Source organism: Oncorhynchus clarkii, chromosome 10 (genome assembly GCF_045791955.1).
Source record: "Oncorhynchus clarkii lewisi isolate Uvic-CL-2024 chromosome 10, UVic_Ocla_1.0, whole genome shotgun sequence".
NCBI classification, from domain to species: domain Eukaryota; kingdom Metazoa; phylum Chordata; class Actinopteri; order Salmoniformes; family Salmonidae; genus Oncorhynchus; species Oncorhynchus clarkii.
In genome coordinates this window covers 67,692,194-67,763,605 of record NC_092156.1, presented here as the reverse complement: position 1 = coordinate 67,763,605, position 71,412 = coordinate 67,692,194, and the positions used below count along the sequence as shown (strand labels likewise).

General features: G+C 44.0%; 4 protein-coding genes across 6 annotated transcripts; 1 reads left to right on the top strand and 3 right to left on the bottom strand.

The window, feature by feature from the left end:
• Positions 1–6,458: 6,458 nt before the first annotated feature.
• On the bottom strand, positions 6,459–9,681 carry LOC139419718 (GPRIN family member 3b). Its single transcript, XM_071169705.1, has one exon. It carries the CDS (start codon positions 9,679–9,681, stop codon positions 6,844–6,846), a length of 2,838 nt encoding a protein of 945 aa, XP_071025806.1. The 3' UTR covers positions 6,459–6,843.
• Positions 9,682–25,171: 15,490 nt separating this feature from the next.
• On the top strand, positions 25,172–30,006 carry LOC139419039 (ELMO domain-containing protein 2-like). Of its 2 annotated transcripts, none has more exons than XM_071168897.1 (9): positions 25,172–25,369; positions 26,601–26,748; positions 26,995–27,023; positions 27,667–27,764; positions 27,861–27,990; positions 28,150–28,283; positions 28,419–28,487; positions 28,717–28,850; positions 28,959–30,006. In XM_071168897.1, the coding sequence occupies exons 2-9, from the start codon at positions 26,604–26,606 to the stop codon at positions 29,117–29,119; spliced, it is 900 nt and encodes a 299-aa protein (XP_071024998.1). In that variant the 5' UTR covers positions 25,172–25,369; positions 26,601–26,603; the 3' UTR covers positions 29,120–30,006. The 2 variants fall into 2 exon arrangements, with proteins under 2 accessions (XP_071024998.1, XP_071024999.1); XM_071168898.1 differs by lacking the exon at positions 25,172–25,369 and adding an exon at positions 26,380–26,512.
• Positions 30,007–30,092: 86 nt separating this feature from the next.
• Positions 30,093–34,581, bottom strand: LOC139419038 (dicarboxylate carrier UCP2-like). The gene is made up of 7 exons (XM_071168896.1): positions 34,410–34,581; positions 33,301–33,437; positions 32,960–33,167; positions 32,611–32,808; positions 32,135–32,236; positions 31,309–31,489; positions 30,093–30,885 (listed from the first exon to the last, which is right to left on the bottom strand). The coding sequence occupies exons 2-7, from the start codon at positions 33,424–33,426 to the stop codon at positions 30,771–30,773; spliced, it is 930 nt and encodes a 309-aa protein (XP_071024997.1). The 5' UTR covers positions 33,427–33,437; positions 34,410–34,581; the 3' UTR covers positions 30,093–30,770.
• Positions 34,582–38,372: 3,791 nt separating this feature from the next.
• LOC139419037 (TBC1 domain family member 9-like) lies at positions 38,373–67,634 on the bottom strand. 2 transcript variants are annotated; one of them, XM_071168894.1, is made up of 22 exons: positions 66,861–67,634; positions 57,833–57,943; positions 55,125–55,243; positions 54,311–54,539; positions 53,832–53,908; positions 53,535–53,719; positions 51,853–52,060; positions 50,571–50,777; positions 50,023–50,202; positions 48,664–48,814; positions 46,583–46,797; positions 45,747–45,864; positions 45,218–45,503; positions 44,527–44,656; positions 44,149–44,247; positions 43,927–43,995; positions 42,983–43,235; positions 42,779–42,844; positions 42,008–42,094; positions 41,701–41,769; positions 40,523–40,626; positions 38,373–40,345 (listed from the first exon to the last, which is right to left on the bottom strand). In XM_071168894.1, exons 1-22 carry the CDS (start codon positions 66,979–66,981, stop codon positions 39,554–39,556), a joined length of 3,876 nt encoding a protein of 1,291 aa, XP_071024995.1. In that variant the 5' UTR covers positions 66,982–67,634; the 3' UTR covers positions 38,373–39,553. The 2 variants fall into 2 exon arrangements, with proteins under 2 accessions (XP_071024995.1, XP_071024996.1); XM_071168895.1 differs by lacking the exons at positions 55,125–55,243; positions 66,861–67,634 and having other exon boundaries at positions 57,833–57,938.
• Positions 67,635–71,412: the final 3,778 nt, after the last annotated feature.

Sequence of the window (71,412 nt, the reverse complement as noted above, 5' to 3'; positions counted from 1 at the left end):
CAAATAAAATAAATACAACTGGACACCTGCCATGGAGGATGCTTCCAAACTAAGATATCTGTGAAGTGACATTAACAACTCTCAATGCAACTCTACCCTCCAAACTTGCTCACAACTAACTGCACACCACTCACCACAATGACATCCGTTCACAACAATACTAGTAAAAGTCCTACAACTACAGGTCAGTATATCAACCCTGCTGCTGCTGCAGGTCTTCAATACATCAGCTGCAAAACATTTTAGTGCATCAAGAATGGATTGGATTTATATAGCAGTTTTCCCAGTCGCTCAAATCGCTTTATTAGATGTGGTGTGTCAATGTGGGGGATATTTTTCTCAACCATGAGTGTCTCTGGGAGGGGGAGGGAGAGGGAGAAAAAGGGAGAGAGATAGAGTGTTGCTGCAGTGTGTGTGTGTGTGTGTGTGTGTGTGTGTGTGTGTGTGGAACCTCTGTCCACTGGGGGACCAATGATTTATAGAAACATCTGTCAGCCGTTATAAAGCAGTCTCTAGTGAAGACAGCCAAGGTGACCTTAGTGTGTGTGTGTGTGTGTGTGTGTGTGTGTGTGTACCTGTGCTTGACTTTCAGCATGTGAAAGGTTACGTACGTGTGTTTGTGTGTGGAACGGCGGGGTGGTTAATAACAAGCCACTATAAAATGCTCAGGTCTGCAGTGTGTAGTGTTACACAGTGATGGAGTATGCTGGAGCTCAGTGTGTGTAGTGTTACACAGTGATGGAGTATGCTGGAGCTCAGTGTGTGTAGTGTTACACAGTGATGGAGTATGCTGGAGCTCAGTGTGTGTAGTGTTACACAGTGATGGAGTATGCTGGAGCTCAGTGTGTGTAGTGTTACACAGTGATGGAGTATGCTGGAGCTCAGTGTGTGTAGTGTTACACAGTGATGGAGTATGCTGGAGCTCAGTGTGTGTAGTGTTACACAGTGATGGAGTATGCTGGAGCTCAGTGTGTGTAGTGTTACACAGTGATGGAGTATGCTGGAGCTCAGTGTGTGTAGTGTTACACAGTGATGGAGTATGCTGGAGCTCAGTGTGTGTAGTGTTACACAGTGATGGAGTATGCTGGAGCTCAGTGTGTGTAGTGTTACACAGTGATGGAGTATACTGGAGCTCAGTGTGTGTAGTGTTACACAGTGATGGAGTATGCTGGAGCTCAGTGTGTGTAGTGTTACACAGTGATGGAGTATGCTGGAGTGGAGGAGGGAGAGGAAGATAGAAACAAGTATGTGTTCCCCTATGAACAAGAGCACATAGGGGAACACACACACACACGCATAAACGCATGCACACACACACACACACACACACACACACACAGAAGCGCACACGCACACACACACACACCTCAATCCTTCCAAACATCTTTTCCCACAATGCTTCTCAACAATGCGAAGTAATGTAGGCCATATAGTCCACAGGGGCCTGAGCAGCAGACGACATCGGAGGAAGTTCCTTACTGTAGCGCTGCCGGTGATTCAAGACAACAGTGAGTAAACAAAACAACTGGAGCAGTACTGGGGAGGCGCTATAAGAGCTGTTCTGGGGTCAGGGAGAGAAACAAAAGGACTGAAGCAGTACTGGGAAGGCACTATAAGAGCTGTTCAGAGGTCAGGGATAAAGAGACGCATCAGGGGAGAGGCAGGGGCTTTAGCCGCCCTGCTGTTGCTGACTGATATGGCGCTTTTATGATAGAGAGAAAGTGAGAGAGAGATAAAAAGAGGGGGAGAAAAAGAAAGAGAGAGAAAGAGGGAGAGAAAGAGAGTGAGAGATATAGTGCTTTTATATGACATCATCATAGAGGGAGAACATAAAGCTTGACATGATTCATTACATCACCCAGTGCTCCAGAATCAACCCCAGTGGTTCATCTATGGAGAATAGCTAAGCATCGCTAAGATCACCAGACCCTTACTCATAATCACATACGTACCAATCTCAAAATACAATCAGTAAACAGCAATTAACACAGAAACTGATCCCCATGATAAGATGGAGTCTGAGTGTGTCTGATGTGCGTCTAAAGATCCGACAGGGAATTATTTATGATTTGTATTGGTAATTGTAATGGCTTGTGCTCAAGCTGCGTCTAGGCTACACGAGTCCTCTACGGATTTTCTGTGTAGCTGAGATGAGTCTGTGTGTGTGTGTGTGTGTGTGTGTGTGTGTGTGTGTGTGTGTGTGTGTGTGTGTGTGTGTGTGTGTGTGTGTGTGTGTGTGTGTGTGTGGCTAACTGGGTCATAGCAGGAGGTTTAACACAGTTTAACTATTTTTCTGAAGTGGACATTTTATCTGGAGGGCTAGAGGGAGTCTTGATATAGACTCTAACTAACACGCAGTCGAAGCACCACGCCGAAACCTGATATTCAGTGAAGCTCAAAGAACGGTTATGTAGTGGTGACTGTAGAGGAATTTCCATAGAGAGGGGAAAAATGCCCCGTGAGAATATAACAGAATCGTATGAGACGACACAACAGTGACATTCAGAGAAATTCACTCACCAAGATAGAATGTAGACTCCACTAATCTTTTCCAACGCTAGAGCATAATTTGATTTCTTAAAGCGCACTGACACATTAATGTTAGATGATGATAGACTGGCCAACTGTTGATGAACACGGGCTCTCAGTTTAATTAAGTTTCTGGGCCCCGCACAATTTATTTTCATCTAAATCAATGATCATCTGCAAGTCAAATAGCCTATATCTATTTTTGAGGCAGGGATTTCATTTTCCAAACCCTATGATTTATAACTCTAAAATAAAACTCAGTTTCAATTCCACTCCCTAGATTTCTTATCCTGCCAGAGAGGAGAACAGCAGCACTCATTGTACAACATTACAAAACAGCCTTTCCATTTCAAACAGGTGCATTCAAAACAGCCCCACCCCCAACCGTCTGAGGGGGAGTTCTACCTGGAACCAAAAGACTGCGGTCATGACCAGATTGGATTCTGGGTAGTGATATTAGACAGGACATACAGTGCAGAGTGTGATTTTAATATTGAATAATACAGGCTGCAAGTTACTATGGCAGAGTGAGAGGTATTTTTTCTCACATTTTTGAGATCCCCTACTTCCCATGTCTGTTTCTCTCTGTCTCACTCTCTCTCATCTCTCTATCTTACAGTCTTTTCATCACAATGAATCTCCTCTTGTGTTTAACATCCACCGCCTATGGCCACTTTCAAATGGGAACCAGTCGCAGGGACACGGGGGGTGAAGGGGACATTAAATATTGAAACACCAGCTAATTAAGGCCGGGGTGAGGGAGTCAGCATTAAGGCTGGTGGTCGTGATCTATGGACAGAGAGAGAGAGCGCGAAGAGACAGAGAGAGAGAGAGATGGGGGAACATTGAAGGAAGATGGGAGGGAAAGGATCAGGGGATGCTTGTAGCTCTACACATGTAGAAAAGGTGTCAGTACAAATCCAATACATCTCTCAAAGGTAGCGGCACAACAAAATAGATTGGTGATGCACTTCACTGTGGCAGCCCCTTTAATCAGCAACTGAGATGACTGTCTGGTTGTGAGTGTGTGGGGGGTGTGATTCTCATCTTAACACCTTGAATACCAGGGGGATGGACTTTTGTGTGTGTGTGTGTGTGTGTGTTCTTTTGACAGGGAACAGAATAGCCCAGGACACCTAACCTAACAGCCCACTGTGACGAGTGCAGTGATGAGTGGTGACACACACACACCCAGACACACAGGAAGTGACAGCACAGTCCTGTGAAATCAGTGTATCACACTGAGACAGAGGGTGTATTCAAACAGACAGTTAGTTGTAATTCCCAAACAAAGTAGATTGGCTGTGAATATTCCCCATTCCACAGTAGGATGTGATGGTAAGCCTATATCAACACGTTGAGACTACGTTTTCAATGTTTTATAATTTAATAACTTCATTACTCTTAATAACAATGTGGAGGAAACAAGGTTTATGTCATATTTTTAAGCGGATATTTTCTCCTAAGGAAAAAAAGTATGTTTAAGGTGATTCTAAAAGAGACTAGATAAATTGAAAGTTTTAATTAACTTTATGTAAGCAGACTCATAGTTTAATTTACTCTGCTTAACCCATACATTTCACATCACTGGATTTGGAATGTAGACCTACCTACCTCTTACAATGATTGGCTTTGGAATGTAGACCTACCTACCTCTTACAATGACTGGCTTTGGAATGTAGACCTACCTACCTCTTACAATGACTGGCTTTGGAATGTAGACCTACCTACCTCTTACAATGACTGGCTTTGGAATGTAGACCTACCTACCTCTTACAATGACTGGCTTTGGAATATAGACCTACCTACCTCTCACAATGACTGGCTTTGGAGTATAGGTGCATCATAAAAAAACAAATGGTGACTTACATTTTGAACATCTGTCTTATGTACTTATGTACTTATGTACTTATGTACTATGTACTTATGTACTCTCGGAGGACCTGAGCCCTAGGACCATGCCCCAGGACTACCTGGCCTGATCTTGCCTTGCTGTCCCCAGTCCACCTGGCCGTGCTGCTGCTCCAGTTTCAACTGTTCTGCCTGCGGCCATGGAACCCTGACCTGTTCACCGGACGTGCTACCTGTCCCAGACCTGCTGTTTTCAACTCTCTAGAGACAGCAGGAGTGGTAGAGATACTCTTAATGATCGGCTATGAAAAGCCAACTGACATATACTCCTGAGGTGCTGACCTGTTGCACCCTCGACAACCACTGTGATTATTATTATTTGACCCTGCTGGTTATCTATGAACATTTGAACATCTTGGCCATGTTCTGTTATAATCTCCACCCGGTACAGCCAGAAGAGGACTGGCCACCCCTCATAGCCTGGTTCCTCTCTAGGTTTCTTCCTAGGTTCTGGCCTTTCTAGGGAGTTTTTCCTAGCCACCGTGCTTCTACACCTGCATTGCTTGCTGTTTGGGGTTTTAGGCTGGGTTTCTGTACAGCACTTTGAGATATCAGCTGATGTAAGAAGGAATTTATAAATACATTTGATTTGATTTGATTGGATACTAATGGATTTACACATAAAAACGTGCATTTTGAAAAAAAATCTTACTACTAATTTGTGTTCTCTAATAGAAGCCCACAGTCATTCCCAGATTTAGTCATTTTTACTTTCACTGTGCCTAATCCAATCAAAGATGTAAAACCCAGAATTAAACTAACCCAGCAAGTGAACGATTCTACATTTAAATTATTTTGAAAATAAACTGTTTTTAAGTCTTTGAAGCGACTATATTTCTCCTTCTCCGCAAATATTCAACCATCTAATTTCAAAAGTATTTTAATTTTAATTTAAGCAAATTTTAATGAGAGATTGTAGCGAGAGGAAAAGGGCTTGAATAGTGTGGAGTACTGCATACACACACTAATGTGTGCTTTGGGTCAATTTCACCACTGTCTCAAAGACATTATTTTGGGAAAGGGCTGTATAAAGCCCATCGACAACTAATCCACAAGGAGTACACACCTCCACTTCTCCACTACTACCTGCTGATACATCCTGAACAACGTCCCCTGTGGTTTCAAACAGCCTTCTACAGCAGTTTTCAGATGCACTTACTGAAACAAAACACTGTACCTGATGATACAGTGTGTACAAACTAAGCATATACAGCATCAGTATATTTATGTTTTGAATCAGAGCAAGTCAAAAAGCTGACATTTCATGTAGTATACGAACAGAGTCTAACCAATAGTTTAAAAAGAAGAGTATTAGGATCCGATAAAGGACATGACAAGCTGGGTGTTTCATGAGGAGGGTTCACAGACCAATTGGAAGAGGAATTTAAAAATAGAGACCTCAGAGCTCCTCGGATTAGCAATGTCTCTACTACTAGACATTACTCACGCTCTCAATCGTTTCCGGTCCCCATAGATCAGCTATCAGCTGCAATATTGCTTCAAACAGACCCTTTACCCATCCTCAAGCAATATCTGATAACACATTGTAACTGAGGAACTCACACTGTGGGGATGCATGCTGCTAACGCTCTCTTGAAACACCTGTCAATGAATCCAGACAAAAACTGCTCGGCTGTAGATCAGTTTTCGACCTTGAGTTTTTAAAAAAATCCAAAACGGAGAGAACAGAGACTAAATATAGAGCACCTAAATGCACACAGGCCCAGTGTTATATTGTATATAAGACATACGGAAATGAGCACAGCAGAGGTTTTATTCTTCCTCTTTATCAAGACAAAATAAGTAGTTACCCATTCAAAATAAAATCTGCAACAAAAAACAAACAAAATAAATAATATTATATTCATCTTATAAATAGAGGTTGTTCAATACACCCGGAACGTTATCATACTGTATATTTACCAAAATGCACCCACTACACTGAGAAGTAGTGATATTTAGTTGCACATCTGTAAAAGGTATGATACTGACAGTAACATGTATGTACGCCCAAAGATCAGAGGCATGTACTGTATACACCAGGACTTCATAGTGGTAAAATGAGTTATGACTGCCATAAGTACTAACACACATGCGTTTCACTAAGATATTATTATTGCCATTTTTCATTAAATACTGTTAGAATCTCTCTCATCTAAAAAATAAGTTGTCCATTACAAGAACCTATTTTAGCTTTTTGTTTTGCCCTCTTCTGTTGATAATCATCAACCCTATCTAAGGTAACATTCTATACCACAACATCTGACCAGTAGGGTTAGGGAGAGATCCCAATATCCACACATGGCTTGGCATCGGAGGAACCATAACAAGGGGTGAACCAGCCTGCTTTATAGGGGACTCAGCTGATGGTGTGGGCTGCATACAGCCCGCTGCTTCTCCTTCTCACTCCAGCACGGCGGTAGGGGGAGGGTGCGCGCAGCACTTGGGCCGTCTGACATTTTTCAGCATGGACCTGAAAACGTTCTGCTGCCTCCTCTTGTTTTTCCTGCTGTTGGCGTCGTCCACGGCAACGGTGGCGGGCGAGTCGGGCACCACCGGCGGCACTGAGATGGACTTCCTGAGTGATGACTGGGTCACGACCTTCTTCTCTTGTTCTTTGATCTTACACTGCAGGTGGCTCTGGATGGCAAAGCCAAGGGACTCGGGGTCAACGGATGCTCCGTACACCTCCCAGGTCATCCCCTGCTCGTCCCACAGCACATCGTGCACGCTCTTCTCTCCTTTCTGTTTCCCCTCCTCGTCTTCGTCCTCCTTTTCCTTCCTCTCCGGCTCCAGCTGCTCCTGCTTCTTCTTGCCCAACAAAGCCTTAACGCCCCCAACCCCCTTAACAATGCTCTGCTTCGCTGCTTTCACTGCCGTCTTGGGTTTAGTGTCCTCTGTTTTTTTGGAGGTTGTCGTTGAGGCCTGGCTGGGCTTGGTAACGGAAGGAGTTGACTGCGAAGGAGGAGGAGCAACCTTATTGTCGGAGGATTTGGTCTTGCTTGCGGCAGTTGGCGACAAGGGGGATGGAGCTTTAGCAGAGGGAGGCTTGGCAGGCTGCGTTGGCACGGTCTGCCCTTCATTAGACACCTTTGGTTTCTCTGCTGCATTGGGCTTGGATTGGGAGTCTGCCACTGCCTTCTCGCCTCGATGCTGGTGATGATTCGCTTTAGCTACCGGCTCGTTTTGGCCGCCGCACGACTCGATGTTGATCTGGTAGACGGGCTGCAGAGGCGGGAGTGCTCCTCTCTGCTGGATGTTGCATAGCACTGCTGCCCCCCCGACTGCCAGATCTTTAGGCTTGGCCCCCAGCCTGGCGACCTCTGCATGGAGGGCCGCCACCGCCTCCTCTGCATGGAGCACCACCCCGGCACTCTGACTGGAGCATAACCCCGCCTCCAGGGTCAATCGCTCTGACCCGGACCTGAGACCTGCGGTGTAGTTAGGTGGCGGGGGGCAGGATGGACTGCTGCCCATGTGAATCTGGTGGAGGGGCACCTGGTAGACCACAGACAGGCTCTCAGCTGCTGCTTCCTCCCTCAGGGCAGCACCTCTGTCAGTGGACCTGTAGGGCGGGGGCAGAGGAAACAGGCTGGGGCTGGTGGAGACCGCCCGGCTGCACACGTTAGCCACTGCCTGGACCTCCACATCTTGGCCCTGCTTGCTATGGGTGGGGGTGGCGGTGGGGGTGGCGATGGGGGTGCGGGTCATGGTGGAGGCCTCCCGGTATAGTTTGCAGTGGGCTTTCTGTTGCATCTCCTCCGAGACCGAGGCAGTCTGGACGGCTTCGTCTGTCACCTGTGCTGCATGGTGGGCAGGCTGCTGGTTCTGGCCCTGTTGGGCCTCAGGCTGTTGGTTCTGGCCCTGTTGGGCCTCAGGCTGTTGGTTCTGGCTCTGTTGGGCCTCAGGCTGTTGGTTCTGGTTCTGTTGGGCCTCAGGCTGTTGGTTCTGGCTCTGTTGGGCCTCAGGCTGTTGGTTCTGTTGGGCCTCGTTGGGTGACGAGGGAGACTCCTTCTGTGATGAAGACTCTGACGATGCCGCCTGCAGGTGTTTATCTAAGCAGATCTCTGTCTTTGCTACTGGAGTAGGTTTTAAATCCTTCTTCTCAGGAGGTGCCGGACTTGAGGCCTTATTCCTAAGCCCTACGTTCTCCTTGCTGTCTGATGATGGAGGCGTGATGGTGATGGCAGCATTAACAGGAGCTACTGCAGTCTCCTTGGTCTGTTCCGGCTGTGATGTAGCTGCCGTTTTATTGTATTCCGTTTGGGAAGGAGGGTTCTGAGAGTTTGTCTTGGGCGTATTTTCTTTAGAGGCCTGTAGAGGACGTTCTGATGGAGTAGGGTTGGTGGCGGTGGCGGGGCTAGGTAAAGGTGAGAGACTCTGTGTTGTAGTACTATTATCAGCCTCTTTTAATTTGTAAGGAGGCGGAGCAACCTTGTTTGTAGTCACTGCAGCTCCCTCTGCCTTACCTTGTTTGGGAGTCGTCAGAGACGTCAGCACTCCAAAGGCCGAGGTATGCTTTGGATCACAGGTCTGAGGGGGATGTTGATTTGGTGTGGTTGCGTTTTTGTTGTCCCCTTCTAGTAGTGACTCCTCTTTAGCTACTGCAGAAACTCTGGCTGTAGCACTCTGTACTGCTGTGGGCTCTGGCGATGGCTTGGCTGCACACCCCTCCCCCGCCCCTGCTCCACCAGGCTCTTTCTCTCTGCAGTAATTTGTATGCACGTCAACCTTTGATGATGTAATGGCGGACGACAGGCTGGCCTTACAGATATGCTTCTCCTTCTCCTCGGCGGCAGCTGTGGGGGTTAACGCTGTCAAATTGGCGTTGCCGTCCCTACTGCCCTCTGCCGTCGCCTCGGTTACACTCACACCTCCTCGGCATGTCAATACCATTTGCTGCTCTACTCCAATCACATGCTCCGATGGCGATTTCCCTCCGTCGCCATTGGTCGAGAAAGGTGTGTTGGTGTTGGACCCCACCCCGCCGCCAACCGGTTGTCCATGGCCAGTTGATTGGATCCTGGAGGTTGTGTTGGGGGTTGTCAGACACAGGTTATCCTGTGTGTGTTCTGTAGGGACAGGGGTAGTGGTAGTGGTGGGGGCAGGGCAACCCTGAGTGAGGTTCAGGTTAGGTTCTTTAGCCCAGTTGGCGTTAGACTCCTGGTTTCCCAGAGCTTCCACTCCAGCCAGCTGAGGGACCATTTGGACTGCCACTGTCCTTTTTGGGTTGGTTCCCATCCTGTATTAAGACAGTCCTCTGAGCCACTTCTACTGTAGGGATCCAAAGTCGAACCAGGTGTCCACAATCCTGTCCCTGTCTATTTGTGTAATTCCCTATAAAGTAGGAAAAATAGAATAGTTTTAGATTCAGAGAAGAAGTATGAACAACACATTAGATCCTTCCATGTAGATAACGATACTATACTATCTTGGTAATGTCTTTCTCACTCTTGCATTTTACATCCTGACCTCAAAGGTGATATCGAAACACCAAAAAAGACATGAGACATTATTAAAAAAAATTTTAAAACAGAGATATTTTAACTTGAAATTAGAAACCTAACACGATGACCGATGAGGAACAGTTGTACCGCAGTGTAGTGCACTCCAAAAAACATTTATGGATATTTTTCAAACTAGACTTTCATCCTCGAGACCAGACATCTGATGGAGAAGTGACCAATGAGGCAATATATTAAAACAATGGGAGTTGGCACCTTCGCTTATTTCTGACTCCTAGTATCCATCACAATAAAGACTGTGTGCCAACTACCGCATCAGAACTGAATGTATTAACTGAATCTGTAAACAAAGCAACAGATGATAGCAATAATTCCAAATTAAAAAAGAATAAGCCCAAGACAATGATGCTTCAAAACTGACCTAAACTGTTTTGCTGCTCAGAGATGGTTGGCCTTTCCTCTTTTCATTCCAGTAAGTACATTTCATTTTAATGTGTCTCTGATGACTGCAAACTGATTTGAAATTATGGACCACGAGCACTCTGAGTCCCTTTGGAGCAGAGAAGATAAAGCAATGCCAAAACTAAGATTAACTATGGCACAAAATATTTTTTCTCAAAAACTGATGGAATTTGAAAGACTACAGCAATCACAAACACTTACCACACACTTCAACAAGCTTGAGTGAATTAAATAATTCCTCTTAACCCAGGAGGAAATCTATTGAATTATCCTTAAGTGGTGACAGAGGCATTGACTTTGCAATCGCAACAAGTGAAAGCAATAGTGTAGCCTTAGTTCCATGTTTGACTTTATCAGTAGAAAAAATATATATCCCAATGCCCCAGGGCAGTGATTGGGACCTGTGTAGGGTGCCGTCTTTCGGACGGTACGTTAAATGGGTGTCCTGACTCTCTGTAGTCACTAAAGATCCCATGGCACTTATCGTAAGAGTAGGGGTGTTAACCCTGGTGTCCTGGCTAAATTCCCAATCTGGCCCTCATACCTTCATGGCCACCTAATCATCCCGTGTACAATGGTCTCATTCATCCCCCCTCCCCTGTAACTATTCCCCAGGTCGTTGCTGTAAATGAGAACTGACCTGGTAAAATAAGGGTTAAATAAAGAGCTATCAGACACTGCAGCCTACAGATGTAGGATCATAATTTGAGGCAGTTTCCTACAGTAGGAATATAATCCTGCAGCAACAGGAAATGTGAATTATTATGTGGACTATAATACATGAACAGTTTTGTAGGAGTTGATAAATTTTCTCAGCAACAAAAGAGTGATCAAATTATGATCCTATGACATAAGTCCTTTTAAAAAGGTCTGAAATTAGCCATCTGCTGGCCTCAAACACAGACCTCTGTGTGTTTTGTTGGTCTCATCTGTTGCAACATCTCCCCTGAAGCTACAGCAACAGACCTGTTTATTGTGTATTGTGGACATAGATAAGACATTGAACCATTTTGGGGAGATTTCAAATGCACTTCAATTAGCCCATTGGATTTTTCCAATAGGCTTCATTCGTCATAGAGTCTGTTCATTTTCGACTCTGTGATCTTATTTTCCTCGTCATCATTCAACAGGGTATGGCAATTAAAAAGCAGGCCTATTGTCATTAATAACAAAGCAAATGTCTCGACGAGTTATCCTTATCCTTCTAAATCAGACACTTCTAGTTACTGAATGTCCTAGCCAGGCTACTAAATATTCCATTTGGAATTGTAGGCTCAAATACATCACAGTGTATTGGCTTATATGTAGGCCAAACGCACACACCCATCCGAAAATAAATCTCAAGCAGTGTCTAAGCCTGCAACTGCAGACTCCAGACAGAGAGAAATAGAAAGAGTGAGTGAGCAGGGGCCCACTCAAAAAGAAATCCGATTTCTGAAAGGTACGAACTAAATGGCTTTGCCATGGTATTTTTAGTACAGAAGGAAAATAGGATGTCTTGTATAGTCCTGAGTGCTTGAGTTGTGATTTGTCAGATTGGATTTTCCATGCCACACAGTTGGCAAACGTGTACAGTATATTCACACTATACGAAAGTGACCTATTACTACGGCACCACTCTCTGGCTGCCTTGACAAGAGGCTCTGGCTGCCTTGACAAGTGGCTCTGGCTGCCTTGACAAGAGGCTCTGGCTGCCTTGACAAGAGGCTCTGGCTGCCTTGACAAGAGGCTCTGGCTGCCTTGACATGAGGCTCTGGCTGCCTTGACAAGAGGCTCTGGTTGCCTTGACAAGAGGCTCTGGTTGCCTTGACATGAGGCTCTGGCTGCCTTGACAAGTGGCTCTGGCTGCCTTGACATGAGGCTCTGGCTGCCTTGACATGAGGCTCTGGCTGCCTTGACAAGAGGCTCTGGCTGCCTTGACATGAGGCTCTGGCTGCCTTGACAAGAGGCTCTGGCTGCCTTGACAAGAGGCTCTGGCTGCCTTGACATGAGGCTCTGGCTGCCTTGACAAGAGGCTCTGGCTGCCTTGACAAGAGGCTCTGGCTGTCTGGCTGCCTTGACAAGAGGCTCTGGCTGCCTTGACATGAGGCTCTGGCTGCCTTGACATGAGGCTCTGGCTGCCTTGACAAGAGGCTCTGGCTGCCTTGACATGAGGCTCTGGCTGCCTTGACAAGAGGCTCTGGCTGCCTTGACAAGAGGCTCTGGCTGCCTTGACATGAGGCTCTGGCTGCCTTGACATGAGGCTCTGGCTGCCTTGACATGAGGCTCTGGCTGCCTTGACAAGAGGCTCTGGCTGCCTTGACAAGAGGCTCTGGCTGCCTTGACATGAGGCTCTGGCTGCCTTGACAAGAGGCTCTGGCTGCCTTGACCTGAGGCTCTGGCTGTCGGACGAGATCACATCCAACCCCTTGGAGGTGTGAAGTGAAATGACGGTTCCCTATGAAATTGTTCTTCAATGGCCGACCGCGCGTGTGTGACTCCTTGTACTGTCCTTGTACTGTCATCCGAGGACGTTCACATCCTATAAAATGATGTGCTTCCTATGTAGTTTATCTCAATCAAAATTAGATGCTGACTTCAAGCACCTGTTGTTCTGGAATTTTGTGTCCTAGGGTGTTGTTTCTGGGCCTCACTATTAATCATCCTCATCATTAAGTTTGTTCTCAGCCAAGGAAAGGTTAGTCTTCTTTTTGGGCATATCCAAATAGCCAGAATCTGTGACATTTTATTTTCTGCACAAAACAATGAATTCATAAAGAGTAAGTGTGAGAGTAAGAATGCTGACCGAGGATCATTTTTGGATCAATATTCCATATAATAGAACTGTGGGTTTAAGTTACTCTGTCAGAGTACATTTTGAGGGGAGAGGCAGAGGGATAAACTAGTCACTCCTTTAGTCAGGGCCCGTAATGATTCATAACGCCCCTCAGAATAGGAGTGCTGATCTAGGATCAGGTCCCCTCTGTCCATGTAATCTTATTCATTATGATCTAAAAGACTAAACTGATCCTAGATCAGTTTACTTTCACGCTTACTCTTTATGAATAAGGGCCTTGGTTACTTGAAGCAGGAGGTGACTGTATCCTACAGGAAGGGGTCAGTGTGTCCTCTGCCTCATGTAGAGTAGCTGTGGAGTCTCCCATCAGGAGTTCCATCACCCCATGCTAATATCGAAGATGAGCGAGAGGCCCCCAAGCTGTTCATTTGACACACGGGAGCATATAATTACGACGTTGTAATTAGATTTGTCTTGTTTCTTACTTACTTTAATTCAGTGGAATAAACCACGCAGATGAATCAACAAGGTGGTAAATAAGATCCAGCGAGGTACACTATATGAGGACACCTGCTCGTCAAACATCTCATTCCAAAATCATAGGTATTAATATGGAATTGGTCCCGCCCTTTGCTGCTATAACAGCCTCCACTCTTCCAGGAAGGATTTCCACTAGATGTTGGAACATTGCTGCGGGGTCTTGCTTTCATTTAGCCACTAGAGCATTAGTGAGGTCGAGAACTGATGTTTGGCGATTAGGCCTGGCTCCAATTCATCCCAAAGGTGTTCGATGGGGTTGAGGTCAGGGCTCTGTGCAGGCCAGTCAAGTTCTTCCACACTGATCTCGACAAACCATTTCTGTATTGACCTCGTTTTGTCGTGCTGAAACAGGAAAGGGCCTTCCCTAAAATGTTGACACAAAATTGGAAGCACAGAATCGTCTGGAATGCTATTGTATGCTGTAGCATTAAGATTTCCCTTCACTGGAACTAAGGGGCCTAGCCCAAACCATGAAAAACAGCCCCAGACCATTATTCCTCCTCCACCAAACTTTACAGTTGGCACTATGCATTGGGGCAGGTAGCGCTCTCCTGGCATCTGCCAAACCGAGATGGTGACCCGTGATTCATCACTCCAGAGAACGCGTTTCCACTGCTCCAGAGTCCAATGGCGGTGAGCTTTACACCACTCCAGCCAATGCGCATGGTGATCTTAGGCTTGTGTGCGGCATCTCGGCCAAGGAAACCCATTTTATGAAGCTCCCGACTAACAATTCTTGTGCTGACGTTGCTTCCAGAGGCAGTTTGCAATTCTGTAGTGAGTGTTGCAACCGAGGATAGACCATTTTTATGCACTTCGCACTTCAGCACTCAGTGGTCCCGTTCTGTGAGCTTGTGTGGCCTATCACTTCGCGGCTGAGCCATTGTTGCTCCTAGACGTTTCCACTTCATAATAATTGCACTTTCAGTTGACCGGGGCAGCTCTAGCAGGGCAGAAATTAGTTGGAAAGGTGGCATCCTGTGACGGTGCCTTGTTGAAAGTCACTGAGCTCTTGAGTAAGGCCATTCTACTCTGCCAATGTTTGTGTATGGAGATTGCATGGCTGTATGTTTGATTTTATACACCTGTCAGCAGTATTTTATTACACCAATGCAGTAAAGAAAAGTGACGTCCCTGTGTTTTATGTATATTTCCACACTATAAGGTTGGAATAATACTGTGAAATTGCACAAATTATGATAATGCCCTTTCAGTGTAAGAACTGTTTGAAAAGACCGCCTGAAATTTCTGCCTGCCTGGTGACATCACCATGGGTAAATTAGTTAATAGACCAATAAGAAAGAGAGTTCCAAACCTCTCTGGCAATAATAGCTAGATTTAAATTTTCCCCTCCCAACTCAGACCACTCCCAGACAGTCCTAACAAAATTATTGCTTTAGAAATGTATATTTGCTAAGAAGCAATATATATATATATATATATATATATATATATATATATATATATATATATATATATATATATATATATTTACAATTAGAATTGAAAACAATCACAGTGAGGTACTTAAATTGATACCCAGAAATGATTTGATAAGTTAAATAAAAACTGCATTGGACCTTTATCACAAAATAATTGCACATTCTACATTTGCAAAATAAATATGTTAAATATTTTGAAAACCATTTTCAAAAAGCTTATCGTACAGTACAGTAGCATGAAATATATCTAGGACTACTGAGGTTTCTCCCCTCTTGAATTGACTGACATATTACATACATTTCACAACGAATTACGTGATACAATAGGTGAGTTGGGGTAATAGACCCTGACAATTGAATGGTCATATCAGATCTCATTCTGAAATAGTAATTCGTAGGTCTGTGGGTTTCCCTGGAGATACCATATATTTAAAATACAATTTTATACAGTCAGTGACCGGCTGACTAGAATGCATGGACTTAGCCATGGAGATAATGTAGCCTAGTCATACATCAACTTTGCCATTATGACATGAATTCCTTTAGAAGCATCACATAGTAGAGAATATCATTCTTTCTCATCTATTTCACGTTTCACTTCTACTACACATTTAGTAGGCCTATAGGCTACCCAATCCGTCTGTAGCTGTGAACGTGTCTATGAATTCGTCATATTAGGGTCTCCTCTCTCGAAAAAACTATCACCACCGCAATTACAGTTTCAACCCCAGACAATTATCTTATGATGTAGCCTACAAGTGAATTGATATAGAAAATACAACAATATCGTAGCCATGACAAAACAAAGGGATGTGCGGATGAATGCGATGAAAATATACAGTTAGGTGAGAGAAGCAACATCACAACCATGTCAATTGACGATGCACATCCGAACCCCACTCCTAATAACCAACACATCAACACATAGGAATTTCAGGATCCCCCCTGCGGCTTTACAGTCATATTTGACCTTGCGGAGGAATTCATTATCTGTACACTTATTATCTTAACGCCACTTTATTCAGACAAAGAGGAGACAGCTTACCTGGTGCGGCGTAGTCCCCGTATCATATCATATTCGGGGGTTGATTACTGCGCTATTTAGTCACGGTTTGTTTCCACGGTGCGGCTGAAGCACCCGGCTGAATATCAATGAAATAATTTCAAGCAGGTCTCCGTGACATAAAGCCGCGCCTTCGATCGGAGCGGTTCGGAATACAGGTCTGATCAGAGGAGGTAGGCTAAATGATAATTGAGCCAAGCATGTAATATCGATTTTCTTCTGAGGGTCTAGCGAAGATGTGGCTGTGCGCTATGACTCATGCTTGTTCGGTTGGGTCCTCCTCCTATACAAACAGTTATCATATCAAACTTGCTTTACTCTTCACCGAGCAATACCGGCTACATTGTCATTGGACCTAACAAATCGTGGTGTCACCTTTCTCTTTTTGCGAGATCGTGCTGTCCCAGGGGATGTCCACACTGCATTGTTTTCGGGATGCTCAATGACTGTAAAAGAGAAAAGGAAAAAAAGAATGTGGAATTTTTTTTTTTATGAAAGAGAGGACACAGGATGGTATGAAAGACAGGAGGACACAGAATTGCAGGGACATCAGACATCAAACATAGAGAAAGCAGCATGTAATTACATATGATAGGCTAGTTATTTCCTGCTGTGGTATCACCCATATGGCATTGCTTGCTGAATGAGAACAACAATCTATAGGCCACAGACAGTGTCACTGCAACACTGTCTGTAGTGTTGTGTTGAGGCAGTGGCTATACACTATTCATTTCCATCCCTGGATATGGATGTGACTATGCATGCACTTGCACTAAAGGGGAAAAACACCATAATTATGCCCTGTACTCAGTGGCGGTTCTAGCTTGTATGGCTCCCTGGGCGAACCCCCCCCCCCCCCACACACACACTTATAAAGAAGAGAACCTGATTATTACACTATTGCACTTCAAACAAGAAATACACCAACTAAATTTCACAGCTAATTGTATTAGTACTGTACACTGTTAGAGGTGGGCTATTTGATAGATTCCCCTGCTCCCCCTACCCCAGGCTTCCAGTGGGGAGACTTGAGGTCAACCTACCCCCGCTTCCTCCCCATCTTGTACCTCTGAGTGGAAGACCTTCCCAGGCAGCAGCCTGCCTAGCTCACAAACTAGAATCAGGACGCCCACTCCGACAAGGTTAATTGACCCACAGTCCCACACGGTTACATGATATCATTGACGTGATGTGCATAGAAAACCAATCACGCAAATGTCACCATTTGGAATATTATTATATATTGTTTTTTTTGTGCGGGCACCCCATGCTGCCCCCGGCAAGATGACGCTCCGCTCGGCTTCCCATGTTGCCTATGCCTAAATCCGCCACTGCCTGTACTGTATGCAGTGGAGATGTGAAGATGTTTCACTGTGACAGTACAGTACATGTGGTGCTGTTCGACAGCAGTGCACTCAGGGGGACAATGGCTTTAGTCTAGATTTCCAGGTCAAATGAATCTGATTCAGTATCTCCTCCATGTGTTGTCCTCCCTGTCATGTCCCCAATCCTCACCGCCAAGACGCTGTGTTATGGATCATTGCTCCCTGGGATCCTTAGGAAGTCCAACTATGACATCACCCCGTTGAAGTTGAAATGTAAAATGGTTAAGGTAAGGGTTATTGTAATGAACACGAGGGGAGAAAGAGAGCTGGTTTCAAGCGCAGGGCGCAGCAGGTGTTTATTGCAAAGGACCACAGGAGGAGGCAGGTAGCTGGGTCCAGGGGCAGGCAGAAGGTCATACACAGGGGGTCCAAAAGGGAAACAGTACAGGCAGGGAAAAGGCTAGTAACGTGGTCCGGGAGATCGGGCAATAGGTAGATAACAGGAAATCCGATAGGCTCAAGTACAGGCAGGGAATAGGCAAAAAGCGTCGTTAGTGAGGCAGGCAAAAACTATCCAACACAGGAGGAGTAAATCACAGGGAAGCCCAGTGCTCCGAAAGACGTGTGCACAAAACAAACAATACCTCACAGTGATGGGGTGCAAAGAACTGAACTAAATAGTGTGTGATAATGACATACAGGTGTGTGAACAAGTGAATAGAATTCAGGTGATTAGGATCTGGATAGTGAGCTGCGTTCAGGGGATCTAGGTGTTTGTGTGTGGGCTGGAAAGTGAGCTGCGTTCGGGGGATCTAGGTGTTTGAGGGTGTGGGCTGAAAAGTTAGCTGCGTTCAGGGAATCTAGGTGTTTGAGGGTGTGGGCTGGAAAGTGAGCTGCGTTCAGGGGATCTAGGTGTTTGAGGGTGTGGGCTGGAAAGTGAGCTGCGTTCAGGAGATCTAGGTGTTTGAGGGTGTGGGCTGGAAAGTGAGCTGCGTTCAGGGGATCTAGGTGTTTGAGGGTGTGGGCTGGAAAGTGAGCTGCGTTCAGGGGATCTAGGTGTTTGAGAGTGTGGGCTGGAAAGTGAGCTGCGTTCAGGGGATCTAGGTGTTTGAGTGGGCTGGAAAGTGAGCTGCGTTCAGGGGATCTAGGTGTTTGAGAGTGTGGGCTGGAAAGTGAGCTGCGTTCAGGGGATCTAGGTGTTTGAGTGGGCTGGAAAGTGAGCTGCGTTCAGGGGATCTAGGTGTTTGAGTGGGCTGGAAAGTGAGCTGCGTTCAGGGGATCTAGGTGTTTGAGTGGGCTGGAAAGTGAGCTGCGTTCAGGGGATCTAGGTGTTTGAGTGGGCTGGAGAGTGAGCTGCGTTCAGGGGATCTAGGTGTTTGAGGGTGTGAGTTGGGAGCAGACGTTACAGTTATGGTGATAGTTAAGGTTATGGTCTGGGTATTGACATCCCAAGAATACCAGATAGCACCAACACTGTGTTATGATGGTATTATGACACGTTTTGTAAATCATGGTAGGAATTAATGGTATAGTATTGTAGTATTGAATGTCAATGTTTTCTTCATTTCTGTCAATAAACGAAATAGTTGGAATACTTACAATTTCAAATCAAATCAAATTGTATTAGTCACATGCGCTGAATACAACCTTACCTGTGAAATGCTTACTTACAAGCCCTTAACCAACAATGCAGTTCAAGAATTAGAGTTAAGAAAATATTGACAAAATAAACTAAAGTAAATCATTTAAAGTAACACAATAAGATAACTATAACGAGGCTATATACAGGGGGTACCGGGTCAATGTGAGGCACGTAGTGAGTGTAGCATTGTAACCAACCGTCTGAAGGGATTATAACATTAAGACATGGTTGGTAATGTCATCCTACTGTATTTCAGTGTGTCTCTGATCACACACACACACACACACACACACACACACACACACACACACACACACACACACACACACACACACACACACACACACACACACACACACACACACACACACACACACAGAGAGAGAATAGCTCACCTTTCCTATTGGACTCAGTAATAGTGTAGGGTTGACCTCTGGCCCTAAGAAGCCCAGGGAAGATGATTAGATGAGACAGCAGCCACTGAGGCCTGTGATACAAACCTTAAAGGCAGAGTGCAGTCTTATATACAGTACCGGTCAAACGTTTGGACACACCTACACATTTCAGGGTTTTTCTTTATTTTCTACTATTTTCTACATTGTAGAATAATAGTGAAGACATCAAAACTATTAAATAACACATATGGAATCATGTAGTAACAAAAAAGTGTTGAACAAATTCTTAAAAAGTAGCCACCCTTTACACACTTTTGGCAAGCTTCATGAGAAAGTATTTTCCAACAATCTTGAAGGAGTTCCCACATATGCTGAGCACTTGTTGGCTGCTTTTCCTTCACTCTGCAGTCCAACTCATCCCAAACCATCTCAATTGGATTGAGGTCAGGTGATTTTGGAGGCCAGGTCATCTGATGCAGCACTCCATTACTCTCCTCATTGGTAAAATAGCCCTTACACAGCCTGGAAGTGTGTTGGGTTATTGTCCTGTTGAAAAACAAATGAAAGTCCCACTAAACGCAAACCAGATGGGATGGCGTATCGCTGCAGAATGCTGTGGTAGCCATGCTGGTTAAGTGTGCCTGGAATTCTAAATAAATCACAGACAGTGTCACCATCAAAGCACCTCCACACCACCTCCTCCATGCCTTACGGTGGGAAATACACATGCGAAGATCATCTGTTCACCTACTCCGCGTCTCACAAAGACACAGCGTCAGACCAAAGGACAGATTTCCACTGGTCTAATGTCCATTGCTCATGTTTCTTGGCCCAAGCAAGTCTCTTCTTCTTATTGGTGACTTTAGTAGTGATTTCTATATAGCAATTCGACCATGAAGACCTGATTCAAACAGTCTCCTCTGAACAGTTGATATTGAGATGTGTCTGTTACTTGAACTCTGTGAAGCATTTATTTGGGCTGCAATCTGAGGTGCCATTAACTCTAATAAACTTATCCTCTGCAGCAGAGGTAACTCTGGGTCTTGCTTTCCTGTGGCAGTCCTCATGAGAGCCAGTTTCATCATAGCGCTTGATGGTGTTTGCAACTTCACTCGAAGAAACTTAAAAATGTATTGAAATTATCCGTATTTACTGACCTTCATGTCTTAAAGTAATGATGGACCTTTGCTTCTCTTTGCTTATTTGAGCTGTTCTTGCCATAATATGGACTTGGTGTTTTACCAAATCTTCTGTAAACCACCACCACTACTAAACCATCACAACACAACTGATTGGCCCAAACACATTAAGAAGGAAAGAAATTCCACAAATTAACTTCTAACAAGGCACACCTTAAATGCTTTCCTTATGGAGCTGGTTGAGAGAATGCCAAGAGTGTGCAAAGCTGTCATCGAGGCAAAGGATGGCTATTTGAAGAATCTCAAATATAAAATATATTTAGATTTTTTTAATACTTTCTTGGTTACTACATGATTCCATATGTGTTATTTCATAGTTGTGATGTCTTCACTACTATTCTATAATGTATAAAATAGTAAAAAGAAAGAAAAACCCTGGAATGAGTAGGTGTGCCCAAACTTTTGGCTGGTACTGTATATATATATATATGTCTATATATTTCCACAGTAGTAATACTGTGAAACGGACAAAACCCTTTGAGTGTAAAAGCTGTTAAAAAAGGTCAACTGAAATTTCAGCCTGTTTTCGTGGGATGGAGTTTTGGCCTTCTGTTGTGACATTACCAAGTGGTAAATTAGTTAATAGACCAATAAGAAAGAGAGTTCCAGACCTCTCTGCCAATAACAGCTAGTTTCAAGATTTCCCCTCCCCATGCAAACCACTCCCAGACTGCCCTACCAACATTTTTCCTTGAGAAATTGCTCTTCACTAAGAAGCAATTTTTTTCTTTTAGACATTTTAAATTGAAAACAATCACAGTAAGGTACCTAATTGTTTTCCAGAATTGTTTTGAAATTGAGATAAAAATGGCTTCATTGGACCTTTTAATTACAATTTAAACACACCACAACATCAACACAACAGCATCCTCCCGGACACCCTAGACCCACTCCAATTCACATACCGCAACAGATCCACAGATCCACATGCCATAACAGATCCACAGATGATGCAATCTCAATCATACTCCACACTGCCCTTTCCCACCTGGACAAAAGGAACACCTACAGTGGGGAGAACAAGTATTTGATACACTGCCGATTTTGCAGGTTTTCCTACTTACAAAGCATGTCTGTAATTTTTATCATAGGTACACTTCAACTGTGAGAGACGGAGTCTAAAACAAAAATCCAGAAAATCACATTGTATTTTTTTAAAGTAATTAATTAGCATTTTATTGCATGACATAAGTATTTGATCATCTACCAACCCGTAAGAATTCCGGCTCTCACAGACCTGTTAGTTTTTCTTTAAGAAGCCCTCCTGTTCTCCACTCATTACCTGTATTAACTGCACCTGTTTGAACTTGTTACCTGTATAAAAGACACCTGTCCACACACTCAATCAAACAGACTCCAACCTCTCCACAATGGCCAAGACGAGAGAGCTGTGTAAGGACATCAGGGATAAAATTGTAGACCTGCACAAGGCTGGGATGGGCTACAGGACAATAGGCAAGCAGCTTGGTGAGAAGGCAACAACTGTTGGCACAATTATTAGAAAATGGAAGAAATTCAATCACCTTCGGTCTGGGGCTCCATGCAAGATCTCACCTCGTGGGGCATCAATGATCATGAGGAAGGTGAGGGATCTGCCCAGAACTACACGGCAGGACCTGGTAAATGACCTGAAGAGAGCTAGGACCACAGTCTCAAAGAAAACCATTAGTAACACACTACACCCTCATGGATTAAAATCCTTCAGCGCACGCAAGTTCCCCCTGCTCAAGCCAGGGCATGTCCAGGCCTGTCTGAAGTTTGCCAATGACCATCTGGATGATCCAGAGGAGGAATGGGAGAAGGTCATGTGGTCTGATGAGACAAAAATAGAGCTTTTTGGTCTAAACTCCACTCGCCGTGTTTGGAGGAAGAAGAAGGATGAGTACAACCCCAAGAACACCATCCCAACCATGAAGCATGGAGGTGGAAACATCATTCTTTGGGGATGCTTTTCTGCAAAGGGGACAGGACGACTCCACCGTGTTGAGGGGAGGATGGATGGGGCCATGTATCACGAGATCTTGGCCAACAACCTCCTTCCCTCTGAAAGAGCATTGAAGATGGGTCGTGGCTGGGTTTTCCAGCATGACAACGACCCGAAACACACAGCCAGGGCAACTAAGGAGTGGCTCCGTCAGAAGCATCTCAAGGTCCTGGAGTGGCCTAGCCAGTCTCCAGACCTGAACCCAATAGAAAATCTTTGGAGGGAGCGGAAAGTCTGTATTGCCCAGCGACAGCCCCGAAACCTGAAGGATCTGGAGATGGTCTGTATGGAGGAGTGGGCCAAAATCCTTGCTGCAGTGTGTGCAAACCTGGTCAAGAACTACAGGAAACATATGATCTCTGTAATTGCAAACAAAGGTTTCTGTACCAAATATTAAGTTCTGCTTTTCTGATGTATACTTATGTCATGCAATAAAATGCAAATTAATTACTTAAAAATCATACAATGTGATTTTCTGGATTTTTGTTTTAGATTCTGCCTCTCACAGTTGAAGTGTACCTATGATAAAAATTACAGACCTCAACATGCTTTGTAAGTAGGAAATCCTGCAAAATCAGCAGTGTATCAAATACTTGTTCTCCACACTGTATGTGAGAAGGCTGTTCATTCACTACAGCTCAGTGTTCAACACCATAGTGCCCATGAAGCTCATCACTAAGCTAAGGACTCTGGGACTAAGCACCTCCCTCTGTAACTGGATCCTGGACTTCCTGACGGGCCGCCCCCAGGTGGTAAGAGTAGGCAACAACATGTCTGCCACGCTGATCCTTAACACTGGGGCCCCTCAGGGGTGTGTACTTAGTCCCCTCCTGTACTCCCTGTTCACAAACGACTGCGTGGCCAAACACGACTCCAACACCATCATTAAGTTTGCTAACGACACAACAGTGGTAGGCCTGATCCCCGACAACGATGAGACGGCCTATAGGGAGGAGGTCAGAGAACTGGCAGTGTGGTGCCAGGACAACAACCTCTCAGTCAATGTGAGCAAGACAAAGGAGCTGATCGTGGACTACAGGAAAAGGCGGGCCGAACAGGCCCCTTAACATCGACGGAGCTGTAGTGAAGCGTGTCGAGAGTTTTAATTAAGTCCCTTGGTGTCCACATCACCAATCAATCAATCAATCAAATGTATTTATTTATATAGCCCTTCTTACATCAGATGATGTCACAAAGTGCTGTACAGACAAACTATCATGGTCCAAACATACCAAGACAGTCGTGAAGAGGGCAGGACAAAACCTTTTCCCCCTCAGGAGACTGAAAAGATTTGGCATGGGTCCCCAGTTTGTCAAAAGGTTCTACAGCTGCACCATCAAGAGCATCCTGACTGGTTGCATCACCGCCTGGTATGGTAACTGCTCAGCATCTGACCGTAAGGCGCTACAGAGGGTAGTGCGTACGGCCCAGTACATCACTGGGGCCAGGCTTTCTGCCATCCAGGACCTATATAATAGGCGGTGTCAGAAAGCCCATCAAATTGTCAGAAACTCCAGTCACCCAAGTTATACACTGTTTTCTCTGCTACCACACGGCAAGTTGTACCGGAGCGTCAAGTCTAGGACCAAAAGGCTCCTCAACAGCTTCTACCTCCAAGCCATAAGACTGCTGAACAATTAATACATTTGCCACCGGACTATCTACATTGACCCCCCACCCCTTTTGTGCACTGCTACTACTCAATGTTTGTTATCTATGCATAGTCACATCACCCCCACCTACATGTACAGATTATCTCAACTAACCTGTACCCCTGCACACTGACTCGGTACCAGTGCCCCCTGTATATAGCCTCGTTATTGTTATTCTTATTGTGTTACTTTTTATTCTTATTTTTTATTTTAGTCTATTTGGTAAATATTTTCTTAACTCTTCTTGAACTGAATTGTTGGTTAAGGGCTTGTACGTAAGTAAGCATTTCATAGGAAGGTCTACACTTGATGTATTCGGCACAAGTGACAAATAAAGTTGTATTTGATTGATGTGGTCAAATGTGCTATCGGAATCTATTGACATATATATATAGATACCATATAGATATAGATAAATATATAAAAATATATAATATATAGATACATTATTGATCAAAATATATAGATACATAGTTGAAGATACCTAGATTGATAATGCTATTTCATAGATAAAGTATCCATACATGCAATGTTTGATTTTTGCCAAAACATTAGTGTTTAAAAATGGGAGATTGACATGTCTGATTCCATACTTCAATCAAATATGAACACACTACTAATTCAAGGAATTTGTCGAGCTGTTAAACTTAATCCCTATGACCAGTGACCATGGTTTCTTTAGGGAAGTATTTTCACCATACATCCTATGCAACATCCGCACCTTCGTGTGGCAAGTATAGGAAATGCCCAACAGGTGGCGCCAAAGGTAAAGTGGTACACTTGTGCGTCGAGATTCTGTTAATCAAAGAAGAGGTTAGCCAAAAGACTTGTCAACATCACTACCTCAGTGGACACATCTTTTTTAGTTTAATCTGAGGAATTTGTCATTGCTGAAGTAAATAACGCTCACCGCTAGGTCTATTTGTTGCTATCTTCACTCAAATCAAGGCGTAATTGCTGACATAATCCACCTGATTACTAGAGGTAAATATTGACAACCTGTTGTGAATGTGTGGCTAAGCTAGCTAACGTTAGGTAGCTAGCTAACGCTTAAAAGCCAGGTATAGCTAACTGTGTTTATTCACATGTTGACTTTCTTTCTGGGGTTAATTATCTAGGTCTCTAACTGCAAGTATTTCACAGTCATTGATTTGTAGCAAGCTAACAGTTGAAGACTGTTCCAGAACAGTCCGTTTGTTATAGCTAGGCTAGTTAGTGTTGTACCGGTCAATGAAATCACTGTACATTTTTAGTACCCCAACAACTTAGAAACCTCAAGCTACTGTGCTGAAGCTTTACGGTGGAGGCACAGTGGCTGAAATGAGACTATCTACTGCGAGCTGACTAGCTAGATGTTAGTTAGGAGCTAACGTTAGCCGACTGGCAGCTTGTCTTTTGTTTAGCAGCTAACAAAAGCAGTTATTTTGCCAAGCAAAAGCCATTTGTGTAAAGACACCTGCTAAAGTAGGAGTTCAAATTACAATAGAGCCTTTCTGTTCATGTTGCAACGTGTTCTCTCATTTCACTTCTACTCACTGGCAAGCCTGGTTCAGCAGTGCCACATCCTGCACCTTGTTTCTAGGCTGTACGACTCACTAATTGGCTAAATGAATCACCCTTGGTCTCCTAGCTAAATAAATGACTGTCCTGGAACAGCATTCAACAGATGGCTTGCTAGCAAATCAATGATTGTGAAATACTTGCAGTTAGATTTAGATCATTTGGGAGGGGGACACCGTGGAAAGTTACTACTACGGTAACTTTCCAGTGATTGACTTGACCTGACATGACCACCTAGGCCTATCTGATGACATGCCATTTTAAGATTAGTTACGTATCAACCGTTCCCATTGAATATGGGGTTTTGTACAGATTAGCCAATGATTGTTTTTGGGGAGGTCCTGCAGTACTTTAGACTGATAGCTTGAAGGTATCAATAGCTAGCTCCTACTACAGAGACATTACCATTGCTGGATTTTTTTTCTTCTCCAGCCATTAATTCCATTGCACGGCATACAACTAAAGGATAAATCGATTGGCTTGTCTGGAGTACACAGGGAATCTTTCTGGGTGCTCATTTGTCAATGTCTCGAAGAAGAGGCACGGCTCCCCATTGCTGTCCTACCAGTATGTGTCTTGGATGACTCGTATGATTATGGTGTTATTCACTTGCCTTGTTGTATTTGGAACTCTTGCTGACATGTTTATGTTGTAGACCATGTTCGGCAGCATCTGGGGATACTTCTACACGTCCTTCCTTAGATACTGGCTGAAGTGGTTCATCAGACAGGTGACAGGGAAATGCGAGCTGCAAAGGATTTGTGCCGGCTACAAGCCTGGGGCGCCCAGGACAACGAAAGCAGGTGAGGTTACATTCTAGAGCTAAATAGTGTTCATTAGGGTAACAGAGCATGTTTTAAAGCGTTTTGTTACGGAAAAACAACAATTGGCATCTCTAATTGGGCAAGTCCAGATAATCCTCTGCGTTTTTCCTCCTTTCGACGCCCAATGAACACTACCCAACCCTTACGAAAAACAAGTTGTCAGTTGTGCTATTCATTATCATTTTGAACTGTTTTTAACCTGTCATTTGATTTTTCTTCATTCAGAATACTCACTCAAGAACTCCAAATCTAAGGTAAATGTTGGTAATCATTCCTTTCACTTGATTTTTACTGAAGCAGGAATGCATGGTTGACTAGTTATCATACAGACAACCACAATCAACTGTTACATTTAACCCACTTAACAAATCCATTGATCAGTGCCGCGATGGTTGTTATTCTTGTTATGCTAAGCACATTCTTATCAACAGTTCGTGGGCATTTCCATGGTAACACATTTAGTTGAACAGTGCAGATGCAAAGTTTGGTAATAAAATGACGGTTTGCGCTGTTGGTGTTGTCATTCACTTACCAAACCTTTGCATCTGCACTGTTGGAAGTCGTCGTGCATAGTTGTATGGTTTGCTTAACTTTGCAAATATTCGTTTTTGTTTGGCATACATTTTTAAGGGAACAATTCTGAGTCTCAGCATCACTCTGTTATTATGGCATTTCCCCCATACAAAGTTAAGGCAGTAGGTAATACATAGTTGGTGGCTCCATCATCTGACCTCAGTGATCATCGTGCTTGTTATGACATCATAGTCTGTAGGAGAAGTACTAACACAAACTCTGAGCTATTACCATGGATGAGATAACTAATCACACCATCTCTCTCCTCTGTCCCTCCATCCTTTTCCCCTCCCTCTCTCTTCCTCTCTCCTTCCCTCTCTCCAGCTATTAAGAGCTGCTGTGGATGTAGAGGAGGATGGTTTGGAGAGGCATCTGGATCTTGTCATGAGGGAAAAGAATGTCAAAACGCAGAGGGATCCCACGTCAGTCTTGTTACCCTTTACAGTTTTATTAATATTTTATATAGATTATTTTATATGGTATGTATTGATGACTAATGTGTGTCTCTTTGGTCCTAGGTTTAAGGTGGATCTGAAGCTGTGTCTCTTACAAATAACGGGATACAGGAACTTATTCACGTCCGTGGAAGAGTTGAGGAAGGAGAATTTTGACTCGGATAAAGTCCAACACGAGGAAATGCTTTTGAAGGTACTGTGGCCGTTCATTTTTTTTATGTCAATGACTAGCATGGAGCAGTGGAATGTTTCTGGATGAGATTCAACATGACTGCTTCAAACTTTTTAATATCATCTCTATTTAAAGGTAAGTGTAAAGTATTAACAGGAATGGACTTGTCTGACTCTACAGTTATGGGACCTGTTGATGCCCGAGGTCAAACTGGAGTCCAGAGTTACCAAACAGTGGGGCGACATTGGTTTCCAAGGCGATGACCCCAAGACTGACTTCCGAGGAATGGGCATGTTGGGCCTAACCAACCTTGTGTGAGTTATGTTGTCTGAATGACAGTCCTTAACAATCTAACCTTGCTCATCAGTATTCTGAAAAGTTGTATATTTTTTTCTCAAGTTTAAGCTAGATTTCTTAACTTTTTAAATTTGGTATCTTGTTTATTACAGGTTCTTTAGTGAGAACTACACTGAAGAGGCTCGGCAAGTGCTGTCCCACGCAAACCATCCCAAACTGGGGTAAGGATTACGTAATTACCTAATTTTAGGAGTTGAATGGCCTGTTGAACTCTGTTCTTTAAATGTCAGCTATGGTTCTGTTGCACATTTCAGTATATTCACACGTCTGTCAATAGTTGTTTGTTTTAGCTTGCCCAATGTACTGGGTGGGCATGCACACCCAAAGTAAACCTACTTTTGACAACATTTATAGCCTTTTAATGATTGTCATATGTGTGTCATGTTTCAGGTACTCCTATGCCATAGTGGGTATCAACCTGACGGAGATGGCGTACAGTTTACTGAAGAGTGGTGCTCTCAAACCCCACTTCTACAACACGGTGTCTGGGAGACCCCAACTGCAGCACCTCCATCAGCTGTTCTGTAAGTGTATGCTAATCGCGCTCAACTCTGTTTGTCAGTAGCATAGGGGATAACTCCCTGCTTCAGGTTACCTAAACCCCTAACTCTGTCTTGGCCTCCCTGCTTCAGGTTACCTGGTGTACAAGTTTGATAAGTTCTGGGTGGAGGAGGAGCCCGAGAGCATCATGGAGTTCAACCACTACAGGGAAAAGTTCCACGACAATATCAAGATTCAACTGCTGGACCCCGCCGTCGCCCTCACCATGACGGATAGTCCAAGAAGTAACTGACCGACCAACCGACTGAACGGGTCTCGCTTGGACCTAATTGGGACCACCAGAACCTCGATACACTACAGCGTACTTCCAAATCTATAAGGGACATTTTGAGCTAGCTTTCACTTCGATCTTAGTTTAGACCCAATCTACACACTTTTTTTTTATTTGTATAAATTAGTGACTTTAGTAGTTTTTAGAAATAAATAAGACCAAGTGACTGGAATTCAACCCTCTGCCACAAATAATGACCATTCCAATGCTTCAAATATTACAAAGGGGGAAATAAAATAGTAGGGCACTTGTTCTATTTAGTTGATTGGCTGTGTACTTTTCAGTGGACATGGAAAGGAATTACACAATAGTTTTAGAGGAAATGGAGATTGGTGAATAATATTAACTAGCTGGTAACTAGGTTTGAATTTATTTAACAAAGTCAACAAGTGCCGTCTCGCATGTATTCATAATAACTTTGCCTACTGATTCTCGTATTTGTCCTTCTTGCTCAGGAATCAAATATGTGTCCAGAGAGGGAATTTATATCGACTTACAACTAAGGAATAATTTGTTTACCTAATGCTCAGTGGTTGTACTACTTACTCAGACATTGAGAGCTCTGTGCATGTTTTAATGCGTTTGAATTGATACCGTCGTTGTTGTCAATACATTTCAATAGGCGGTGCTGAGATTACTGGTTATTACGCTGCTGCCTATTCCATACATTCGTACAATATTGTCTTTGCTGAAAGCTGACTTTGTATGGTATTTTGTCTGTTATTTATAGGCCGTGGGCCCTGATTTTTATTTTTTTTTGAAGATGATTTGACATTTTGTAGACCCAGTATGGATCTTTGTAACGACTGACACATGTCCAGTGTTAATAAATTAAACTTCTGATGTGATGTTTTCGGATGAGTGTGTGATGACTGTCAGCTGTCAGGCCGAGATTAAATGGAGCGTGTAATGAACAATACAATGAACACAGACAAACAAAATAAGCATATTTATAAAGTTCAATATATTGCAAATTACCAACATCTAAATACTAATTATTAAACTATAACATATTACATTTGTTGGGGGGGAATTAAGGGAAGGGAAAGTGGGATAAATAGTCAGCTGCACATCTGAATGCATTCAACCCAACCCCTCTAAATCAGAGGGGGCTGCCTTAACCGGCGACCGGGAGTTGTTGGGGATTCAATTTAAGCACACAATACAATACTACCCGGTCCTGGTAGCCCAGCAGTCGTTCCTAGAGTACTGTATCCTAACTCTAGTACACCTGATTTAAAGGAACAGCGGCTTTCTGATTATTTCACATTTGGCAGGTGTGCTAAATACACTGTAGAGAATAGCTAGAGGTCCACAAGGACTGGTTTGAGACCGTAGGAGAAGTATAGGTCAAAATAAATAAAAATTGAGAAAATAAAACTTCTCCAAGGTAGATGCACTTCAAATGCACTTTCACAACTCCTTTTTTAACAAAGGATTCCTCATTATTCATACAACATGCTGACGAACACATAGGAATCTTAACGTTATGGATCGTGGTCCATAGTATTGCTGTAGTCTACACTACATTGTGGGTCCAACTCAATATGGCTAGGGTTTGTGCACTTGTCAATCCATCATTGCAAAGGGCTCTTTGAACGTAGGAATGAAGTTAACTTTTGTCCTCCATCTTCTGCTTTCCTACCATCATGATTCTCTTGAGCTGCTCAAACGACACAAACATCACAACGTTCCATGAGCCCAGCCTTAGAAATGAGGGCACAAATCTACAGGGAACAAGAGAGGACATTAGTTGGTCTGGGAGAGACTTTCAACTAAAGATTTTCAACTAAAGATCCCTGCGAATGCTCCAAAGTTTTGCTTAGTAGAGTTCAGAGGTGACTGCTGGGAGGAGCTATAGGAGGATGGGCTCATTGTAACGGCTAGAATGTTATAAATGGAACGTAGTCAAACGTGGTTTCAATGTTTGATTACATTCCAGCCATTACAATGAGCCAGTCCTCCTATATATCCTCCCACCAGCCTCCTCTGGTAGAGTTACTGTGTCAAGGTAACCACCCAAAACAGGAAAATCAATGATATATCATTAAGTTCTAAAATGTACAACTACATCCAACTGTCTTGTTCTATCAACAGACTGAAGGACACCGGTCTATTTGTACAGTGTGTGTGACTGTCTGTGAGCTCACCCTTTGTAGAAGGCCGTGGGTCCCTCTTTGGTGGCCATGGTCCAGGCACAGTTGATGGCACTCTTATACTGGCCCGGCGGAGAGTTCATGTATCGTGTCTTCACCACGTCCACCGGAGAGGCAATGCAGGTGGTAACGAAGCCGGCGCCGAACGCAGAAGCAAAATGGCACGGGAGGTTATCTGTGGGAAAACGGTCATCACAAGCCCTTTTGAAACACTGTCACAAAGATATCAATGGGCACCTATTTTCAGTATGATTAACGATTTTAGATTTTGTGGATACCATGTTTGTAAAAGTCAACTAGACAGCTAACTAATTCGACCAAAAAGTGCAATTCGTTTTACTAGCCTGTATTTCAAACTCAAACTCAATTTGCTAGCAATGGCTTGTTTCCATAGAAATAGAATGAGAACATATTGTTATGGTGAATCCATTGTGACACGTCTAACTAATCATAGTTTATAGATTGAATCTTAGATGAACTAGTTGATTAACACAGATGTATAACAGAAATGCTGACACTAAAGGTAATATTCAAGTAGTGCCATGCAGATACACTGTACTGTATAAGGCCTCTGTCTCGAGGCCTACAGGAAATCATTATCTCTGTTATATACCGCTTTGTTGTGAAAGGTGCAATAAAAATCCTTTAGATAAATGTTAGCTCCGTGTTATTCCATAGCTGGACAGAATATTATGTACCAATATGTATACTGTTATCAGGCTTTCAAGACACATGAAGGACAAAATAGCGAGGGGGCATGTGGACTTCTGCCCAGTCAGCTGTCTCGCTGTGACTGTATGCACCAATAGCACCCACTCACCTGATAACAGGTTGTGCCTAAGAATGGCCTCCTTGATGAGGTCATAGGTCACAAGCTCTGTGCAGTTGACCAGAGCGTTCCTAGTAATGTTGGGTAGACAGCCTGGAGTGAACAAGAAGCAGGTCGGTTGGTTAATAAAACCCAATAGTTATACCAGAATTAAACCACTAGTCTATCATTAGTAAAAGGCCCAAGAAAACTCAACAACAACCTGCAAAGCCAAGTTTTATTTTCAGGTGCACTCAAGTTCTGTCCTATGGGATCATCAACTTTGCAGCATCTGCTCCAATCAATATCTGTACATCCCTGACATTGAATGACAGTGACATAGACAACAATCTTTGGTCTTTTCTATGCAAACAGTTCCACTACGGACAAACACAGTCAATGGGGCTCAAGGTTAGCAGCAACACAACCAATGGAGATTGGTGTTACTTGCAAATCAACCAATTGGGCCCAGGGTTGTACTGACTAACCTTTCCAGAGCCCGCGGATGCCCTCGTGGTTGAAAATGTGTTTGTAGGCCTGCATGGTGCCCGTGTAGCGACGAGCCACCCCGGTCAGGTTGACCTGGGCCTGGAAGCGGACCTTCACCACGTCCGTGGGCTGGGCGAAAGACACAGCCATGGCCCCTGTGGTGCAGCCGGCCAAGATACGGATACCAATATTTGCAGCTGGGATAGGACAGGGGCAGACGGGGTACGAGGGTTTGTTAAGTACTGAAAGGATGATGATTGAGGTACTACATGATGCTTCTTCTCTTGGTACAAAATATGTAACATCACAGATTATTATCTCCGATGAATAACTGTTATCCTAATTTACTGTCTGCGCCGCCAGAGTAGAAGTTTTTGACGTTGTCATAGAAGCCGATCCTGATGGAGGCAAAGCACATCTGTCTCTGTAAACCCGCCACCAGACCGTTATACAGCGACCTGGGCCCCTCCGTCCGGATCATGGTACTGATTGTCCCAAACACCCCCCTGTAGCGGATGCCCTTGGTAGCTTCCGACGCCACCCTCTCTCCCTGAATCTGGGGTACACAAGTGTCAGTGTTAATGGAGGTCCCCACAAGAATCAGTGTTACAGGAGGTGCTAGTAAAATTCAGAGTTACAGGAGGTCAGACTCAAGTCTTCAGGGCTGGAGGTGGACAGTGAACCATTACCTGGAGTCTGACTTTGGCTGTATCCAGGGGAAAGGTGACCAGGTCAGCGATGCAGGCCGCTGAGCCAGCACTCAGCAGCTTCACCCCCAGGGTAGGGGGTGTATCGGAGGGCTTCATTCCCACCATGGTCCCTGGTACTGCAGACAGTGAAGGAGGAAGAGGGAAGGATGTCAACACTGCCGCATCTATTCTCTCTTACCATCGTTGGAATTTAGGAAAATGCTGTGCATTACTTAGGAAATTGTTGAGTAAATATGCCGGTCAATTTGTTGATTCAGTTTCTAAAGTACAATAGCCTAGTACAGCCTATTGTTGTGGCAGGAGGGATTTTGTGATATTTCTATACAATCAACCAGATCAAATAAACATCAGTTATATATAGGGGTGGGTTGCACCAATCTGGATGAACTCAAACTGGGTTTAATCAAGGTTTAAACTGGGTTAAATCAAGGTTTTAGTATTAATCTTGTTGCACCACATTTTTAACCTAGTTTTAAATTAATCTTTGTTAAATGTAAACCTTCTAAACTAAGTTTAATTTTGTTCTTAGTTTAAATCTTCTTGCTCCATTGTTTTAAAATGAAATGAAAATGTAGATAATGGATTATTCTGAACTGCTCCTGCAGGAGGTTTAAATTGATAAAATGTCTGTGTATGTGCTTCATTTTCAGTGTGATTAACGCTCTTGTGGATACCATGATTGTAAAAGTCAACTAGCCAGCTAACTAATTTGACCAAAATGTATAGTTTTAATAGCCTGTATTTCAAACTTAATTTGCTAGCTAACTAGCAATGACCAGTGCTAATTTGTTGCCATAGAAATAGAATGAGAACACGTTGCTATGGTGAATCCATTATGACACATGTAACTAATCATAGTTTAAAGATTGAATCTTAGATGAACTAATCCAGGTTGAAAATTAAATGGTGCAACACATCTCAAAAAGAAACCAAGATTTACAAAACCTATATTAGGTCTAACCAACAACAACAAAAAATGAAACCATGTTGGTCAAATCAAATCAAATTGTTTTGGTCACATACACATGGTTAGCAGATGTTATTCTGAGTGTAGCAAAATCTAACAGGTAATATCTGAGAGTACTTACATTGTTATTAATCCTGTGGTTTAAAATCCGTTTGACTAGCTATTGGTTTACTGCAGGACGTGAGAGCCCAAACTATAGTCCCAGGGAGCCAGCCCTAACCCTGAAACAAGGAGTTGTGCATCCTCATATTTATTAGATTTTTTACTGACTTGCCACAGAGAGAGGCGTTACTGTGTGCAGGAGCATGGGCCAAACCAAAGTCCACTCACTGTCAAGAAAGTCAATGTCCAAATCAACCCTACAGCAGCGCACAGCTTCTAACATTTGTGAAAAACAACACATTTACCAGTACATTATGTTGTAACTACAATACAACATTTAATGGGAATATTTCATTAATCCCAGTGGCAACATTCACCACTCATTGTGTAATGGTACCTTTTGTCATAAACTCAGCAACAAAAATAAATGTCCTCTCACTGTCAACTGTTTTTATTTTCAGCAAACTTAACATGTGTAAATATTTGTATGAACATAACAAGATTCAACAACTGAGACATAAACTGAAAAAGTTCCACAGACATGTAACTAACATAAATGGAATAATGTGTCCCTGAACAAAGAGGGGTTCAAAATCAAAAGTAACAGTCAGTACCTGGTGTGTCCACCAGCTGCATTAATTACTGCAATGCATCTCCTCCTCATGGACTGCACCAGAATTGCCAGTTCTTGCTGTGAGATGTTACCCCACTCTTCCACCAAGGCACCTGCAAGTTCCCGGACATTTCTGCGCGGAATGGCCCTAGCCCTCACCCTCCGATCCAACAGGTCCCAGACGTGCTCAATAGGATTGAGATCTGGGCTCTTCGCTGACCATGGCAGAACCCTGACATTCCTGTCTTGGGTCATGTCAGGATGAGCCTGCAGGAAGGGTACCACATGAGGGAGGAGGATGTTTTCCCTGTAACGCACAGTGTTGAGATTGCCTGCAATGACAACAAGCTCAGTCCAATAATGCTGTGACACACCGCCCCAGACCATGACAGACCCTCCACTTCCAAATCACTCCCGCCCCAGAGTATAGGCCTTGGTGTAACTCTCATTCCTTCTACTATAAACTCAAATCAGACCATCACCCCTGGTGAGACAAAACCGCAACTCGTCAGTGAAGAGCACTTTTTGTCAGTCCTGTCTGGTCCAGCGATGGTGGGTTTGTGCCCATAGGCGACGTTGTTGCCGGTGATGTCTGGTGAGGACCTGCCTTACAACAGGCCTACAAGCCCTCAGTCCAGCCTCTCTCAGTCTATTGCAGACAGTCTGAGCACTGATAGAGGGATTGTGCATTCCTGGTGTAACTCGGGCAGTTTTTGTTGTTGTCATCCTGTACCTGTCCCGCAGGTGTGATGATCGGATGTACTGGTCCTGTGCAGTTGTTGTTACACGTGGTCAGCCACTGCGAGGACGATCAGCTATCCGTCCTGTCTCCCTGTAGCGCTGTCTTAGGCCTCTCACAGTACAGACATTGCAATTTATTGCCCTGGCCACATCTGCAGTCCTCATGCCAACTTGCAGCATGCCTAAGGCACGTTCACGCAGATGAGCAGGGACCCTGGGCATCTTTCTTTTGGTGTTTTTCAGAGTCAGTAGAAAGGCCTCTTTAGTGTCCTACGTTTTCATAACTGTGACCTTAAATACCATCTGTAAGCTGTTAATGTCTTAACGACCGTTCCACAGGTGCATGTTCATTAATTGTTTATGGTTCATTGAACAAGCATGGGGAAACTGTGTTTAAATCCTTTACAATGAAGATCTGTGAAGATATTTGGATTTTTACGAATTATCTATGAAAGACAGGGTTCTGAAAAAGGGACGTTTCTTTTTTTGCTGAGTTTACATAGCTATCTACCACAGAGTATTTGGAACCACTGTGGCTCTTTTACTCTGTTCACCACACAGTTACCAGCTCTCAGCCAATAGGAGTTAGGGTGTGGATGACAGGGGCTTAAGGTGGGAGAGTTTAATTGGCTAACAGCCAGAGTCATGATAGTCTGTCAAAAGGTAACTGGTGTTCCTGATGAAATTGGGACAGACCAGGTGAGATAGTTGGCTTTATTGCGATTGATTGCCTATTGATAAAGAGGTTTAAACATACCAGGCTGTAGTGTTCAGTCTGGTTTAACCATGTTAGCAGCTAACTTAATTCTCTACAATATGTCACTATGAAAAATTGTGTTTTGAGGGGGACAAAATGTTTGAGCACATGTTGGAATGGACTGATGTCCCAGAACCGTTCAAATCGTAATGCTGGCACATGTGGAGTGAAGAGTTTGCCTCTTGGTCAATATGCAGAGGTGACAGAAGTGGGAGGGTTGTGACGTGAACTAGGGACTAAAGGTCAAATGGGGCTGATAAGAGTATTGCCTTACAGCAGGGTATTTTCCCTCTCTCCCTCTTCAGCTCAGCTACCTAGAAACGCCACCTTATGTAAAAAACTGACCCTGGGCCTCCCGAGTGGCGCAGCGGTCTAAGGCACTGCATCGCAGTGCTAGAGGCGTCACTACAGACCCGGGTTTGATCCCGGGCTGTATCACAACTGGCCATGATCAGGAGTCCCATAGGGCGGCGCACAATTGGGCCAGCATCATCCGGGGGGAGGGTTGGGGGGAGGGTTTGGCCGGGTAGGGAGGGGTCATCGCACTCTAGCGACTCCTTGTGGAGTCAGTTGAACAGTGTTTCCTCAGGCACATTGGTGCGGCTAGCTTCCGGGTGTTAAGAAGCGCGGTTAGGTTGACCACCCAGGTTCATGGTAAACACACAGGAATGAGAACTTGATAAACAGAACATTATTGGTTAACATATTACCCCTGTGGACAAAGAGGAAAACCCAGTGATTGGAGTATAAACAGAAAATAATCCAGAAAGCAAGAGGGAATTGGGGACATTGTTTGCTACCAAAAATAAGACTATGCACCTACCGTATAGGCTCTGCGATGAATGGTAAAAAAAAACACTATAATTCAGCATCATACATGATTAATTAGACGATTATGATTTTATTAATCAAAAATTATTTATCCTAACACAGAACATTAATTCAAATCCAGTGTTCTACATCAGTTTCCCAAAGTCGGTCCTGAATCAACTGTGTAGTGCAAGGGCAAACACGTGTACCCAGGGGGGCCCCGGGACCGAATTTGGGAAACCCTGTTCTACATTCTAATGACCTTTGAATCCATAATTTAGGGACATGATGCGTTTGCTCAGGTCCTGGGATGAACAATATTACGTAACTGCAGTCAGAGGAGGACAGAGAATGACGTATTAGCAGACCAGTTACAACTAGACGTCAGTTAAACACTTCAACCCAATCCATTACTACGTTAATGGATTAATCATTGCTAGATAATGTGTCCATATGCATTACAATGGCAAGCTCTTATTGGTCAACCTGAACCACACCCCCAAGCGTCTGCAGAGCAGCACAGCAATGAGAAGAAAGCGAGAGAACAACCTTTGTGACGAAGTCTCTATTTCAGCATGACTCCCATGCTGACACTGCACACCATTGTCGAAGCTAGAGAACTGCAAAGATGTCAGCCATTAACCCTTCGCTTCCTTTTACTGAAAGGTAGAAAATAAAAAGGTATTTGCAGTGGTGGCATCAGAGATATTCTACTCCCTTATTTTTCTTGTTTCAAATGGAAGTCAATGAGCTGAGTAGACCAGACCCAACTGCTATCACATTGGTGTCTATGGGAGAGCCAGCCCCTTAAGTAGACAGGAACTGACCATTCTTTCAATGGTAAACAGCCTGATGAAAGCATCCTCATTTATCCTTATCTTTGGTGGCATTACGGGATTTTGGGTTTGATTCTGGAACACTCTTCTCCAGCAGAGGGTGCTCTGTCTCCATCTCTGTATAGATCCGTCTTCCCCTCTCAATGTCGAAACAGAGCTTATCAATATTTATCCCAGGCTACAGTATGAGCAACCCTAACTGATAAATCCCATAAAGAGACATGAGACATTTTAATATGTAGCGTAAGACCGTTCATTCTACACTTTTTAATTAGTTGAAGTGGTACACTTAAAAATCATGACCTTTGTACATGACAAAATCATTCACATTGGAACAAAAAAATATATAAAACAGTAAAAATATACAGAGCAAAGAGTTCAAAACATTGTTACAAAAAAATAAGCTTTTGGAGTGTGCTGACGACGAGTGCAGGAGTGGCACAGAAAAAAGGCAGAAAACATGCTTATGGAATGAAAAGATGTTGTAAATGATTTTTTTTCCTGATAAAACAAAGTGCGTGTGCTCTACAGTTCAGTATGCAGGCTAAGCTACCACACGAATGAAATCTAAACAGTGTTTTCCTTAGTGAATTTACTGAAGTACATCTAGTCAAATAAAGCTTTCACCACCATTCATATTTCATTCCAGTGCAAGTGTGGGTTATCCTGAAGCGGTGGCAACTAATCTTCCCACCTCTAGAAGTACAGTCACTTCTTCATTGTAGCTAACGGATGCTACCCGTCTTAACCATTGTTTCTAGTGTAAATTAGCGGCTAATAGATTAGCAGTGAGTAGAACTGCCCCACAGGTTGCTGTTAGTCAATTAGCCTAGCGGCTAATGAGGTAGCGGCTAACAGAACTCTACAACGACTGAGCAGTGTTCCTCTGGGACTGTGACAGGCCACTCCTGGACTGGACTGGTGGTCTGTAAGACTTAAACATCATGATACGTTGTAGTCTAACTGGTTTAGCGATTATTAGTAGTAACATGTATACACGACTTCATATAAAGTACAGCAAGCTCAGCTAATACATGTACAGTACATACACCACAGCTCTGCCTGAATTCCTTTTGAGGTCAAAGGTCAATAAAGCCATTTTTGTCCTTCCTGGTCCCTCTGCTGAACAGAATCTAACCCTAAAGATAAAATAGGTTGTTGACATCTGGTAAAATACATTGCTAAGTGCAGGTATTTAAAAAAAAAATTATACTCTTACAGTATTGCACACAAATGTTAGAGTTTTCAGTTCTAGCAGACTGTCATTCTTGTCACCCAACAAAGAGGAGAAGACTGGGTTTTTCATGTTGTACATTTACATGACATGTTTCCCTGTTTCCGAAGCAGTCAACCTACAGAGCAAGAGTCGGTCTCTGTAAATTCTCTCTTTTTCATTGAGGCATTAGTTACCCAGACAGGGAGATCTCATAGTCGCTGGCGGACAGTAGGGAGCACCCCACTTTCCTCACATTCTTGGCATTGGTGATACGTGCGGCCACCTCCACTGGCTTCTCGAAGTAAAGCACCAGGGCCTGCTCAGTGAGCACTGATGCCAGGAACTGCTCAAAGGTGATGGCCCAGTCTTTATCTATGCTGGTGCTGTGAGGCAGCCCCCCATCTCTGCCATTGGGCCCACCTTCAACGTGAGGCCCGTTCCCTCCCCCATGGGGCCCGTTCTCGCTGCGCACCAGGACCGTGTCGTCATTAATGTCCTCGCATTGAAGCTTGTCGTCGAGCTCATGGGAGCCGCCGCTGAGCACCGAGTAGGACGACATGGACGTGTCGTCTTTGGTCTCGTCATCTGAGATGAGCATGGAGGATGATGTCCCTGTGTCCTTCGGGGACGAGTCCTCCAGCTCAATGTCCTCCATGGCAGACAGCTGCTCGCCCCTGCCATCCCTTTTCGCAGGGCCACACGGCCTGGCCTGGCTCTCCTCCTTCCCCTCACCCTGGCCCCTCTGCTGGAAGACACCCTCAGGCTTGGTCCCTCCATCTCGGGCTGGCCCACTGGTTTTGGCCTCCTCTGGATCATCCTGGTCCTGCTCCTCCTGGTCCTTGGAATGGCAGAAGAGCTTGCCCACCTCGCCCATCTCCAGCAGCAGGCTGGTGACGGTGGCCGTGGCGTGGTACAGCTCCTGCTCCTGGGCGTCCTCGCTGAACATGTTGTACAGTGTCTTGCACAGCTCTATGAACTGGCTCTGAAGGAGAGCGAGAGAGAGAGAGAGAGAGGAAGACATACAGGTTAGCCTGGGAAGGAAGATGAGGTAGAGTCATTGGCACGACACACACAATTTCATATCCTCACACAGCCACATTGATCAAGTGGACTCCACTGACTCCCCCTGGGGAGGTGGAGTGGTTCTTAATGCTCTTACCTGGTTGAGTTTGGGCAGATCCTTCATGTTGTCCAGTTTGTTCTTGGTGCCCTGGTTCCACAGCCTCAGGTAGTGGCGGTAGTCAGGGGTGTGTAGTTTCTTCACTGTAGAAACAGAGGTGGCCGTTAAGAGTTAAAAGCTAGCAGCCTGGCACACTGACTATTTATAGGAGGCCATAACAACAACTAATGTATGTGCTGTTGTCAAGGAGAAAGTGTTGAATGAATAAGAGAACATGCACCAATAATGCCCTCAATAAACTGAAGTGGCATGCAGGCCTAGCTTGGGGACCATTTAACATGCAACACTCCCAGTTGCACCTTGAGACTGTTCAATTCTATTAGGAATCTATTGCTTTAATGGGAATTTGATTGTCTGGAAAATCCGTAAGTATATCGTCCCTAATCAGCGACCGTAGACAATTTTTGCTCCAAGAAAACATGATACATAGAAAAGTAACAGTACTTCCCCTTTTCATCCCAGAGTTTTGGGATGTGTGCACACGTGTGTGTGTGTGTGTGGAGTCAAATATGGTTTGAAATCATTTCAAATAGGAGGGAGATGACAGAGAGCGAGAGGTGAGATGAGGGAGGAGGTGAGCTGAAAGAGAGGGAGGAGGGAGAGAGAGGAGGGAGAGGGAGGAGGTGAGCTGAAAGAGGGGGAGGAGGGAGAGAGAGGAGCTAGGGGCCAAGAAGAAGGTGGAAGGGGACTGCACCGGCAGAGGCCATACCACTGCCCCAGCCCTAAAGACCAACGGTGGTGCAAGTGTCTGGGCCTGTTGAGACACCAACAGGAACTGTACCTGAATGATCAGCTGAGAGCCTACCCCTCCTTGCCCTCTCTGTGAGTAGTAGCACCAGGTTTGGAGTCAATTCCATTTCAGTGTAGTCAATTCAGGAAGTATTTTTTTTCTCATAGGAGGAAATGGTGAAATTGGAATTTGTTTACTTCCTGTATTGACAGAGTTTAAATGGAATTGACCCCAACCCTGTAAGCTACAACTAACTTCCTTACAGTGAAATGGGTGTTCTTGAGGTACAGTAAATAAAGGCCTTTGCAACAAATAAAGGAACATGAACAGTAGACTTTGTGGCTTAAGGTATTATCATTTAGATTGGAGCATTTACAAACTAGCGATAGATACGCGTGTCTCATAACTGTTTTATAGCAGTGCGTACCTTTCTCAGTCTTGAACGTGACCCTGACAAAGCCATCATCCTTCTCGCTCTTGCACTTTGGGTCAAGGCCTGGAGGAAGGGAAAGATCAAGAGTGCAAAGGTCAAAGGACACATTAGGAAGTTGTCTGAAGAAGGAAAAAAAAGGTGAGAGGTTGAAATAGGTTGATGCATGCCTTGAGTGGAGTGTGACTGTGATTGAGGGCACATAAGGCTCTGGTCAACATTAGTGGACTATATAGAGAAAAAGATGCAATTTGAGGCGTAAACATTGTGTAACCTCTGGCGTGTTGACGAGGACATGGCCTACCATTGGACGTTTCTGGGGTGATGTCCTCAAAGAAGTACTGGGTGGCCTCGAAGGCAGAGTCTGGCTCCTCCTGCTCATGGGTCACCTCTGGGAGGGGACAGGAAGACAACATTTTGGGCCTCATTGTTATTATAATTGATAGCATTTATATGGCGCCTTTCCAGATGCTCAAAGTACTGTAAGGGGCATTATCATAACGCCTCAAACACTGCAGTTGAAAAAGTGCAATAAAAATTGTATCCAATTGTATCTTTCCATCGAGGCCTCACACATCCCAATGTTGGATCATAAGTCTGAAATCAATGCCTTTATCGGTCATTTCTGTATCCTCTTCTCGCTAAACATCTGTTAGTTCTCAACATATATCATTCTGCCAGAGACAATATTTCCATGTGGCTGGCAAAGGAAAAAAGCTAACCCCATCATTCTGAGAACCAAAACAATAGCTGCTTCAGGCTTTCCTGTTATACAGGGAATTAACGCGAGCTGAGCCAGAGAGCCATGAAAGCTCTTCTGATTGAGAGGTAGATTTCCAGCTGAGTTAAAATACTGCTGTGCGAGTCTTGAAAAGGGAAGCTGCGGTTGGTGCTCCATATGCTCAACCAAGCGAGGGAGAGAACAAAATAATTCATCTTTCCTCCTTTACAGTAAAGAAATCCAATCCCCTATCCTTAAAACATCCTCCCCCTCACTCAGTTATGACAGCATATAAGGAGTATAGATTTCCCTCTGGACTCCCTCTCTGTGAACAGTACACACACACACACTTACCAGGAATCACATGTATCTTGTACAGGAGCTTCAGTTTCTCAGTCAGATCCCCATGGCATAAAACACCTGAAATACACCATAGATGCGAAAATCTATCATAACATTATGTCTATATAGACTTAATATCCATTTTCGACCAGTTGCTACAATCATTAGTCAACTTCTATTTGATACACCCCCTCACCCACCTCCACAAATACTCACTCAGTCCACTAATAAACTCCCGGAAATTAATCAGAGAGTCTCCGTTATGGTCCAGGAGCCTGAAGAAGCGCAGGGCCAGGGGGTCTGCGTGGGCCCCGTTGACAGGGGCCCAGGGGAAGAGCAGAGAGAACAGCCCCCTGAACTGCTCCAGGTCGATGCGGTACTGCTCCAGGTAGGGCAGGCTGGGGTCGTGGCGCTCCGTGGGGTTGCTGCCACCCGTTCCACCCCAATAGCAGCTGGTCAGGTGTTCCTCCTGGAGAATGAAGATGGTAGAAATAGATTTGATAGAGTCAACAGGCTTTTAATGTGAATGAAATAAATATATTACATTTATGTAGCAGTTTTCTAGAAAATGTATTAAAAAAAATAAAAAAAAAGTATAAAAGAAGCGAGGTGAGGTGGAATGAGACCGAATGGTGATACCTATGCTAAATGTGGGGAAATGTGGTCTCCCACAGTGAAGAAATGCATATAGATACCGCTGAATTGCTTTGCACAATGTTTCTAATGGATAAGTACATGATATCAGAGAACAATGTGAACATTGCACAACATTGGGTATTAAAAGTTCTCTACTTCTCACATCTTATACCAGCACCCCTGACCATTAGAACTGTGCTGAAGACTCATCCGTCTTTCTCCATGTCCTCTAACAGGACTGAGCAGTGAGCGTACTTTGTGTTAATGGAGTAAAATGCTGTTGCCAGGGTTTTAGGTCTGTCTCTATGGATATTAAGTCCCGGCTCCAATTATAGCCCATTATTCAGCATTGCCGTGGCAGTAGGGCACTGTGTGAGAGCTAGGAGAAATGAGACGCCCTGCCAAAGAAAAAGGGAGGCTGAGGAAAAGCACTACAGGAAGAGATGAGTTCCTTTAAGTTCCCATTGGTTAGAGTTCAGTTCCTTTAAGTTCCTATTGGCTACAATAGTTTGGCTGTCACTCACCTTGAACAGAACGTAGAGCTCCTCCAGTTCGTCGATGCTGAAGGCAGTCTCTGTGACAATGGTTCTGACCTGAAAGAGAACAGTGGATTTAGGAGCTGTGTGAGGAGATCAGAACTAACCAGCATTGAATACAATCAGAAACGATGGCTTAAAATGACTTGAAATCCTCCACACCCAACATCTGGTGTACCATACAGTGTGTGTAATAGCAGGGGTCGTTACCACGTTGCGTTTGGTGGTGTCCTCGATGGTCTGGATGACCCTTAGCCTCTGTTTGAAGCGCATCTGCTCGATCACATCTGCCCTGATGGAGCCAAACTTCTACAAACAGCAACATGGGACAGAGAGAGAGAGGTCAACACTGCTGCTATCCTAAGGCTGAGATATTCACTGAGACTGCATAATCACCAGCCAGAGTAAAGGTCAAAACAGAGTGACAGTTCTACCAGTGAATAAACTTGGGTCTAGGAAGCAGGGTTGGGCTGAATTCCATTTCAACTTAATTGACTGAATTGAAATGGACCCCATCCCTGACAGATTGAAGGAATGATTGAATGACGGGTGGATGGACGGTGCCCTGGTCATGGTGCGAAGACTCACCTCGTAGGAGCTGCGGACCAGCTTGAAGATGTCCACCTCCGGGTGGGGATCCCCATCGTCTGTCAGCAGGGAGTGCAGGTGGGGGATGGGAGGCAAGGTGCTGTCCTTATTGGTCACGCTGTCCAGGTACCTACACACAAACATTTCAAGCATATTCTTTGAATAAAGGCTTCTCTATGAAAAAGGTTATCACAACTAAATCCTTCATATTGACAGCGTATCAATATCAAGTTTTAATTGAATTAAGAAGCGTTGTTATTGCAGTGTTTCAAAACAAGATGAAGATCTCTCATGTCACTTCCGCCAACACAATTTTACCTTTGACCCGACTCATGGGGTCTGCTCTGAGTGAAAAACGAAAGTACCATGACTGACCAGCAAACCCATGTTGAATGACCTAATTGGTTATGGTTAGGATTAAGGTCAGGGCAAAGGTTAGGGTTTTAGTTTTAGTTCAGGTTAGGTTCAGGGTTCCAGTCATGAGTTGGCCTACCAATCATGTCCCTTTAGTCCAGGGCTGTTAGAATTCTGGTACTGCAGGGCTAAAAACCCTTCTGGTTTTCATCAGACCTGGTGCACCAGGTGAATACAATGACCTACCAGGTAGAAACAAATCAAGAAGTGTTTCTGCCCTCCAGGACCGAAATTGAAAAGCCCCGTTTTAGTATCTTTGGCCCCCACCCGTCCTCACCTTCCCAGCACGGTCATGGCCTCTCCATCGTCCTTGGCCCCCAGCAGCTGGTGGATGTTGGCGTGCAGCACGTTGAGCGCCAGCTGGAAGATGACCTTGATGCCCTCGTAGAAGAAGCAGTCGACCACCACCACGGCACTCTCGAAGGGCATGACACTGAGGAACAGGGTGAGGAACCAGGAGAGGGAAATGGTAGAGATGACTCCCAGGTCCTGCATGCAATCGTAGAGTTCAGGGACGTACTCCCTGGCCAGCTCCTCAAAAACACCCTGGTCTACCAGAGCTCCTGGAGAAGGAGAAGTGGGAGGTTAGCAAGACAGAAAAAAAGAGGCCTATGCGGACACTGATACAGTAAGAGGGAGAACGATGCCAACAGATATGCACAAAGACTGAGGGACACACACACACACATCTGAACACAAAACAGAGACACTGAGACCAAGTTAAAAATGCAGAGGCTAACACACTAGTAGACCACAAAGCCACCCATTGCCCTACTACAGCCTCATTCCAGAAGCTTCCAACTGACCTACGACCCTGGTGTTGTAGTAGTCAGGCAGCATCCGCTCACACAGAGCCACCAGCAGCCAGAAGGCCTCCTCCTCTTTAGCATACAGCAGCAGCACCGACGTCACAATGTTCATGGCCTAGGAAGAACCACAAAGATTATTCAGAATAATACATTCAACTTCTATAGCGCGTTTTTTTTACAGAATCTCAAAGCCCTTCAAAAAGCAAAACAAGAATCAAATTAAAACAGCTATGTGACAGTAGGTCTGGACTACAGTTTTCAGTCTGAGTTAAACATCTTCAGAGTTTCAAGCTGCCAACAGACAGACTGGCACTCAAGAGGGAACCACATGGTTTCGACCCGCAGGGTCACTACTATGTGACTTGACCATTTATAAACTGAAGAGCAGTGTTAATGTTTGTGTTGTAAAATAAGTGTGTGTAACAAGCTCTCACAGTCTCACTGCAGAATCAGATGTTTGTCCACATACATAACATTTTGAAGATTAGGCAATAATTCCGAATGGTTAAGGGTTAAGGTTTGGGATAAACAAAAATTGTGCTTAGCGCTGGGATTGAACACGCGACTTTCAGAGTCGGAGCTCGCAGTTTACGCCCATCCGCCATCCCTGTCCACAGGACTTAAAGGTAATAGCGCCAACATTGCCCCTAGAGGCCGGTTTTGAAGTAATCTCGTGACGTCCTGCTTACGTGGACGGATGTCTAATTTGGCAGTGGATCTTGAGCGACAGGACTGGTGCGTCTGTGTGTGTATACTATATACCATGCGTGTATACTATATACCATGCGTGTATACTATATACCATGTGTGTATACTATATACCATGTGTGTACCTGGCAGTAGCCTATGTTGGGGTTTCTGAAGGCGTAGGCAGTAAGGACCCTTCGTAGGGCAGCGATCCCCATCTCGTTCTGGAAGGCTGGGTGTTCAGGGAGGGAGCGGTGCAGGTCTCTCTCAATCTCCTCCGTGGCCAGGTTGTACTTGCCCATAGACTTCTCTACCAGGTCCTCGTAGTAGCCAGGGTGGGTCGCCATCTCGTTGATCGCCCCTGGGGGGGGGGGGGGGGGAATATAGTGACCACAGGTAGTATAGCGTTAAACGAGGCCCATTGGCACCAGACCATCAGCCAATTGCTGTTTTTAAAAAATGGTCTGGTGGAACAAAGTTAATATCAGGCCCATCTTTCAACTAACAGCCTTAGGAGAATTGCTAACAAACCGACGTTCGTTTTCAGGGGGATATGGAAAGAGAGCCTGTGATGTGACTTCCGCATTTGGACGTTAACAACGCAACATCTTAACTCCTCCACATTTACTGGATTGGTTGAACAGTGCAGAAGAGAACTTCCCCCCAACAGTTATTTTTTATTCTCTTCAAGACCATATAGGGGATCTAGTTTCAGGCGTTTATTTTACACCTGGCTAAGTTAGGCTAGCATTGCAATGGCATTGCATATTCAATGTAATCAGTTTCAGAAATGGTTGGAGTGATGAAACCAGAACTCAAGACATGCCATTGCTCACTCCATATCTACTAACAGAGAGATGTGGCAAGCAGCCAGTAGACATGCAGAGGTAAGCCTTCCACTCTCACTTTAGGCAGAATCCCTTCTACACAAAAACCTTAGTGCCTTTATAGCCCTCCCCTCCCGTACTCCCAGCTGTGGAAGCAGCCATTACTGTGCACTGAGAGCAACAACAACACAGGCTAAACCAGTAAAGGGGGGGGGGGGGGGTCCTGGGTAAAAGTCTGTTGAATGATAACACCCTCAAATTGACTCTTCTAGCGCAGTCAAACGCAGGCTTATCAACTGTTCCCACTGTGACAGTGAGTTCAGGGACAAGTACAGAGGTTGCATTCAAATGCTCCATCTTCTTCCACATAAAAACACAGCTAGCGAGCTTCGCCAAAAGAGACGCTAGGCTAACATGTAAACACACCAGTCCATCCAGGAAGTGCAGATGTATGGCTGCCATGGCGACTGCGGAAGGTACCACAAGTAGGTCACTAGGGGAAAGAGCAGGTAGATAGTCACTAACTGTTAGTGCTGTCGCGTGGGTGCAAGGAATTTCCTCCAGGAAGAAGAGGCTGAAGTATAAAACATTGTTTGGTGATCTCAGCAGTGACTCTCCCTGTAGGCCAACTGGTTCTTCAGGTTTATTTATATAGGTCAGCTTTTCACAGCTACAGTGGTCACAATGTAGGCCTACGTCTCTAACACAACCCCTACATAAGCTGCTGTGTTTGTAAAGCCTGGTTAAACCAGACTGACAGTGTTCAGTTTGGCGTACAGTAAGTAGACTATAGAATGTGTGCTCTCACTGTAATATGCTGTAGCAGTGGACGTGAAGCATGCAGCCCAGTTACAGGTTAGATACAGTGCGATACTGCTGCTCAGGCAGGAGATGGGAATGGAATGCGTTGCCAAGGCCAAGCTAATGCATGTTTAATGAGGCTACCCAAATCCATATGTACACTGAAAGAAAAGCTAATATTTGACTGTAAATATTTCTAATACACCTGGATGATGAACCATTCTGTGCTCATACCACAAAAGGGGGCTTGGGAAAACCCAAAACTAAAATCTGATGTGTTTTTCCTGTTGTTTTTCCTCCTGTGGTAACAATAACTATAGTAATGAGATGTGTGGTCCCACCACACGATGCCGAATGCAGGTTAGTGTATGAGGAGTTGGTGTATGAGCACGTAGTACTGTCTATCTGTGGTCTTTGAGTGTGTGTATCAGCACGGCTTGTGGAGATACAGAATGAGTGAAAGTCGAGTATATGAATGTCAAGAACCGGGGGGCATAATGTAATATACAAATGACTATGTACAGTGAATGTGAGAGTGCATTGTGAGATCATGCCCACGCCGGACTGTTTGTGAGAACGCGTGCGACTGTTGGCCTCACCGGAGAAGAGCAGCCACAGCTCTCCCCTCATGTTCTCTGGGATGCCTTTAAGCACCAGGTCCTTGGTCTTCTCTGTACGGTACATACACACCCCCTGGCCGTACTCGGCGATGTGGTTCTTCCACGCCTGTTCCTTCAGGAACTCCTTGGCCTGGGGAAAAATAAATTGACAGTTAATAATCTTGCATGTGTTGGAAAAAGAAATGTTCAAGGACAGAGAGAGTGAGAGAAAGAAAGTAGACACCCTTGTAACAGCTGTGCCAACAACCCAACAATCTCTGCAGAAAGCAACAACAAAAAAAGACTAGCCTCGTACGAACCATCCTAATCTGGCACGCTTACATTGTTTCAATACATGCAGAATGTAAGCTCGAGAGATCAGGATGGTTCGTAGGAGGCAAAAAACGAATTACCACCTCATTAAATAACGAGCCAGCGAGCCTTCAAAGCCTAAACAATATTTCTAACTTTCGACACAGACGTATGTAGCACAAATACTCCCCTAGAGGTCTCTGAAGAATTTAATTAAGGCTTTATTTACTTCAATTAACTCGGATCTAATTTACTTTACACACACTTCCCCCTTCCTTGGTCTACATCTGCAACTTCCCTACAGGCCTTTGAACTGTGCAATGCAAAGCCAGCTGGAGGTTAGAGCAGGAACAGAACACACTGACTGTAAGCCAAGCTTTGTTTTAGATCAAGGTTGAGACACTGATGGCACCGACAGACATGACCGCTCTGTTTCTGGCTTCTAAGCAACTTTGTTTTGTTGTGTATTGTTAGATATTACCGCACTGCTGTAGCTCGGAACACAAGCACTTCGCTATACCCGCAATCACATCTGCTAAATAGTTGTACGCAAGCAATACAATTTGATTTGAGGCTTGGGAAAAGCCTCAGGTTATTACATGCAGATATTGGATTCCCAATGGCTTATTCAGCATGCAGGTATATACACGCAATTACAGTTTGTTACAATATTTTGTCACTGTAAATAAATGTATTCAACTCAATTAATTTAGTCCAAGTTCAATTCCATCAATCATGTGGAATCATTCCAATTCTCTACTATAGCAATAGAGCATCTTCTTGTGTTCGACCACATGTTTATTTAACTAGGAAAGTCAGTTAAGGACAAATTCTAATTTACAATGACATTCCTACCCCAACCAAACCCGGATGACGCTGGGCCTATTGTGCGCTGCCCTATGGGACTCCCAATCACAGCCGGTTGTGATACAGACTGGAATCGAACCAGGGTCTGCAGTGACACCTCTAGCACTGAGATGCAGTGCCTTAGACCGCTGCTCCACTCGGGAGCCCCCAACATGTGAACAGACCATTCAATGACCGTACCAGTTTGGGGTTGAACTCCTCCGGCGAGCGGCGGCGGTACATGGTCATGAGGGCCTGGGTGGCGGTGGGCACGCTGTTGTCATTGAGGTTAAACTGGCGCTCACCCTCGGAGGAGCCCTCTGAGCCCAGACTGCTGCGCTGGGGACTGCTGGAGAGGAGAGAGCCCTGCTGGGAGTACATCTAGAGGAGAGAGAGAGAGACACAGATTCAGGATCAGAATTAGGAGATTGTTAATGAAGTCAATTATCATGAGTTTATCATAACTGTTCAACTGTTCTGAGACCTGTGATGAGATGCTATAATAACAATACTGAGAATACATCTGGTGGAGAGCAGAACACGTCCAGGATCAGGGTAAGGATAGTTGATGCAGTGTGCTTTATGATAAGAACTGATCAGAGACCTGTGATAATAATCATGCTAAGTATTTACTGAAGACCTGGAGTAGAGGGAGACTTATCAGCAAACTTGGGGAGCAGTTGTGGAAGAGTATAGACCTAAATGATGTACAACATCCTAGATATACAATGACATAGATGTGCCCTCACCTCATCGTCGGAGCTGTTCACACTCCCGGTGGTCTCCCTCTCGAAGTAGATCTTGGAGGTGGTCTGCTGCAGGAAGTCAGAGATCCTCTGGACCAGGAAGTCCCGGTCCTTGAGGTTGGCGAACAGGAAGGTCATCCTGTTCTTGGTGCTGATGGACACTGGGCTGGGCAGAAAGTTGGAGCTGTCTGCCTTCTCCACTATCGTCACCTGGGAGGGACAGAGACACAGAGGTCTGTCACAACAGATATGTCATTCATGTATCAGTCACAACAGGTATGTCAGTCACAATAGATGTCAGCCATATGTCAGACAACAGATATGCCAGTCATAACAAATCAAATGTTATTGGTCACATACACATATTTAGCAGATGTTATTGGTCACATACACATATTTAGCAGATGTTATTGGTCACATACACATATTTAGCAGATGTTATTGGTCACATACACATATTTAGCAGATGTTATTGGTCACATACACATATTAGCCTGCTACCACCCGGTTGTGTCAGACAACAGATACGCCAGTCACAACAGATATGCCAGTCACATGTCAGTCATAAGATATGAGGATGCAACATAAGATATAAATCTATTTGATATGAGAAAGTGGTCGATGTAGAACACGAATTACAGTAACCCATCACATGTGTATTGATTTATTTCACCATCTAACCACATAGGTCAATATTCTCATGTGCAATGACCTAAGGCCAACATACCATACCAAGCACACAATAAGTTTCACCATATCAACACTTCAACCCACATATTAGTTGACTGAATTGATTCAGTGCCACACATCATAACACTAGACATTAGTAGTCGATCCACGTTCTGCCCTGCCAGCTATTGGTAGTTTAAGATGGCTGATGGGGATAGGATGTGACAGGGTGGGTGGGGGGATGGGGTCCTGATTGACATGGCAATGGCTGGGCGAGGGGCAGCCAGTGACTAAAGCAGATTGGGAGTGACAGCCCCTACCAGAGTGTTAAGCCGGCTGCTGCTCTTTCTAACTGCCCTGCTAGTAACCCCCTACAGCAGCACACAGCACAACTTGTCTAAGGTAACCTTTCTTTCCTGATGGAAAATCTCAAATCTATAGTGGTCCCACATTGATTTATGTCTTAGCATCATCCAAAATTGTCACAGAAGTCTAGTTCAAAGGTAACCAACCCAAAATTCCAGAGCGCTCCAGTCAGTGCAGACTACTGCTCCGGGCCAACACTAAGCTCCAGGACTACGGTCAATCACCAGAATCTGTACCCAGCCAGACTCACCTCTCTTAGGGGGATGATGAGGCTGCACAGGGTCTCCTCCTTGGAAGTGAAGCAGATGTAGTTAGTGGAGACAAACATCTGGCCCAGGATGTGCATCTTGTTGAAGGGGGTCCAAAGGGTGCAGCCCGTGTGTCCGTCCAGCTTCTCATCCTTGGGCAGACGGAACAAGGCCCGGTAACGCTCGCTCTTAGCCCTGGCATCCAGGTCCCTGGGTGAGACAACAAGGTTCAAGAGATTGTCTAGTCTAGAGACGGTCAATAATCTAATTTGGAACATAATCTGTTGTCTTTAAATAGCAGCAGTAAATTGAGACTAACTGTCGGTGCAGTTCTTGACAGAAACCGGTGCGCCTGGCACCTACTACCATAACCTGTTCAAAAGGCCCTTAAATCTATCGTCTTGCCCATTCACCCTGAGAATAGCACACATACACAATCCATGACTCAACTGTCTCAAGGCTCGAAAATCCTTCTTTAACCTTTCTCCTCCACTTCAGTCTATATCATGGAAAGAGAAGGCATTCTTAATGTTTTGTACAGTGTATTTCCATACAAATGTATGTATTCCAAATACATTTACAAATGTATGTCACACATTAAAATACATTTGGCCAATGTTTTATATTTCCCATGTATCCTAAAATGCATCCCAAAAACAATTTAAAATGTTTTATTTTCTTTGTATGAAAAATAAAATCAATCAGGTCAATGTAGTGAAAGAGCCATTTGCAACCAAGTATGACAGTATAATGCTACAATATACATCTAGATGGGGCAACAGTTACTACTACAATAGACATCTATATAGGGCAACAGTTACTACTACAATAGACATCTATATAGGGCAACAGTTACTACTACAATAGACATCTATATAGGGCAACAGTTACTACTACAATAGACATCTATATAGGGCAACAGTTACTACTACAATAGACATCTGGATGGGGCAACAGTTACTACTACAATAGACATCTGGATGGGGCAACAGTTACTACTACAATAGACATCTATATAGGGCAACAGTTACTACTACAACAGACATCTATATAGGGCAACAGTATGAGTAGTAGTTAGAGAGTTGGAATCTGTCTTGAGAGAAATACATTTGAAAGTCTTGGGCTAATGACGCAAGCTTGGGTGTTCAAAGTTAATAGCTCCAGTAAAAGTTCAGCTGTACCTGAAAGGATTATGACAAAGTCGTGCTGTAGATTTAAAGAATGCAAAAGTGTCTGTGAGCCAAACTACTAGAAAGGAACCCAGTTTAAATATACTACTAATGCCTCAGCTGGTTTTCCTCCAGGCACGTTGGAACAAGACTATACATTTCTTTCCTCTGAAGTCATTTTTGTTGTTTGTTGGTGGTCTTATGTAGTCAGTTAAGTATTGGTATATTGTTTATTAAACTGTGTAAAACTTACAACACCATGCAACCACATGGAATGGTTGTGAATGGCTATAGGTCACCCACAGCAAAGAATTTTGTGCAGCATTATAAATGACTACATCATGACTAAACTTACTGCATCTCCCCAGAAACCAATCCTCCGCAACTATCAACCGAACCTATTGAGGGGAGACCAACAAAAATCTCTGAACTACAACATCCAGCCTCACCAAACCTCCCCAGAACTTCACCAAACCTTCCCAGACCTCCCCAGAACCCCCTCCACCAAACCTCACCTCTTGAGGGCAGACACCTTTTTGGGTGTCTTCCTCTTGAGTTTGGGCAGAGAGCGGTCCTGCTCAAAGCCCTTGTTGTCAAGGAGCTGTCTCATGGCGATGTTGGCCAGTTGCTCCATCAGCTTGAAGGTCTCGTTGATGTTGAGGAAGACCGAGAAGACGTGCTCAGCCACCCGCGTGCTCACCTTGACCGAGGAATGGAAGCATGAATGAAGGTTAGAGGGGTGTATGGATGGACAAAGAGACATTAAAGTGATGGTAACATGCAGTATAGTTGATATGATTTACAAGGCTCACCTTGACTGCATCGGGGAGGAGGAGCGTGGCGCTTTTCTCCAGCTGGGTGATGTCGGCCCAGCGGATCACTAGCTTGGCTGAGTGGGGAAGAAAGAGGGCGAGAGAGAGAAAGAGGGCGAGAGAGAGAGAAAGAGGGCGAGAGAGAGAGAAAAAGGGCGAGAGAGAGAGAAAAAGGGCGAGAGAGAGAGAAAGAGGGCGAGAGAGAGAGAAAGAGGGCGAGAGAGAGAGAAAGAGGGCGAGAGAGAGAGAAAGAGGGCGAGAGAGAGAGAAAGAGAGATGGTTGTATTTATACATTTTTGAGTTGCATAAGAGCTGATTGTTTGAAATATACACCACTTCATCTTAAAAATGACATTGTATCCACCCAGAAAAATATCAAGGGGTTGTACTATTTTTGGGGACTTCTGAAGGGTCTTCAAAAGCTATGCAAAAGCTATGAATAATCAGTAGGTAGTAGGTAGCATGCCAGTGGTCCCTACCTTCTTTCCCCAGCAGGTAAGAGTAGAAGCAGATGTGGTTGATGCTGAGGTAGAGCCAGCCCTGCCGGGGCACACGGCCCTTCCAGTAGCTACAGGAGTAGTAGTTGACCAGCTTCTCCTCTTCAGGCATGCCAAACAGCTTACGGAACGTACAGATGGCCTCCTTGAATTTGTCAGTGTCATCGTCCTCCTTCACGTCGTGGTTCTTGTTGTACTCGGCGATAATACCCTGGGGCAAGAGACCAATAGAGGGAGTGAGGGACTTTGAGACAATCAATAAAAGTTCAACAATTAATTTTCAAATAGAGATAGCTAGAAAGTGAGAGAGTGAGTGGCAGACAAAGTGAGAGAACTAAATAAATCTTATCTGGCTAGCTTTTGTAATCTATTCATTGAGTAAGAACTACTTCATCACCATACAGATACATACAGAATCTGATTTAGAGGCTGTGTCAGTAGCTGGACCTGTTCTTAGGTTACAATAGTAAATACAGCCGGGCTTTGTTATTTTGCCCCTGGCAGGAGTCATTTTGACAATACTAGTTTGACTACATGCTAGACTAATATTACACCTGGCATGACAAACATGTCACAGTCAAACGTCATACGTTCCAATGTCCAAACTGTCAAAATGAATTGCTGACAACCACCATTACTATTGTCACAAACACCATTACAAAGATTTGTGAAACTCCACAAACCCCACCATGCAACCCCTCTAAACACAACCAACCTTCCAAATCCCAGAGAAGTCCATACCGCTTCTTTAGAGACAAGCATCTGCTAAGTGACTCATATATACACTAAACAGTACCTGAACTTTGCCCTTGACAAAGGTAGTGATGTCATTCTCGTTCTCAAAGATGGACAGTGTCTGCAGGAGGTTCTGCTCCAGCCACTCCCAGTGTTCTGTGATCTCCTTACGGGAGCACCCTATGGAACGAGGGAGGGGAGAAGAGACGGAGGAGGAGGAGGAGACAGGGGTGCATCAGGGAACTTGATTACAAGAGGCTCCCAGGAGAATGTGGAGGCATGGAGTTTCACCCATTCCTCATTTTCTTTGAGACATTACAGCATGTCGACTGAGACGCTCCTCATCATTCTTACAATTGTATGCAAATGTAACATGTTTAGCATACTTGGAATCCAAACCTACTCTTCTGGATACTAAGTAGTATGGAGGTACATGATTCAGGATCAGTGACAGACAGACGAGGGGAGACAGTACAGACAGCAGTAACAAGCTGTTCAGACAGCTAATCAAGACTACTAGACACAACCCACCAGGCTGTAAACCTAGGTGTTATTTTAGACTGACCTAAAAAAATATATGTTTTTTTTGTTATATTTATTTAACAAGGCAAGTCTGTTAAGAACAAATTCTTATTTAAAATGACGGCCTAGCAACAGTGGGTTAACTGCCTTGTTCAGGGGCAGAACAACAGATTTTTACCCCGTCAGCTCAGGGATTCAATCTAGCCACCTTTCGTTTACTGGCCCAACACTCTAACCACTAGGCTAGAGCGTTGGGCCAATGAAGGCCCACATCAGAAATGTGACCAAATCAGCTTAGAAATATTGTCAAAGTGTGACCATTCCTCTGTCAAGCCCATACTGACTAATGCATGTTTTTATTACTGACAGGCTTGACTATTGCAATACACTCCTGTCTGGTCTCCCCCCTCAACAAAAAAAACATTGACCAGCTTTAATTAATTCAGAATGCAGCAGCACGTGTGCTTACAAAGGCCAGGAGGAGAGCACACACACACACACACACCACCTATTTTAAAGTCAATGCATTGGTAAGCCAGTTAGTTTTAGAGTGGATTTTAAAATTGCTTTATTGATTTTTAAAGCACTACGTGGGTTTGCACCTGAATACATGTCTGATATCTTAAAAGCATATGTGCCGGGTTGTCCCTCAGATCCTCTGTCACTGGCCTTTCAGCTGTTCTTAGGGTTCAGCTTTTACTTAGGGTTCTTTTAATCATATTCCCATATATAGTCACATGTAATTTAATACATTAGTCTCATGTGTACTGTTATTTTAAGTTCTCTTAAAAAAATGTATTGTCTTATTTGTATAGAAAACTTTGTTTTTATTTTTCTCACCTTTTATTTGTTAATCACTTTAAAACGCATCCTGTAAGACATGTGCTATATAAATGAAGTTTGATTAAATCTAGACAGCCCAGCCACTGACATTACTTGGCCATCCCCTCTGCTCGGCCTACATTTACTACCACACATATGGCGATAAGCTCATGGCTATAGCGCTATTGGCTAATTAGCTTCAGATATGTTACGATCCTACTTAAAAAGGTGAAATAATAATGCCCTGCAATACAGCACACCTTAAATTCAGGGAGAATTTTGAATAGTATTGGCAGGCAAATCCCTATTGGTGCTACTGTGGCTACTTGTTAGCAGCTACTTAGCGCTAGTGAAATCTGAGAGCCAGTCAAGGCAGAGCCTGCTAGCACAGAGACCTCAGTGTCCACTATCGTTAGAGGCCTCATCCGTCATCCATCTCCCCTTTAAGTAGCCCACTGCTGCTCATCTCTTAGCTACATTAGTGATGACGTCTGGCAGACAGACTGCTCCACGCTCCCTCTGTGCTGGAGGATAGGCGGATAGGGAGAGGGGAGGGAGGAGTGGTTGCCATTTCAAGGCCAGCCCTCAGGAGTCTTCTTCTCTGGGCTTCCATTTCAGAGAGGTAGAGGGTCTTCTCTCCTGTTTCTTTCCCCTACTCCTTTTTCCATATGGGAGCACTCACTAAGGCAAATACACATGCGCGTAGTCACACACTATTCAAAGTCCTCCAACACAACAGACTTTTCGATCCACCATCTCAGTTCATTTAAAAACAGAGCCATTGTTCATTACGTCTGGGGAGTATGGTTCTGAAGCCTCTCCTTACTTACACAATGATCCCTCTTTAAAAATAAATCCTTCCTTTCCCGTCCGCTAGTCATGGGTCCGTGGGATTGCATTATGGCTCCTCCAGAGTAGTAAATTATTTGTGTGACATAACTGCTCAAGGAAAGAGGAAGGTGAAGATTGGGTTTCTGTGATGTCACAAACCATTGTAACTAGCCAAAATAGGTGTGATGAGATAGCTCATTTGGTTGAGATCGTGTAAGTATCTTACATTTACAGCCCTGAGTTAACCTTTTAGCTTTTCCATATAGGACATTAGGGTGGTTAACCCTTTAACATGCAAAGAGAGAGTGTTAACAGATGAAGTAAGCAGATGTAATGTAAGCTTTACCATGCTAGCTAATTAACTAAAAAAAAGCATGACAGCTCCTCATATTTTGAGCGAATCACCATCGATTCCCATTCCTGGTATCCGTTTCCCCCCAGTCTAGCCCTTTAAGAGCAGTGGGCCATGATGTGATGCTTGGCATTTGCAGGAAGTGAGAACATGGTGCAGGAAGAGAGGGCCTTGTGTGGGAGGGGGGAGAGAAAGAAAGAAAGAGCGAGAGAGAACTATACACAGACACACACAGTACACACCATGAGCAATGATCCAGTAGATTAGGGAGTCAGGTGTCTGGTAAAGGATTCTGTAGGGGGCCACTCGAGCACTGGAGTCCAGCACCACGTCCAGTGTTCCCACCAACAGACCTGCGGTGGGAGGAGGAGGGAATACCGTGGGTTAGGGAGGGAGACATTGTGGGAAAATCATGATCGTCTATACAACATTGTTTGGACGTTGAATAGATAATGCATTGACTGTCTTGAGGATGGAAAATAAAACCTGTAAGTGATCCAAGAACTTAAAAAGCAAATACAAACAAGTCATGAATCCTCCCCCTAAAAAAATGACTTCAAAGCAAAAACCCAACAAAAGAGTTTATGTTTTAGCCCATTTCAGACACGTAACAAAGCACCCCTCCACCATGTGAGACAGCAGACCGTTCTGGGACATTAACCCTTGTTAGACCACTTATGCTCTCCTCAAAAGGCCCTTGATGGAGCCCTCCGGCGATGAGATCACCACTTATGAAATAGAGGGAGGAGGAAGGGGTATTTAGGGCTGACGGGCAGTTGTGGCTTTCCTGTCCTGACTGCTTCATGCCCAATTTATATTATAGGACCAAACCGAGCGACACAAACCAGGACTGTGCCCGTATCTACAAAGCATCTCAGAGTAGGAGTGCGGAACTCAGATCGGTTTAGCCTTTTAGATCGTAATTAGATAGGTTTATATGGACAGGTGGGGACCTGATCTTATATCAGCACTCCTACTCTGATACATTTAGTGGATGGGGTCTGGGCTGGCCTGGTTATACATCCACCATAGTTGCTGGAACTGTGCTGGAAAAGACACAGTGAAGAAATATCCCAGCCAGCACAGTACGGTTCAGGTTGGCACTAATGTGTGAATCTGGTATCAATGTTCTTGTATGGAGAAGTGGGGTGGATGGGCAGATGGCACAGAGCTCAGATTTCCCATGTGACAGATCGATGCGGAGAGAAGAAGGTGAGAGTAAAGTCACCTGGAATAAAAAGGACGAATCCCCTATAATCTAATGACCAGGGGATGAATCCCCTATAATCTAATGAACGAGGGAAGTGGAGAGATAGATGGACAGATTATGGACTCATGACAGCTGAAAGAAGCCAATAACTCCCGTCTCTTTTAAAGAGTTGTTTTATTACCCTAATGCTTCTCATCTCTGATACAGTAATAATACATGACTAGTGTCTAGCTACTGTCTATTGTAAACCACAAGATCATAAAATCAGAAGAAACTGGTACCACAATTTTAAAAAAATAAAGAGTGGAGGAAAAACATCTGAAGTGATGAATATGCTAGTCTTGCTAAAGGCCTTTTGTTGTGAATAGTGATAAGTCTCGTTTTTTTATGCCTTGGGGTCTAACATGTCATCAAAGTTTGAGTGGAAATGACACTCCTTTTCCAACAAACTCAACCTTTGATAGAAAGAAGCTTTTTGGCTGCCATATTCCACAGTCGCCCTGAAACCTTATTCCCGGTGCGGGAATTTTACCATTGCCACGACAGCTTCTTGCCAGTCACACAGACCGAGATAGACGAAAAGAGCGATGTGGGGAGAGAGGGGGACAGAGACAGACAGGGAGAGAGACAGACATGCAGAAAGGGAGCAAGAGAAACCAAAACAGCCAGTCTGGATGATATTCTTCCCTCCATACATAATGTCTGCTGGAGGACTTCTGGGACACCACTCATTTATTCTTCCCTCCATACATAATGTCTGCTGGAGAACTTCTGGGACACCACTCATTTATACTTCCCTCCATACATAATGTCTGCTGGAGGACTTTTGGGACACCACTCATCTATTCTTCCCTCCATACATAATGTCTGCTGGAGGACTTTTGGGACACCACTCATTTATACTTCCCTCCATACATAATGTCTGCTGGAGGACTTCTGGGACACCACTCATTTATACTTCCCTCCATACATAATGTCTGCTGGAGGACTTCTGGGACACCACTCATTTATACTTCCCTCCATACATAATGTCTGCTGGAGGACTTTTGGGACACCACTCATCTATTCTTCCCTCCATACATAATGTCTGCTGGAGGACTTCTGGGACACCACTCATTTATACTTCCCTCCATACATAATGTCTGCTGGAGGACTTTTGGGACACCACTCATTTATACTTCCCTCCATACATAATGTCTGCTGGAGGACTTCTGGGACACCACTCATTTATTCTTCCCTCCATACATAATGTCTGCTGGAGGACTTTTGGGACACCACTCATCTATTCTTCCCTCCATACATAATGTCTGCTGGAGGACTTCTGGGACACCACTCATTTATACTTCCCTCCATACATAATGTCTGCTGGAGGACTTCTGGGACACCACTCATTTATTCTTCCCTCCATACATAATGTCTGCTGGAGGACTTCTGGGACACCACTCATCTATTCTTCCCTCCATACATAATGTCTGCTGGAGGACTTCTGGGACACCACTCATTTATACTTCCCTCCATACATAATGTCTGCTGGAGGACTTCTGGGACACCACTCATTTATACTTCCCTCCATACATAATGTCTGCTGGAGGACTTCTGGGACACCACTCATTTATACTTCCCTCCATACATAATGTCTGCTGGAGGACTTCTGGGACACCACTCATCTATTCTTCCCTCCATACATAATGTCTGCTGGAGGACTTCTGGGACACCACTCATCTATTCTTCCCTCCATACATAATGTCTGCTGGAGGACTTCTGGGACACCACTCATTTATACTTCCCTCCATACATAATGTCTGCTGGAGGACTTTTGGGACACCACTCATCTATTCTTCCCTCCATACATAATGTCTGCTGGAGGACTTCTGGGACACCACTCATTTATACTTCCCTCCATACATAATGTCTGCTGGAGGACTTCTGGGACACCACTCATTTATACTTCCCTCCATACATAATGTCTGCTGGAGGACTTTTGGGACACCACTCATCTATTCTTCCCTCCATACATAATGTCTGCTGGAGGACTTCTGGGACACCACTCATTTATACTTCCCTCCATACATAATGTCTGCTGGAGGACTTCTGGGACACCACTCATCTCCACTAGCTTTTCTAATGAAGACATCTGAACACAATTACATCTCTGGGGCTCCATTTCTCTCTCCCTCCTGTTCTCTCTCTTTTAATTCTATGCAGGGCGCAATAAAAGGTTAGGGCGAATTCAATGAGAAGTGCTTAAATAATGATTAAAGGCAAATAGATAATTAATATATCATTAACATATTAATTGAATATGATAAAAAAATGGCTGTAAATATCAGAGTGGGCCTTTAAGAGGCAGTTAGGGCAATTCAGGTTTCACACTGGATGGTCGTAAACAATATGGCCGTCGGTTCTGACAGGTGTAAGGGCTTGAGATTTCCCATCTGAACTAGGCCTATACTTGTAGTTGCACTCACCGTGAACAAAACCCAACAGACAAACTTTCAACTGTATCTTCACATTAGTCACCATTGATAAGGTTACTGTACAGTTATATATATTTGTTTTTTAAGTGATAACTGCAATGACAACGCAGAACAAAAACAGAGGTACAGTACGAAATCACAGAAACAGAAAATAAACTAGATGGGAGAGAACAGAACAGCTTGGCCGATATGCAAAAGGTTTGTGTGTTAGCCTCCATTTCAAAGGGTTAGCACAGACACCAAAGCAGTTGTTGTTACTTTGGGGCTGGCTAATGCAAGGATACAGGATCTGGGCCTTTCTGACAAACATGTTGTGGGCATAAAAGGACATTTTCAGTTTCAAACTTTAATCGGTTGTTTCTGTTGAACAGTGTTAAGTCCAGTTCTGCACCCCCAGGGTTGCACATATTTGGTCTAGCCCAGCACTGACACCACATTCAGCTAAGAACATGAGTTGACTAGTTGGGCTGGAACAAAATGTGCAACCATGTGGGTTACCTCAAGACATGGAGTTGCAGAACACTGAACAAATACCTGTGAAGCACCTCTCAGTTGGATAGGCAGGGCATGACCTGAACCCAGCGGTGTTGCAGGGATGTGTGTTAGGGGTTAACACAGGAAGCACAGGTGTCAAGCACAACAAAAGAGACCACTGACGAGTGAGACCCACAACATCCTGTGACTTCTGCGACTGCATGCAACCTACAGCTCAAACCTCGCACTCCAAATAAGTTGCACAGTTAAGATATCAACAGCAATGGAGAGGATTAGTATGCACGGTATTTTATGAAGAAGGAATTAGTGCACCCTACAGGGCTACTTTTCCTGCTTTCACCCTCAGAACACATGATCCAACACCATGCTATAATAACAAGAGTTAATATGAGCTACTGTACTGTGGTGTTTTGTAATGGTGAAGAGAAGGCGGACCCCAGACCTATAGCCTAGTGTTGACCCTTTAATCCATAACATGAACTTTGGGAAACCACACATATGTTCCTATACATTTGAATGTACTTTCACCACCCCACGCGCAACACACACACACACACACACACACACACACACACACACACACACACACACACACACACACACACACACACACACACACACACACACACGACCAAAGAAAAACAAGATGTACAGAAACTAAGCTCCAATGATGAGAAATGCTGCCTTTGTTGTGGGTGGGGATGGACAGAAACGAGTCTAAGTGTACATACAGTAGACTGGAGAACAGACCAGCATCATGTGATGTTTTGGACTTTTTATAGATTGGAGAAGCCAGGAAACAAGGTCAGAAGCTGGGCTGCCTATTGTTACTTAGCAAAGCTCCATTCTCTGTTCAGTTGAGACAGCTAGTTCCTACTTTCCACTCAAGAGTGGGAAAAAAAACATCTTTGAGCAAAAGCAATCGGTTTTCCTCTCCTTTTCATCGGTCTCCATCCTGCTTTCTGTTGGGTCTATTTCAGTGTTTCATCTGGAAAACTGTATAGCAGTGGAGGAGAAGTTCCGATGGGGATTGAAGGAAGGGTCCCACCCTTGCTTTGGGGGTCTGGGTTCCCTGCCAGATAATTTTTATGGAGGACTGAGAAGCTCAGTACTGGTGACTTATTAAAAACGGTCTTTCTACTCCAAAAATGAACAAAAATACAATTATCCTGACACCATCTAAAATATAACTTCCACATCCAGCAATTAGCACAATAACACATGTAAAATTATTTTGAAAAAAATATTTTGACATATTGGACAATGCATATAGTCTATGCATGGTCCATATTATCAGGTATGCTATTAGCAATAAGCATTATCACCTGTAGCACAACTGATGCAGAGAAGAGCAAATAAATGGGTAGTCCCATGCTTCAGCCTGTCTGCAGTTACCCTATTTGGCTAATCATTAGCCAATTATTTTAACTAGTTATTATGCATAAACACAGTGAATATAATGTAGAGCTAGCTACCTGTTAGGGTAACCCAGGGTAACACCCCCCCTTCCTGTACTTGAGGTAGGGTGGTGTTTTACCTCAGAGCTATCATACAATTGACCAGTGTTACATTTATCCCAAATATCCCCCATGCACTAAAAAATGCCTGGTGCAGTTCTTGCATATTTAGGAGTTGAGAAATACACATGCATCGACTGCTTGTCAGAATGCATGCTTCCCTCCTTATGGCACTTGTAACCTGAATGTGCCATGAGAATAATGTGTATCTTGCATAGAACACACAAAAACAAGCCGACTATAAAATATTAACTATTGTACTATGGAGTTACCCGATTTTTATATTCATGACTTGTTTGTTTGCAGAGGAAAAGTACATGTGGACAGTTCTAGCATTGGCAGAAATATTTTCTCATGTTCCATATTTTTTGGGACGTGGCAGTAATGATTTTACTGTGGAGCAGCACCACAGCAAAATGACTACAGCGGAAACACTGGTCTATATTCTCCCAAGTACTGACACAGCACCTAATCACCCCACTGGCTGAGAATCAATATTGTTTCAAATAACAAGAACCTGATACGAAGTAACACCATACATGTTATTTTAAGTCATGTTTCTCTAACCTAACCCCCTGTAACACAGCTGTAGTGTTATTCCTTTTCTTCTTTCCCAAGCCTCAATGTGTACCTCCAGGTCAGAGGTCACCAGATAAGATAGGTGACGTAAAGCAGCAGATGATAGTGTGGGTAATGTTCGATGGTCAAAGAGGTCGATGGTTAGAAGTCTAGTCCAAGTGTCTATTGAGGGCGATGTCATCAGGTCTACGTGATGTTAGTCACCCAACACATGTAGGCCTAGTAGAGTTTCAGGTCATAATGACTCCAAAATGTCACACTATTGTGAAATGTTAGGTACTATAGGTTAGCTTATTGTCCCTTGGATAGTGTCATTTTTGCAGTGAAATATGGTGAATAAACTCCAATCCAACATTTGGGGTGGAAGGTAGCCTAGCAGTTAGAGCATTGGGCCAGCACCCGAAAGGTCGCTAGTTCTAACTCCCGAACCGACAAGGTGAACAATCTGCCCATGTGCCCTTGAGCAAAGCATTTAGCCCAAATTGCTCCAGTGTCACCGTAGATAATGGCAGACCGTGGCAGAGACACCACTCTCCGAGGGGCTCTCAAGGAGAGTGGGGATATGCAAAAACAAACATTTCCAATTCACATGCGTATTAATACACAATTGTCCAAGTGGGAAATAGAACAAATATAAGCACCTACCAAATTACCATCGTCAACATTTCACAATTGAAGCTTGACATTTTTCAAATCTTAGGACTTAAGATTGATTTTAGGGGAACTAGTCATCTATAATGAAACTGTACTATATTTTCTGTTTCTCAGTCTCTATAAATCAATTAAATCAAAAAAAGTGCTAATGTTGACTTTTCCTCATATCAAGTAGCCTCATAAATATGGCTTAAATCAAAAAGCGTTGGCCCTGGTGCCCTTCCATATGGCCCAGGAGGACCAGGTGCTCGCTTGGCTTTCTCTGCCCGCTGAAAAGGGGTGTTTACTGGGCAGTGCCAGTCATTGTGCCCAGGCTCTCTCTTCTCCTCAGCAGGCCAACTGGCACACCACACGGTCCGCTCAGTATTCACATAACAATGACATCATCACATATCACCACCGCACGCTTTGTGTCGCTATCCCGAGACAATAGGGAGAGGCAGAGCGTTGGTTCGGGGGCTAACTTTCAGTCGCTGGCATGCGGGAAAAAATAATATCTCCGTCCTTCAGTAAAATGTCAGCGAAATGTCTTGTTGCTGACCAATGAAGTGAGATACTTCCAGGCCATTTTGGCTCCCCTTGTCATATTCATTACTGGCTGGCTGGCACTGAAGAGGGAGTGACTGACTGGCACTGAGGACAGCAGCACACAGTTCAACTCTCTTTGACCCACCATGACTGCGTCGGCCAGTCTAGTCAAAGCAGGGCTATAGATATATCCATCCAGATATCCATCCAGAGTCAAAGACTTGGACTGAATCTACTGTACCTAAAATGAACCCGACTGACTTTAACTGATCATGTTCTATCCTTTTTTTTAACAAGGTAGCATCATTCGTAACCCATTTTCATATTTTTGGATTCTCAGTTGCGATGAATTCAACAGACAGACTGAATCCAGGTCAGCCTGATTGGGATGGCACCCTATGCCCTACATAATGCACTACATTTGACCAGATCCCCGGTCAAAAGTAGTGCACTACATAGGAAATAGTGCACCATTTCAGATGCAGACACAGTCGCCACCACCTATGGTCCTAAAATGATTGCTCCTCCCTGATGTAGCAGTCCTCCTAGTGACTGTGGACTAATTTGGATGGAGTGAGTGAAGTAGAAGAGGAGGAGATGAGTAGAGAAAGGAGAGGGAGAGATGATTCAGCATGTACTACTCCTGCCGGGAAGAAAGAGTGTGCCTTTGCTCTGCGTGTCTCCTTGTGTATGGGTTGTCTCGGTGGCATTCAAAATTCAGTACGGGGAATGACACATCAGCCATTTTAACATTCCCTGGGCGTGCTGGGCTCTAATCAATCACAGGTTCATTTCCATTTAATGGAGCCTTTTAACGGTCCCAAGTGCTGGAATTTGTCTTCCCTGTCAGGGGAGATGTGTCCAGCCTTATGTTAGCTAGCTAGTAGCCTAATGAGATTACAATTGGAGTGAACTAAGCACAGTCAATGATTATCTATTTAACAAATCTATGCATTTCTTTCCTTGTTTTGTTAATGGTTTAAAGGGTATATAGAAGGCTTACTCTTTGCAACAATATTAGTTACAATTTTCCAGGATCACCTAAAGTACAAGGCCTACATAAATAGCCCAGATCTTGGGATGCTGATCAATAGGGTACATTAGCTGCTGAATGCCCACTATCTCCATTGTATGTAGTTCTATGGGAGGAGGTCCATAAACGTACAACAATGGCCCTATGACTATTCTGAGCTTAAAACCTCATTCAGATAAAATGACACCTGCATTTGTCTAGTTATAGTAGCTCTCGAGTGGCACAGCAGCCTAAGGCACTGTATCTCAATGCTAGCGGTGTCACTACAGACCCTGGTTTGATCCCGGGGTGTATCACAACCGTCTGTGATCGGGAGTCCCATAGGGCGGCACCCTTGGCGTCAATCCGGGTTATGGGAGGGTTTGGCCATCATTGTAAAATAAGAATTTGTTATTAACTGACATGCCTAGTTAAATAAATAAAATATAGTAGTAGAGGCTATTAGGGTCACGTGTCTATTCATTCATACAGGTCTACATCCCTTCATGCCATTGTCACCCCTTTGATACCGAGTGACCTGACCCCAATCCCTCCCTACGCATGCAATCTTCTCTCCATCACTAAACATGAATAATCTCCCAAACCAAGCGAGAGACCCGGCCAATTTGTCTTGGCACTGCTTGCACACCAGCTGTAATAGCGTTAAATAATCCTAGCCACGTATATCTGAACTCGACGATGGAACATTCGTGGAGTTGAGCTATGCTTGGCTACAATAATCCATGATTTGGAGACGAGGAGAGAGACGCAGAGCAGAGACAGTTATATGTATCTCACCCGCTAGTCCTCCTCTGCCGTCCCCGTGGCCCTTGCGTTTCTGGAGGATGAAATAGGGATTTGCTCGCTCGGTTATCCACAACGCACCCGCCTGCAACACCTCTTCAGGGTGCACCCACATCTTCGTCCAGTTGATTCTAAAAGCACATCAAATCCAGCTGATTCAGGCGGTGTCTGTCAAATGAACTGGAATGCTGATTCGGTCTATCCAGTGGCTGAGACTCGATGCAGGTCCACCGAATAACGAGTACAATTGGACAACGACAACTTGGTTGCAGTGTAGGTATAGAACTATGACAGCATAAAGACACAATTTATTCGCTAAAAACACGCAAAAATAAAATACGCTCTCCAAACATCATGCAAAAATGGTGTGCAATACACTCAGTGGATCTCAATTACTAGGTGGCACAATAAAGCGGGTATCGCATTAAAACAACCGAATCTGACAGATTTCTGTAGGGATGGATCTGAGAGCGACACTTCGGTTCGGTCTTTGTTGTTTATTATCTGTGTTGTAACCGCTGTCAGGTGGATATCGATGCCGCCGACGAGTCCTCGTTCATCGGTCGCCAGATATTTCAGAATGAGCGATGGTTGGACGCTAATTAATGTGCCCACAAGCACGTTATATCCATTAGGCTATTTACAACCTACTATCCAACATATATGTATGCTGCCTGCCTCCTCATCGAACAACAATGTAATTTAACGCAACCCACTCTCTACCGCCGCTACCGCACAGCTCCGTATCAACAACACGCGTCACAGAGTGGCCACATCGTTACGTCAACTTTGTGGGAGGTGGTTGCATAATTATAGCCTGGGCCCTACGTGGTAATAAAGTATGAATTCAAATGACTAAAGTTGTTCATCGATATGACTTGGCTACTGTTTACAAATACCAGGTGTCGAAGCTGTCTTCAGGAGCAAAGCAGTCACTGCCGGCTCTCTCTCTTGCATTTGTTGTTTTTGCCACCTGTTACCAATTAGTGGATCAATTGTAATGGTTTCCATGGTTTCTTTCATCTGTACTTTTCTCTTTAATGCAAATATCATCAAAGCAATTTTATAAGCAAATACAATTGCCATAACTTACACCTATGTCCAGTGGGTAGCCTATAGGGGTTTTACAATGACATGCCACACACATTTGGGATTTCTTAAAAACTTGAGAAGGGGGTGTTTAAGAATGAAAAAGTTGAATTTGTAAATTCCCAGTTAGTCAGAAGGCTGAAAAGGTACACGAAAATCATATCCAGTTTCAAACATCAGTTCCTTCAACACCACACACCCACAAACCTGTCAGACATGAGTCAACAAATGTTTGTGTGTCAACAAACAAATATGTGGTAAATATGTGGGAGTTGATGGAGATAGAAATGGTTTATATTCCACAACGTCTCTCCGTCTACAGTATATGGTCCATGGTCTGCTAAAGGCCTGTATTTAACTGTGCTTGTTTATATATATACATATATATATATATGTGTGTGTGTGTGGGTTTAGCTTTGCTGAACTGACTGCACTTTAAGGTTTCACAGCTTCCATCGACGCGTGGGAGACCTTGTCTGAGGTTGCTCGACTTTCCCTCGACAGACCACATTAAGTAAAAGGGATTCGGAGCTGCAGAGACGAGACCGATGTCGCTATACTTTCTGTTGTTGTCGGTTCAGACTGAGGCTGAAGGTAGGGACAAGCAGATGTGCATAGTGCACTATTTGTTTTTACCCTCCACCTATTCACCAGTAACCACAGTGGGGTTATGTCAGGGGCTCTGTTCAGTCAGTGTTTGTGTACATAGTCTGGAGGAACAGTTTCATCCACAGATGTGGGGGATGGAAACTTGACATTTAGGACTAACAAACAAACCCACTGACATAATGCCGACTCAAAGGGACCCCCTAAATACGTGTACTTGAGTTCACAAGATCGAATTTCCAACTGAACTTTACTCTGTTCTCTTTTCTTTCCTAAAGATACCTTTTGCACTCTTCCACTAGATCGAAAAGTCCCTCTTAGTTTCACCCTGTTTCATCTACAAAACTTCTTGTGTTTTTAGCCTCAACTTTCATTCTGATATCGCTCAAAAGCACCTTAAATCTAGGGCAGGATTCAAGTGAGGCTTACCTTTCTGCCATTTAGTGGGCAGAGGGGCAAATTCATTCATAATTGGATTAGGTTGATGTGTAGAGTTGATTAAATGTTATGCTGCACAAAAATAAATAACACATTTTTCTAAACTAATCCAACCAGTTAGTTAGATTTTTTAATCCCATTACTGAAATAGTTGTCATTTTAAATGGCTTAGACTTCCATCTCCTACTGAGACAAGCTCTCCTGACAGAGATGGGGATTTCTTCAATGTTTTTTACTGTCAGGCAGACATCAGGGATTGAGGCTTTCAAGCTTCACTCTCAGTCCCAGTTGAGTTAAACCCTTCATGGTTGAGTTGATCGTGGAGAGCTGCTTTCTGCTTGGCAGTAGGGCCTTCCTCCCTGCCTTCTCTTACCATCACAGAACCAAAACAGAACTATCTGTTCCATAGCTTTGCATCTAACACATCCTCATATCCCCATTTTAGAAGCAGTCCTTCCCTTAAAAAAAACAGAAGCAGAACTGAAACAAGGGTTCCCATTCTAAGGAAATGTTCCTTTTCCTCTCCTTGTTCTGTTGTGAGCTGCCAAAACCCCGAAATCAAGACAGTGGTGCTACGGTAAACACTCCTTGAAGGAGAAAACACCTAAAGTAAGGATTTCCTCAGTATATAACTGAATAAGGAAAGGGGAAACCTGGTCAGCTGCACAACTGAATGCATTCAACCCAAATGTGTCTTCCGCATTTTACCCAACCCCTCTGAATCAGAGAGGTGCAAGGGGCTGCCTTATCCCATGTCATCGGCACAGTTGTTGTTTAACTGCCTTGCTCAAGGGCAGAAGACCAGATTTTTCCATCTTGCCGACTCGGGATTTAAACCAGAGACCATTCAGTTACTGGCCCCACACTCTTAACTGCTGGGCTACCTGGGCACCCCAGAATAGCATAGTTAGTGTATGTCATATTTAGGCTATTACTAGGGTGTAGGCAGTGGTGTAAAGTACTTAAGTACAAATTCTTTAAAGTACTAGGTTTTTGGGGTACTTAACTATTTATATTTTTGACAACTTTCACTTTTACTTAACTACATTCGTAAAGAAAATAATGTACTATTTTCTCCATTAATTTTCCCTGACATCCAAAAGTACTCGTTACATTTTGAACGCTTAGCAGAATAGAAAAATTGTCCAATTCACGCACTTATCAAGAGAACACGTGGTCATCCGCCTCTGGCTATCATTACATTTTCAAAACAAGAAAATGGTGCCACCTGTTTTGCGTAATATAATGAATTTGAAATTATTTATACTTATACTTTGACTTTTGATGTTTAAGTATATTTGAGCAGTTACATTTACGTTTGATACTTAAGTATAATCAAAACCAAATAGTTTTAGACTTTTACTCAAGTAGTTTTTTACTGGGTGACTTTCACTTTTAATTGAGGAACTTTCTATTTTAAGGTATCTATACTTTAACTTAAGTCTGACAACTGCTACTTTTTCCACCACTGCTGTATGCCACACCTACATCAAAAAGGGCCGTTTATTTTTAGTCATTGACAGATTCGTTCCACATTCAAAGAATGAAGGGGGCTTTTGAGAAATGGAGAAGACCACATGCAGATCAAACGGGTCGAATAGTGTAGCCTATAAGATGATGTGTTATCGTTGTTGTCTGTATTATTACCTCTAACTAGTGGTGGAAAAGGTATCCAATTGTCATAATTCTGTAAAAGTAAAGATAGCGTAATAGAAAATTCCTAATTAAAATTCCTGGCCTTCTAGGCAGAGTTGCAAAGAAAAAGCCCTATCTCAGACTGGCCAATAAAAATAAAAGATTAAGATGGGCAAAAGAACACAGACCCTGGACAGAGGATCTCTGCCTAGAAGGCCATCCCGGGGTCACCTCTTCACTGTTGATATTGAGACTGGTGTTTTGCGGGTACTATTTAATGAAGCTGCCAGTTGAGGACTTGTGAGGAGTCTGTTTCTCAAACTAGACACTCTACTGTACTTGTTCTCTTGCTCAGTTGTGCACCGGGGCCTCCCACTCCTCTTTCTATTCTGGTTAGAACCAGTTTGCACTGTTCTGTGAAGGGAGTAGTACACAGTATTGTACGAGATCTTCAGTTTCTTGGCAATTTCTCGCATGGAATAGCCTTCATTTTTCAGAACAAGAATAGACTGATGAGTTTCAGAAGAAAGTTATTTGTTTCTGGCCATTTTGAGTCTGTAATCAAACCCACAAATGCTGATGCTCCAGATACTCAACTAGTCTAAAGAAGGCCAGTTTTATTGCTTCTTTAATCAGGACAACAGTTTTCAGCTGTGCTAACATAATTGCAAACAGGTTTTCTAATGATCAATTATCCTTTTAAAATGATAAACTTGGATTAGCTAACACAACGTGCCATTAGAACACAGGAGTGATGGTTGCTGATAATGGGCCTCTG

Coding starts and splice junctions, on each gene's coding strand:
- LOC139419718 (XM_071169705.1), bottom strand. CDS start 9,681: ATGGGAACCAACCCAAAAAGGACAGTGGCAGTCCAAATGGTCCCTCAG.
- LOC139419039 (XM_071168897.1), top strand. CDS start 26,604: ATGTTCGGCAGCATCTGGGGATACTTCTACACGTCCTTCCTTAGATAC. Junction 28,284..28,418: donor TTGGGCCTAACCAACCTTGT/GTGAGTTATGTT, acceptor TGTTTATTACAG/GTTCTTTAGTGAGAACTACA. Junction 28,488..28,716: donor GCAAACCATCCCAAACTGGG/GTAAGGATTACG, acceptor GTCATGTTTCAG/GTACTCCTATGCCATAGTGG.
- LOC139419038 (XM_071168896.1), bottom strand. CDS start 33,426: ATGGTGGGAATGAAGCCCTCCGATACACCCCCTACCCTGGGGGTGAAG. Junction 33,168..33,300: donor CAGCCAAAGTCAGACTCCAG/GTAATGGTTCAC, acceptor TGTGTACCCCAG/ATTCAGGGAGAGAGGGTGGC. Junction 32,237..32,610: donor CATCCGCGGGCTCTGGAAAG/GTTAGTCAGTAC, acceptor TGTTCACTCCAG/GCTGTCTACCCAACATTACT.
- LOC139419037 (XM_071168894.1), bottom strand. CDS start 66,981: ATGTGGGTGCACCCTGAAGAGGTGTTGCAGGCGGGTGCGTTGTGGATA. Junction 45,504..45,746: donor CTACAACACCAGGGTCGTAG/GTCAGTTGGAAG, acceptor CTCCTTCTCCAG/GAGCTCTGGTAGACCAGGGT. Junction 43,236..43,926: donor AGCTCTACGTTCTGTTCAAG/GTGAGTGACAGC, acceptor TTCATTCTCCAG/GAGGAACACCTGACCAGCTG.